Raw genomic sequence first — 72089 nt, forward strand, 5'->3', positions numbered from 1 at the left:
GAGGTTTGGATGTGTGACCTCTTAGTGTGAAGGAACGTCACTTTATATTGCCTCCTGTGATAAATAACTTTATTATGCAGTCTGTCGCTTTTATGTCTTCCTCATCACAGGTTCGTACAAAGCTTATTTTCCACACACTAATAGATCATACATATTTAGGGAGCAATTTTTATTGCTTGCACCGATGACAACTTACTTGAGGGATCTTCTTCAATCCTTAGGTAGGTATGGTGGACTCTCATGGCGAAACTAGGTTGAAGGTTTATGGATGCACAAGTAGTATCTCTACTTAGTGCGGAAGTTTTGGCTGATATGAGGTGGAAGCAAGCGTCACATGCTAAGGGATCTCTAGTCATATAACATTGCTCGGAACCAAGCAAACATAATTCATTATGTTGTCTTCCTTGTCCAACATCTACTTCTAAGCACGTAATAGTTTAGTGAGTGTTCACAATCATAGATGGTGCCCAAGATGATATATTTATATGTGAACCTCTCTTTCTTTATTACTTCCTATTAATTGGAAAAATGACCAAAGTCTGCGTTTTGTTCACCCACAACAAGTTTGAATCAACATTCTTTTTATATGTGAAGTCATCACTTCCCATAATATTATTACATGATCTTTCATGCTTTTGTTCTTTTATCATTCTTTTCCTTAGATCATGGCATGAAGCAAGGCCCTTAACTAAAACACTCTTTATTATATGACTCACGAGCTTGAATACATTGGGAGTGACACAAAGCAAAACTCAAGCCTAGAACACTAAGAAATGTATTCTACTAGAGAAAGCTAAAAAAAAAAGGATCGAACTAAGAAAAGGTAAAGGAAAAAGATGTGATGGTGATACGATACCGGGGCAACTCCCCCAAGCTTGGCACAAGCCAAGAGGAGTGCCCATACCCGTGCTTAATTGTCTTCCTTTGAAGGTGATGGTGGTGGAGTTGTTGCAGAGTTCTTGAACTTGTTTAATTTCCTCTTGAGCACAAAATTATGCTCCTTCAGATCGTTAATTTCCTCTTCAAGCTTCAACACCCTTTGTCATAATTCTTGCTTACTCTCCTGCAAAAGAGGAGAAGGGGTAAACAAAATCTTAGGCTTCTTTCTTGAGTTAGGGAGGCTCGACTTCTTGAACTCCACATGTGTGTTTCCAGATTGGGGTAGAGGAGCTTCCTCTTCATCGGAACTTGTTCCTTCCTTCCCCTTGGGATCAGAATCTTTTTCATCATCAGTGGTCCAACCATAATGATCCAAGTCCCCATAGACCTTGGGGTTAGCAAGGTAATCGGCCACATATTTTTGGTACACAGTTAAGACAATGTGGAAATTGTTTCGCAATTCGTGCCACCTAGAACACCATAGTGTGATGGTGTGTCTGAACGTGATAACCGCGCCCTATTTGATATGGTGCGTACTATGATGTCTCTTATCGAGTTACCACTATCATTTATGGGTTATGCATTAGAGACAACTGCATTCACTTTAAATAGGGCACCGCGTATTTCTATTGAGATGACATAGTATGAACTATGGTTTGGAGAAACTTGAGCTGTCGTTTCTTGAAATTTTGGGGCTACGACACTTATGTGAAAAAGTTTTAGTCTGATAAGCTCAAACCCAAAGTGGATAAAATGCATCTTCATAGGATATCCAAAACAGTTGGGTACATCTCCTATCTCAGATCCGGAAGCAAAGTGTTTGTTTTTAGAAACGGATCCTTTCTCGAGGAAAGGTTTCTCTTGAAAGAATTGAGTAGGAGGGTGGTGGAACTTGATGAGGTTATTGAACCGTCACTTCAACCAGTGTGTAGCAGGGCGCAGGAAGTTGTTCCTATAGTGCCTACACCAATTGAAATGGAAACTAATGATGGTGATCATTGAGCTTCGGATCAAGTTACTACAAACCTCGTAGGTCGACAAGGTCGCGTACTACTACAGAGTGGTACGGTAACCCTGTCTTGGAGGTCATGTTGTTGAACAACAATGAAGCTACGAGCTATGGAGAAGCGATGGTGGGCCCGAATTCCTACAAATGGCTAGAGGCCATGAAATCCGAGAGAGGATCCATGTATGAAAACAAAGTGTAGACTTTGGAAGAACCACTTGATGGTTGTAAGACTATTGAGTAAAGATGGATCTATAAAAGGGAAGACAGATGATGATGCTGAAAAGGCACTATTAAGAAAAGCTCGACTTGTCGCAAAGATGTTTCCGACAAGTTCAAAGAATTGACTATGATGAGACCTTCTCAATCGTAGCGATGCTAAAAGCCTGTTGGAATTAGATTAGTAGTTGCTGCATTATTTATGAAATATTGCACATAGGATGTCAAAACATTTTTTCCTCGACGGTTTCCTTGAGGAAAGGTTGTATGTGATACAACCAGAAGGTTTTGTCGATCCTAAGGATACTAACAAGTATGCAAACTCTAGCGATCCTTCTATGGACTGGTGCAAGCATCTCGGAGTTGGAATATACGCTTTGATGAGATGATCAAAGTCTTTTCGTTGATACAAGGTTTATGAGAAACTTGTATTTCCAAAGAAGTGAGTGGGAGCACTATAGAATTTCTGATAAGTATATGTAGTTGACATATTCTTGATCGGAAGTAATGTAGAATTTCTGTAAAGCATAAAGGGTTGTTTGAAAGGAGTTTTTCAAAGGAAGACCTGGATAGAGCTACTTGATACATTAAGCATCAAGATCTATAGAGATAGATCAAAACGCTTAATAGAACTTTCAATGAAATGCATGCCTTGACAAGTTTTTGAAGGAGTTCAAAATAGATCAGCAAAGAAGGAGTTCTTAGTTGTGTAGTAAGGTGTGAATTTGAGTAAGACTCAAAAGCCCGACCACGACAGAAGAAAGAGAAAGGACGAAGCTCGTCCCCTATGCCTTAGCCGTAAACTCTAAAAGTATGCCAAGCTGTGTACCGCACCTGATGTGTGCCTTGCCATGAGTCAGTCAAGGGGTACAAAGAGTGATCCAGGATAGAATCACTAAAAAAGGTCAAAGTTATCCTTAGTAACAAGTGGACTAAGGAATTTTTTCTCGATTATGGAGGTGATTAAAGAGTTCCTCGTAAAGGGTTACGTAGATGCAAGCTTTGACACTAATCCGAATAACTCTGAGTAGTAAAACGGATTCGTATAGTAGAGTAGATATTTGGAATATTTCCGAATAGCACGTAGTAGCAGCTTCTATAAGATGACATAAAGATTTATAAAGCTCACACGGATCTGAAAGGTTCGGAACCGTTGACTAAAACCTCTCTCACAAGCAAGATGTGATCAGACCCCAGAACTGTATGGGTATAGGATTCGTTAAAATCACATAGTGATGTGAACTAGATTATTGACTCTAGTGCAAGTGGGAGACTGTTGGAAATATGCCCTACAGGCAATAATAAATTAGTTATTATTATATTTCTTTGTTCATGATAATCGTTTATTATCCATGCTATAATTGTATTGATTGGAAACTCAAATACATGTGTGGATACATAGACAACACACTGTCCCTAGTGAGCCTCTAGTTGACTAGTTCATTGATCAAAGATGGTCAAGGTTTCCTGACCATAGGCAAGTGTTGTCACTTGATAACGGGATCACATCATTAGGAGAATCATGTGATGGACAAGACCCAAATTATAAACGTAGCATGTGATCGTGTCATTTTGTTGCTATTGTTTTCTGCGTGTCAAATATTCATGTTGGGGAACGTCGCATGGGAAACAAAAAATTTCCTACGCGCACGAAGACCTAACATGGTGATGTCCATCTACGAGAGGGGATGAGTGATCTACGTACCCTTGTAGACCGTACAGCAGAAGCGTTAGTGAACGCGGTTGATGTAGTGGAAAGTCCTCACGTCCCTCAATCCGCCCCGCGAACAATCCCGCGATTAGTCCCACGATCTAGTACCGAACGGACGGCACCTCCGCGTTCAGCACACGTACAGCTCGACGATGATCTCGACCTTCTTGATCCAGCAAGAGAGACGGAGAGGTAGAAGAGTTCTCCGGCAGCGTGACGGCGCTCCGGAGGTTGGTGATGATCTTGTCTCAGCCGGGCTCCACCCGAGCTCCGCAGAAACGCGATCTAGAGGAAAAACCGTGGAGGTATGTGGTCGGGCTGCCGTGGAAAAGTCGTCTCAAATCAGCCCTAAAACCTCCGTATATATAGGTGGGAGAGAGGGGACCTTGCCTTGGGGCTCAAGGAGCCCCAAGAGGGTCGGCCGAGCCAAGGGGGGAAGGTCTCTTTGATTTTTCTTCCAATGCGCATAGGGCCCTTTTGGGCTGTCCCACCAGCCCACTATGGGCTGGTGCCCACCCTCAAGGCCTATGGGCTTCCCCGGGGTGGGTTGCCCCCCTCCGGTGAACTCCCGGAACCCATTCGTCATTCCCGGTACATTCCCGGTAACTCCGAAAACCTTCCGGTAATCAAATGAGGTCATCCTATATATCAATCTTCGTTTCCGGACCATTCCGAAAACCCTCATGATGTCCGTGATCTCATCCGGGACTCCGAACAACATTCGGTAACCAACCATATAACTCAAATACGCATAAAACAACGTCGAACCTTAAGTGTGCAGACCCTGCGGGTTCGAGAACTATGTAGACATGACCCGAGAGACTCCTTGGTCAATATCCAATAGCGGGACCTGGATGCCCATATTGGATCCTACATATTCTACGAAGATCTTATCATTTGAACCTCAGTGCCAAGGATTCATATAATCCCGTATGTTATTCCCTTTGTCCTTCGGTATGTTACTTGCCCGAGATTCAATCGTCAGTATCCGCATACCTATTTCAATCTCGTTTACCGGCAAGTCTCTTTACTCGTTCCGTAATACAAGATCCCGTAACTTACAGTAAGTCACATTGCTTGCAAGTCTTGTGTGTGATGTTGCATTACCGAGTGGGCCCCGAGATACCTCTCCGTCACACGGAGTGACAAATCCCAGTCTTGATCCATACTAACTCAACTAACACCTTCGGAGATACCTGTAGAGCATCTTTATAGTCACCCAGTTACGTTGCGACGTTTGATACACACGAAGTATTCCTCCGGTGTCAGTGAGTTATATGATCTCATGGTCATAGGAACAAATACTTGACACGGAGAAAACAGTAGCAACAAAATGACACGATCAACATGGTACGTCTATTAGTTTGGGTCTAGTCCATCACATGATTCTCCTAATGACGTGATCCAGTTATCAAGCAACAACACCTTGTTCATAATCAGAAGACACTGACTATCTTTGATTAACTGGCTAGCCAACTAGAGGCTTGCTAGGGACAGTGTTTTGTCTATGTATCCACACACGTAAATGAGTCTTCATTCAATACAATTATAGCATGGATAATAAACGTTTATCTTGATACATGAATTATAATAATAACTATATTTATTATTGCCTCTAGGGCATAATTCCAACAGTCTCCCACTTGCACTAGAGTCAGTAATCTAGCCCTCACATCATCATGCAAATTAAATTGTAATAAATCTAACACCCATAAAGTTCTGGTGTTGATCATGCCTTGGCCGTGGAAGAGGTTTAGTCAGCGGGTCTGCTACATTCACATCCGTGTGCACTTTGCATATATTTACGTCCTCCCCTTCGACGTAGTCGCGGATGAGGTTGAAGCGTCGTTTGATGTGAAACCGTGGTTCCTTTGCTAAGGCAATGGCACCCGTGTTGTCACAGAACAAGGTTATTGGATTCAGTGCGCTTGGCACCACTCCAAGATCCGTCATGAATTGCTTCATCCAGACACCCTCCTTAGCCGCCTCCGAGGCAGCCATGTACTCCGTTTCACATGTAGAATCTGCTACGACGCTTTGCTTGGAACTGCACCAGCTTACCGCACCCCCATTAAGAATAAATACGTATCCGGTTTGCGACTTAGAGTCGTCCGGATCTGTGTCAAAGCTTGCATCGACGTAACCTTTTACGGCGAGCTCTTCGTCACCTCCATACACGAGAAACATCTTCTTAGTCCTTTTCAGGTACTTCAGGATATTCTTGACCGCTATCCAGTGATCCACTCCTGGATTACTCTGGAACCTACCTGCCATAATTATGGCCAGGCTAACATCCGGTCTAGTGCACAACATCGCATACATGATAGAACCTATGGCTGAAGCATAGGGGACGGAGCGCATATGCTCTCTATCTTCATCAGTTGCTGGGCATTGAGTCTTACTCAATCTCGTACCTTGTAAAACTGGCAAGAACCCTTTCTTGGACTATCCCATTTTGAACCTCTTCAAAACTTTATCAAGGTATGTGCTTTGTGAAAGTCCTATCAGGCGTTTTGATCTATCCCTATAGATCTTAATGCCTAGAATGTAAGCAGCTTCTCCTAGGTCCTTCATAGAGAAACTTTTATTCAAGTAATCCTTTATGCTCTCCAAAAACTCCACGTTGTTTCCAATCAGCAATATGTCATCCACATATAATATTAGAAACGCCACAGAGCTCCCACTCACTTTCTTGTAAATACAAGATTCTCCAACCACTTGTATAAACCCAAATGCTTTGATCACCTCATCAAAGCATTTGTTCCAACTCCGAGATGCTTGCACCAGTCCATAAATGGATCGCTGGAGCTTGCACACCTTGTTAGTATTCTTAGGATCGACAAAACCTTCGGGTTGCATCATATACAATTCTTCCTTAAGGAAACCGTTAAGGAACGCCGTTTTGACATCCATCTGCCAGATTTCATAATCGAAAAATGCAGCTATTGCTAACATGATTCTGACGGACTTAAGCATCGCTACCGGTGAGAACGTCTCATCATAGTCAACTCCTTGAACTTGTGAAAAACCCTTTGCCACAAGTCGAGCTTTATAAACGGTCACATTGCCGTCAGCGTCCGTCTTCCTCTTAAAGATCCATTTGTTGTGAATAGCCTTGCGGCCCTCAGGTAGTACCTCCAAAGTCCACACTTTGTTCTCATACATGGATCCTATCTCGGACTTCATGGCTTCTAGCCATTTGTTGGAATCTGGGCCCACCATTGCTTCTTCATAATTTGCAGGTTCATTGTTGTCCAACAACATGATTGATAAGACGGGATTACCGTACCACTCTGGAGCAGCACGTGGTCTCGTCGACCTGCGTGGTTCGACAGAAACTTGAACCGGAGTTTCATGATCACCATCATTAACTTCCTCCTTAGCCGGCGTCGCAACGACAGAGGTTTCCCTTTGCCATGCGCCACCATCGAGAGGGATGAGAGGTTCGACAACCTCGTCAAGTTCTATCTTCCTCCCACTCAATTCCCTCGAGAGAACTCCTTCTCGAGAAAAGCTCCGTTTTTAGCAACAAACACTTTGCCCTCGGATTTGAGATAGAAGGTGTACACAACTGTCTCTTTTGGGTAACCTATGAAGACGCACTTTTCCGTTTTCGGTTCCAGCTTTTCAGGCTGAAGCTTTTTGACATAAGCATCACATCCCCAAACTTCAAGAAACGACAACTTTGGCCTTTTGCCATACCATAGTTCATATGGCGTCGTCTCAACGGATTTTGATGGTGCCCAATTTAAAGTGAATGCAGCTGTTTCTAATGCATAACCCCAAAACGATAACGGCAAATCGGTAAGAGACATCATAGATCGCACCATCTCTAATAAAGTACGACTATGACGTTCGGACACACCATTACGCTGTGGTGTTCTAGGCGGTGTTAACTGTGAAACAATTCCACATTGTCTTAAGTGAGCACCAAACTCGAAACTCAGATATTCACCCCCACGATCAGACCGTAGGAACTTGATCTTCTTGTTACGATGATTTTCAACTTCACTCTGAAATTGCTTGAACTTTTCAAATGTTTCAGACTTGTGCTTCATCAAGTAGACATATCCATATCTACTCAAATCGTCAGTGAAGGTGAGAAAATAACGATATCCGCCGCGTGCCTCCACGCTCATCGGACCACACACATCGGTATGTATGATTTCCAACAAGTCACTTGCACGCTCCATTGTTCCGGAGAATGGAGTGTTAGTCATCTTGCCCATGAGGCATGGTTCGCACGTGTCAAGTGAATCAAAGTCAAGTGACTCCAAAAGTCCATCAACATGGAGTTTCTTCATGCGCTTTACACCAATATGACCTAAGCGGCAGTGCCACAAAAATATGGCGCTATCATTGTTAACACTTAACTCTTTTGGTCTCAATGTTATGTATGTGTGTATCGCTATCAAGATTCAATATGAACAATCCTCTCACATTGGGTGCATGACCATAAAAGATGTTACTCATAGAAATAGAACAACCATTATTCTCTGACTTAAAAGAGTAACCGTCTCGCAATAAACAAGATCCAGATATAATGTTCATGCTCAACGCAGACACTAAATAACAATGATTCAAGTTCATAACTAATCCTGATGGTAACTGAAGTGAAACTGTGCCGACGGCGATTGCATCAACCTTGGAACCATTTCCTACGCGCATCGTCACTTCATCTTTCGCCAGCCTTCGTCTATTCCGTAGTTCCTGTTTCGAGTTGCAAATATGAGCAACAAAACCGGTATCGAATACCCAGGCACTACTACGAGAGCCGGTTAAGTACACATCAATAACTTGTATATCAAATATACCTGATTTTTCTTTGGCCGCCTTCTTATCTGCCAGATACTTGGGGCAATTGCGCTTCCAGTGACCCATACCCTTGCAATAGTAACACTCCGTTTCAGGCTTAGGTCCAGCTTTGGGTTTCTTCGTCGGATTGGCAACAGGCTTGCCGCTCTTCTTTGAATTACCCTTCTTGCCTTTGCCGTTTCTCTTGAAACTAGTGGTCTTATTCACCATCAACACTTGATGCTCTTTACGGAGTTCAGACTCTGCGACTTTCAGCATCGCAAACAACTCGCCGGGAGACTTGTTCATCCCTTGCATGTTGTAGTTCAACACAAAGCCTTTATAGCTTGGCGGCAGTGATTGAAGGATTCTGTCAGTGATAGCCTCTTGCGGGAGTTCAATCCCCAGCTCAGCTAGATAGTTTGAGTACCCAGACATTTTGAGCACATGTTCACTGACAGACGAGTTTTCCTCCATCTTGCAAGCATAGAATTTATCGGAGGCCTCATACCTCTCGATCCGGGCGTTATTCTGAAAGATAAACTTCAACTCCTGGAACATCTCAAATGCTCCATGACGCTCAAAGCGACATTGAAGTCCCGGTTCTAAGCCATACAAGACTGCACATTGAACTACTGAGTAGTCCTCCTTACGTGCTAACCAAGCGTTCTTAACATCCTGATCAGCCGTAGCGGGTGGTTCATCTCCTAGCGCAGCATTAAGGACATAATCCTTCTTCCCAGCTTGTGAGATTAGCTTAAGATTACGAGCCCAGTCTACAAAGTTGCTTCCATCATCTTTCAACTTAGCTTTCTCTAGGAACGTATTAAAATTCAGGGTGACTGTCGCGTGAGCCATGATCTACAACACAAATATATTCAAAGTGGACTTTAGACTATGTTCAAGATAATTAGAGTTTAACTTAATCAAATTATTCGCTAAACTCCCACTCAAAAAGTACATCTCTCTAGTCATTTGAGTGGTTCATGATCCACTTACACTAGCTCAAGTCCGATCATCACGTGAGTTGAGTATAGTTTCAGTGGTAAGCATCCCTATGCTAATCATATCATCTATATGATTCATGATCGACCTTTCGGTCTCATGTATTCCGAGGCCATGTCTGCACATGCTAGGCTCGTCAAGCTTAACCCGAGTGTTCCGCGTGCGCAACTATTTTGCACCCGTTGTATGTGAACGTTGAGTCTATCACACCCGATCATCACGCGGTGTCTCGAAACGACGAACTGTAGCAACGGTGCACAGTCGGGGAGAACACAATTTCGTCTTGAAATTTTAGTGAGAGATCACCTCATAATGCTACCATCGTTCTAAGCAAAATAAGGTGCATAAAAGGATTAACATCACATGCAATTCATAAGTGACATGATATGGCCATCATCACGTGCTTCTTGATCTCCATCACCAAAGCACCGGCACGATCTTCTTGTCACCGGCGCCACACCATGATCTCCATCAACGTGTCGCCATCGGGGTTGTCGTGCTACTCATGCTATTACTACTAAAGCTACATCCTAGCAAAATAGTAAACGCATCTGCAAGCACAAACGTTAGTATAAAGACAACCCTATGGCTCCTGCCGGTTGTCGTACCATCGACGTGCAAGTCGATATTATCTATTACAACATGATCATCTCATACATCCAATATATCACATCACATCGTTGGCCATATCACATCACAAGCATACCCTGCAAAAACAAGTTAGACGTCCTCTAATTTTGTTGTTGCATGTTTTACGTGGTGACCACGGGTATCTAGTAGGATCGCATCTTACTTACGCAAACACCACAACGGAGATATATGAGTTGCTATTTAACCTCATCCAAGGACATCCTCGGTCAAATCCGATTCAACTAAAGTTGGAGAAACTGACACTTGCCAGTCATCTTTGAGCAACGGGGTTACTCGTAGCGATGAAACCAGTCTCTCGTAAGCGTACGAGTAATGTCGGTCCAAGCCGCTTCAATCCAACAATACCGTGGAATCAAGAAGAAACTAAGGAGGGCAGCAAAATGCACATCACCTCCCACAAAAACTTTTGTGTTCTACTCGAGAAGACATCTACGCATGAACCTAGCTCATGATGCCATTGTTGGGGAACGTCGCATGGGAAACAAAAATTTTCCTACGCGCACGAAGACCTATCATGGTGATGTCCATCTACGAGAGGGGATGAGTGATCTACGTACCCTTGTAGACCGTACAGCAGAAGCGTTAGTGAACGCGGTTGATGTAGTGGAACGTCCTCACGTCCCTCGATCCGCCCCGCGAACAATCCCGCGATCAGTCCCACGATCTAGTACCGAACGGACGGCACCTCCGCGTTCAGCACACGTACAGCTCGACGATGATCTCGACCTTCTTGATCCAGCAAGAGAGATGGAGAGGTAGAAGAGTTCTCCGGTAGCGTGACGGCACTTCGGAGGTTGGTGATGATCTTGTCTCAGCAGGGCTCCGCCCGAGCTCCGCAGAAACGCGATCTAGAGGAAAAACTGTGGAGGTATGTGGTCGGGCTGCCGTGGAAAAGTCGTCTCAAATCAGCCCTAAAACCTCTGTATATATAGGTGGGAGAGAGGGGACCTTGCCTTGGGGCTCAAGGAGCCCCAAGGGGGTCGGCCGAGCCAAGGGGGGAAGGTCTCCCCCCCCCCCCAAACCGAGTCGGACTTGGTTTGGTGGGTGGGAGTCCTTCCTTCCCTTCCCACCTCGTTTTTTTTTCTTTCTCTTTGATTTTTCTTCCAATGCGCATAGGTCCCTTTTGGGCTGTCCCACCAGCACACTAAGGGCTGGTGCGCCACCCTCAAGGCCTATGGGCTTCACCGGGATGGGTTCCCCCCCCCCCCCCCGATGAACTCCCCGAACCCATTCGTCATTCCCGGTACATTCCCGGTAACTCCGAAAACCTTCCGGTAATCAAATGAGGCCATCCTATATATCAATCTTCGTTTCTGGACCATTCCGAAAACCCTCGTGACGTCCGTGATCTCATCCGGGACTCCTAAAAACATTCGGTAACCAACCATATAACTCAAATACGCATAAAACAACGTCGAACCTTAAGTGTGCAGACCCTGCGGGTTCGAGAACTATGTAGACATGACCCAAGAGACTCCTCGGTCAATATCCAATAGCGGGACCTGGATGCCCATATTGGATCCTACATATTCTACGAATATCTTATCGTTTGAATCTCAGTGCCAAGGATTCATATAATCCCGTATGTTATTCCCTTTGTCCTTCGGTATGTTACTTGCCCGAGATTCGATCGTCAGTATCCGCATACCTATTTCAATCTCGTTTACCGGCAAGTCTCTTTACTCGTTCCGTAATACAAGATCCCATAACTTACATTAAGTCACATTGCTTGCAAGGCTTGTGTGTGATGTTGCATTACCGAGTGGGCCCCGAGATACCTCTCCGTCACACGGAGTGACAAATCCCAGTCTTGATCCATACTAACTCAACTAACACCATCGGAGATACCTGTAGAGCATCTTTATAGTCACCTAGTTACGTTGTGATGTTTGATACACACAAAGTATTCCTCCGGTGTCAGTGAGTTATATGATCTCATGGTCATAGGAACAAATACTTGACACGCAGAAAACAGTAGCAACAAAATGACACGATCAACATGCTACGTCTATTAGTTTGGGTCTAGTCAATCACATGATTCTCCTAATGACGTGATCCAGTTATCAAGCAAAAACACCTTGTTCATAATCAGAAGACACTGACTATCTTTGATCAACTGGCTAGCCAACTAGAGGCTTGCTAGGGACAGTGTTTTGTCTATGTATCCACACATGTAAATGACTCTTCATTCAATACAATTATAGCATGGATAATAAACGATTATCTTGATACAGGAATTATAATAATAACTATATTTATGATTGCCTCTAGGGCATAATTCCAACAATTCATTCCTATGACCATGAGATCATGTAACTCACTGACACCGGAGGAATACCTTGTGTGTATCAAACGTCACAACGTTACTGGGTGATTATAAAGGTGCTTTACAGGTATCTCCGTAGGTGTCCATTGAGTTAGCATGGATCAAGATTGGGATTGTCACTCCGTGTGATGGAGAGGTATCTCGGGGCCCACTCGATAATACAACATCACATACAATCCTTGCAAGCAATGTGACTCAAGTGTAAGTCACGGGATCTTGTATTACGAAACGAGTAAAGAGACTTGTCGGTAACGAGATTGAACTAGGTATAGAGATACCGACGATCGAATCTCGGGCAAGTAACATACCAAGGACAAAGGGAATAGTATACGGGGTTATATGAATCCTTGACATAGAGGTTCAACCAATAGAGATCTTCGTAGAATATGTAGGAGCCAATATGGACATCGAGGTCCCGCTGTTGGTTATTGACCGGAGAGTGTCTCAGGTCATGTCTGCATAGTTCTCGAACCCGCAGGGTCTGCACACTTAAGGTTCAGTGACGTTTCGGTATAGTTGAGTTATATGTGTTGGTGACCAAAGTTTTGTTCTGAGTCTCAGATGAGATCCCGGACATTAGGAGGAGTTCCGGAATGGTCCGGAAACGAAGATTGATATATAGGAAGTTGGTGTTTGGATTCCGGAAGGTTTTCAGGCATTGCCGACAGTGTACCGAGAATGATGAATGGGTTCCGGGGGCCCACTGGGTGGGCCCACCACGCCCCAAGGGGTCAACATGAGCTTATTGGATGCGCAATAAGGTATAATGGGCTGACAAAGTCATCCAAGGAAAGCCCATGAGGAAAAAGTGGAAAATCCAAAAGAGGTGGGAAAATAAGGAAGGAGTCCTTATCCAAGTGGGATTTGAGGAGGGCTCCTCCCTTCCCCACTTTGGCCGACCCAAGGAGGCCTTCCTTGGCACGCCAAGGCTAGCCTCTCCCCTCCTCCTACATATACTAGAGGTTTTAGGGTTTTTCTGACACAACTTTGCCACGTGCAACTCAAACCTCTACTTCGTAGTTCTTCCTCTAGATCGGTTTTCTGCGCAGCTCGGGCAGAGCCCTGCAGGAGTAGATCATCACCATCACCGGCACGCCATCACGCTGCCGGAGAACTCATTTACTTCCCCCTCTCTCTTGCTGGATCAAGAAGGCGGAGATCGTCATCGAGTTGTACGTGTGCGGAACGCGGAGGTGTCGTCCGTTGGCACTTGATCGGGACGGATCACGGGACGGATCGTGGGACGGTTCGTGGGACGGATCGTGAAGACGTACCACTACATCAACCGTGTTTGTTAACGCTTCCACTTAGCGATCTACAAGGGTATGTGGATCCGATCTCCCTCTCGTAGATGATCATCACCATGATAGGTCTACGTTTGCGTAGGAAATTTTTTGTTTCCCATGCAACATTCCCCAACAGTTATTATGTACTTTGGTTCCTTTCCTCCCATTGCCTCAACAAATGTACTTATGATCCTTTTGAATGACCCGATGGTCTCATCCTTTAAGAGGTCTATTCCAAACAGGACGGTTGACCCATCGTTGTTAACCCCTATTATTGGTGCAAACGGTAAACCATATATATTCGTAGAACATTGCTACTGCGACAATAGACCTTCCCTGACAACGGCGCCAGGAATCCTGCTCCTACGGCTACTCCTATAGGGACTTCCTTGGCAAATATGCAAAGCATTTCCCCGTGGCCTTGGAGCCTTGCATTGGTGTTCCCTTGAAGAGGAAAGGGTGATGTAGCACATCGGCGGTAAGTATTTCCCTCAGTTTTGAGAACCAAGGTATCAATCCAGTAGGAGGAGCATTCAAGTCACAAGTACCTGCACAAACACAAAGAGCTTGCACCCAACGCTATGAAGGGGTTGTCAATCCCTTATAGATTGTCTGCAAAGTGAGAACTGAAAGCAACAAAGTAAACAAAGCAAAGTAAAAGTGAAGGTGGAGACGATAGTTGTGAATAGACCCGGGGGCCGTAGTGTTCACTAGTGGCTTCTCTCATGAAAGCAAGTAGACGGTGGGTGAACGAATTACTGTCGAGCAATTGATAGAACCACGCAAAGTCATGACGTTATCTAAGGCAATGATTATATCTATAGGTATCACGTCCAAAACAAGTAGACCGATACTTTCTGCATCTACTACTATTACTCCACACGTCGACCGCTATCCAGCATGCATCTAGTGTATTAAGTCCAAAAGAACAGAGTAACGCCTTAAGCAAGATGACATGATGTAGATGGACAATCTCATATCTACGATAAAATCCCATCTTGTTACCCTTGATGGCAACAACACGATGCGTGCCTTGCTGCCCCTTCTGTCACTGCGAAAGGTCACCACACGGTATGAACCCAAAACCAAGCACTTCTCCCATTGCAAGAATCATAGATCTAGTTGGCCAAACAAAACCCAAGACTCGAAGAGACTTACAAGGATATCAAATCATGCATATAAGAAATCAGCAAAGACTCAAATACAAATCATAGATAATCTGATCACAAATCCACAATTCATCGGATCTCGACAAACACACCGCCAAAGAGGATTACATCAGATAGATCTCCATGAAGATCATGGAGAACTTTTTATTGAAGATCCAAGAGAGAGAAGAAGCCATCTAGCTACTAACTACGGACCCGTAGGTCTGAAGTGGACTACTCACGAGTCATTGGAGAGGCGATGATGTTGATGTAGAAGCCCTCCAACTCCAAAGTCCCCTCCGGCAGGGCACCGGGAAGGGTCTCCAGATGAGATCTCGCGGAAACGGAAGCTTGCAGCGGCGGAAAAGTGTTTTCGTGGATGCCCTGATTTTTTCTGGGATTTTAGGGAATTTATAGGCCAAAGAGCTAGGGCAGTGGAGCGCCAGGGAGGCCACAAGCCTAGTTGCCGCGGCCCGCCTGGCCGCGGCAACAGGGCTCCATGTGGGCCCACTGCCTTGGCCCTCAAGCCTCCCGATCTTCTTCTGTTCTGGAAAAAAATATTTTGGGGATTTTATTCCGTTTGGACTACGTTCCAAAATCAGATATGAAAAGAGTCAAAAACGCAGAAAAAACAGGAACTCGCACTTGGCACTGAATAAAAAAGTTAGTCCCAAAAAAGATATAAAAGGTATATAAAACATCCAAAGTTGACAAGATAACAGCGTGAAACTATCAAAAATTATAGATACGTTTGAGACGTATCAAACATGTTGTGTCAAAAGACACGAAATAACCGTACATGCCATAATTCATTGGACAATGAGTTTGTCCAGAACAGGCTTCACACCACGTTGTTTCCACCGGTCTCTTCCACATGGTAAAACCCTACCCTGTTCCTCTGCATTTCCGCAAAGAGCTTCATGGTGTCCTCGATATCTGTGTTCCTTTGTCCAGCCCTGTCCTCGCATGCAATGTTGCTTATATCAATCGTGTCGAACATAATTTCTCTCCTCGGTTTACCCATAGTAGTGAAGATCTGCATGACTTTCCTTGGCTCTAGCCTTGCCTTCTGCAGAACCTGGATAAAAAATTTCTCCTCGGGTCTCATGTTCTTATAGCACCTCATAAATTTCAGCATCCAGTCAGACGGGTGTAGCACATGGTTGTGCTCTAGGCAAACATTCCTTAAGTACCATATTCCCCTCTCTGTATCTCTCTTTGTTGTTATCTCAACGGGACATCCTGTCTTAATCAAGCAATTGTTCCTTCTATGCTTCACAAGTCTCTCGGTTGTTTTATTCGCACCTTCCTTTGTGCACCAGAACACTTGCTTGTCAATCTCTTGCTCGGGACCTGCTCTTCTAGTGGTTGATTGCTTCACCGAAAAACAACTGGCATATGTGCAGAAGAAAAAGAAGGCATCGTCCCTTGTTTTGAAATGCAACCCATCCTCTGGTACACGTGCTTGTGTCACTTCCTCAATCGATGGAAATGCGCTTCCTTTGAACATTTCATCCATTTCTTTCTCTTCTTGCATTGCCTTTCCCATATCAATGTTGTCTAACGTGTCTCCATTGGGGTCGTCATAGTTGTCACTTGAGATATCATTCCTTTCATGACCAGGCATTAGCTCGTTTCTGACAGAGTTGTTGCAGCTCGCTTGTTTGTCGAATGTGGGGGCGCCATCACTCCTTGAGGTCGAGTCCATCACTACTTCTCGAATGTTGTTGCCTCCTTCTCTTGTGTCATCTTCACGAATGTTGTTGTTCTCTGTTTCTCTGGTACTCGTAAACCCAGACTTGCATTGCTTCCACGTCAATGATGTTGATGTCGCCATAGCCGTCCCTGTATACTACTTGCTTCTCTGTAGGTTGTTTTCCCTTAAGGGTGGGTAAAGGAATCTTACAGATATTTGACTCATCTGTCATGCTCCCTGTAAAGTCCTGCACATGAAGGTTGCAACAAATTAGATATCGGAGGCACCTGAGACATTTGCATCTTATTTTCTCGTTTAGAAAGCTTTAAAACAGATGTAGAATAATCTAGCATGATTTAGCTGTAGGTTTTTGACAGGAACATCCGTGATGTAAACCAGAAGCACAGATTTATATCACCTAAGATGCACGGTTGTGTATGCATTAAATCCACGTGGATGGGCATGCCCAAGGCATGGTCGTGCTTTTGTTTGCACTTACAATCAAAGCGGCACAGTCGTGCTTCTGCTTTCACTCTACAATCTAAAGCAGGGTTTACATACAGAGAACATAGTTGTGCCGTCACCTTTCTTTCCTCATGTCTCCCATCCTCAGCACATCTTGGCGACATCCTCTGTGCATTGGAGATTTCGTTGACAATCTTGAATGCCATCGGAGATCCTCTGGAAGGACCTCTCATGGTGAACGCCAGTGGCGATCTTTTCAAAGGACCTTGCCTCGTCATCTTTAAATTGTCACCAGTATATCCAATCTGTTGGAGCCTTTGTTCCTGACATGGACTGGGCTGATCCATGTTACTTTGCTCGCGGGCGTTACAAAGAATTTTTCATCATTAAATTAAAATAACACAAGTGTTTGACATATTTTTTGGGTGTTCAACGTTGCTATCACCTCTCCTATATCCTGGTGTTGCAGATTAGTAAAGATTCTTCCCCCAATTGCTGTGAAACTACTTCTGTCAATCATGCTTAATGATTCATCTTTTGTTTTCTTATTGGCAACATTCTATGTGCCGACATCAACTATTCTTCCGTTATCATTTACCTCTTCACCAGGACCATCCGAAAACACTACTCCATCGGAACGACTGCTCTGCACGACCTTGAAGCATTAGAAATTAGATGCACATGTGTGTATTATGAAGCATTACCAATTTAACAAATAAATCATATGAAGTGTTCTTGTGTGTCCAAATTTGTAAAACAAGGCTGAGTTTCCAAGTTTTTTATCGTTACCTGGAGTGACTCGTTGGTACGGTTTCTATGTTGCAACTTTGGATTATAGGCAAAAGTATGGGACATTGCAGCAAAATTTACTCTGCTACTTAGAATGCTCCTTTTAGCATGTGTCTGCTGCACAACTTGTTCCTCGCTGGGACACTTACCAAGCAGTTGTTTTTTGACCTTGACTACATTTACCCAGCCCGTGTGGCATGTCCGTGTTGAACGTCATATGCACTCCTATTTTTATTCTCCATTTGCAGCAGTTTGTTTTTCTTCCATCTATCGATATTTAACTGCAGAGCACATAGATGGAATAGTGACACATTACGTTATGCCTTGAGACTATATAATACAGAGATACCAAGACAAGATAGCATACAAATTATAAGGCTCAATTGATTTCGCTGCAAATGACTCTAGTGTGATTCACGTGTTGCTCTTACCTTCTTTTCATATGCCTTTCCGATAACATTTAGTGATACGCCAACCTTGTTGCCCTGATCAGCTGGTGTGATCCTGAACATCTACGGGAATTTTTTTATATAAAGAGCTAACAACTATTATACACTGTTGTTTGAACATTGATACGTCTCCAACGTATCTATAATTTTTTATGGTTCCATGCTATTATCTTGTCAAACTTTGGATGTTTTGTATGCCTTTTATATCTTTTTTGAGACTAACTTATTAACACAGTGCCAAGTGCCAGTTCCTGTGTTTTCCGTGTTTTTGACCCTTTTCAGAGGAGAATATTAAACGGAGTCCAAACGGAATAAAACCTCCGAAAAGATTTTTTCCGGAACAGAAGATACGCAGGGACCGTGAGAACCAAGGCAGAGGCCACCAGGGGAGGCCACAAGCCCCCTAGGCACGGCCAGGGGGGCCCGCGCCTAGCAGGCTTCTGGGCCCCGTGTGGCTCCTCTGCCCTACTTCTTCCGCCTACAAATCCCCGAAAAATCCAAAACCACGGGAGAGATCCACGAAAATACTTTTCCGCCGCCGCAAGCTTCTGTCTCCGCAAGATCCCATCTGGGGCACATTCTGGTGCCCTGCCGGAGGGGGGATTCGGATACGGAGGGCTTCTTCATCAACACCATTGCCTCTCCGATGATGCGTGAGTAGTTCACCATAGACCTTTGGGTCCATAGCTAGTAGCTAGATGGCTTCTTCTCTCTCTTGGATCTTCAATACAAAGTTCTCCATGATCTTCATGGAGATCTATCCGATATAATCTTCTTTTGCGGTGTGTTTGTCGAGATATGATGAATTGTGGATTTATGATCAGATTATCTATGAATCTTATTCTAGTTTCTTCTGATCTCTTTTATGCATGATTTCATATCCTTGTAATTCTCTTCGAGTTGTGGGTTTTGTTTGGGCAACTTGATCTATGATTCTTGCAATGGGAGAATGGCTTGGTTTTGGGTTCATACCATGCGGTGACCTGACCCAGTGACAGAAGGGGTGCTACGTCGACATAGATCTTCTTTCGTCCCTTGAGCTTGTGTTGGTTTTCCCTTGAAGAGGAAAGGGTGATGCAGCATAGGAGCAGTAAGTATTTCCCTCAGTTTGAGAACCAAGGTATCAATCCAGTAGGAGAATCTCGTCAAGTCCAGAGTACCTGCACAAACACAAAGAGCTTGCACCCAACGCTATAAAGGGGTTGTCAATCCCTTCAAGATTGATTGCAAAGTGAGATCTGAAGGCGGAAAGTGCAACGAAGAAAAAGTGTAAGGCTGAAAATATGGTGTGGAGTAGACCCGAGGGCCATAGTGTTCACTAGAGGCTTCTCTCAAAATAGAAAATATCACGGTGGGTGAACAAATTACTGTCGAGCAGTTGATAGAACTACGCAAAGTCATGACGATATCTAAGGCAATGATCATACATATAGGCATCACGTCCGAGACAAGTAGACCGATACTTTCTGCATCTACTACTGTTACTCCACACATTGACCGCTCTCCAACATGCATCTAGTGTATTGAGTTCATGACGAACAGAGTAACACCTTAAGCAAGATGACATGATGTAGAGGGATAAACTCAAACCAATGATGAAAACCCCATCTTTTTACCCTTGATGGCAACAACATGATCCGTGCCTCGCTACCCCTTCTGTCACATGGTGAGGTCACCGCACGGTATGAACCCAAAACCAAGCACTTCTCCCATTCAAGAATCATAGATCTAGTTGGGCAAACAAAACCCACAACTCGAATAGAATTACAAGGATATGAAATCATGCATAAGAGAGATCAGAAGAAACTCAAATAAGATTCATAGATAATCTGATCATAAATCCACAATTCATCGGATCTCGACATACACACCGCAAAAGAAGATTACATCGGATAGATCTCCATGAAGATCATGGAGAACTTTGTATTGAAGATCCAAGAGAGAGAAGAAGCCATCTAGCTACTATGTATAGACCCGTAGGTCTGTGGTGAACTACTCACGCATCATCGGAGAGGTCATGGTGTTGATAAAGAAGCCCTCCGTATACGAATCGCCCCTCTGGCAGGGCACAGAACGTGTCCCAGATGGGATATTGCGGAGACAGAAGCTTGCGGCGGCGGAAAAGTACTTTCAATGATCTCCTAATTTTTTCTGGGATTTTAGGGAATTTATAGGCGAAAGACCTAGGGCAGAGGAGGCCTAGGGAGCCACAAGCCTGGGAAGCGCGCCCCCTGGCCACGGCTCGGGGGCTTGTGGGGTCCCTGGTGGCCCCGTTCCCTGATTCTTAGGCTTCCCGGTCTTTTTCTGTTTCGGAAAATATCTTTTTGACAGTTTCGTTCCGTTTGGACTCCATTTAAAATCCTCCTCTGAAAGGGGTAAAAAAACATGGAAAAAACAGGAACTGGCACTTGGCACTGGGTTAATAAGTTAGTCCCAAAAATATATAAAAGGCATACAAAACATTCAAAGTTCGACAAGATAATAGCATTAAACCATCAAAAAATATAGATACGTTGGAGACATATGAAGCATCCCCAAGCTTAACTCCTGCTCGTCCTCGAGTAGGGAAGTGATAAAGAATGAATTTTTGATGTGGAATGCTACCTAGCATAGTTTTCCTTTGCAACTTCTTTCATGTCACATGAATGTTCAGATCCGTAAGATTCAAAACAATAGTTTGCTATTGACATGAAAACAATAATACTTCAAGCAAACTAGCAAGGTAATCATGAACTTACAAAATAACAGGGCCAAAGAAAGTTATCCCTACAAAATCATATAGTCTGGCTATGCTCCATCATCCTGACACAACTAATGTAAATCATGCACAACCCCGGTATTGGCCAAGTAATTCATTTTGCACTCTTACTTTCTCAAACTTTTTATAACTATCACGCAATACATGAGCGTGGGCCATGGATATAGCACTATAGGTGGAATAGAGTGTGGTGGTGGTTGTGAGACAAAAAGGAGGAGATGGTCACATTGACTCGGCGTATCAAAGGGCTATGGAGATGTCCATTAATAGATATCAATGTGAATGAGTAGGGATTGCCATACAAAGGATGCACTAGAGTTATAAGTATGTGAAAGCTCAAAAGAAGAACTAGTGGGTGTGCATCCAACTTGCTTGCTCACGAAGACCTAGGGCAATTTGAGGAAGCCCATCATTGGAATATACAAGGCAAGTTATATAATGAAGATTCCCACTAGCATATGGTAGTGACGAAACGAGAGGCTCTCAATCATGAAGAACATGGTGCTATTATGAAGCACAAGTGTGGAAAGAGGAAGTAGCATTGTCCCTTCTCTCTTTTTCTCTCTTTTTTTTGTGGGCTCTTGGGCCTCTTTTTTTCTCTATTTTTTTATTTGGGCTCTTTGGCCTCTTTTTTTTTATTTCCTCACATGGGACAATGCTCTAATAATGATGATCATCACACTTTTATTTACTCACAGCTCAAAGCTCAGAACGATGCTGACTCTATAGGAAATGACTCCGGCAGTGTACCGGGATGTGCAACGATCTAGCTTGGCGTATGACATTGAAACATCTTGCTAGCTATCTTACGATAATGCAATGGACATATGAGAGTGACGGCACAAGTCATGAGACAGAACGGTGGCAGTTGCTTGGCAATATATCTCGGAATAGGTAGGTATGGTGGCTGTTTTGAGGAAGGCATATGGTGGGTTTGTGCACCGGCGAAAGTTGTGCGGCACTAGAGAGGCTAGCAATGGTGGAAGGTGAAAGTGCATCTATACCATGGACTCACATTAGTCATGAAGAACTCACATACTTGTTGCAAAAGTTTTTATTAGTAATCGAAACAAAGTGCTAAACGCATACTCCTAGGGGAAGGGTTGGTAGGTGTTAACCATCGCGCGATCCCGACCTCAACACAAAGGTTGACAATCAATAGATCAATTATGCTCCGACTTCCTAACATAGCGGTTCACCATACGTGCATGCTACGGGAATCCCTAACTTCAACACAATTATTTCTAGATTCACAACACCTTACTAACATAACTCTTAATATTACCAAATTCACGTCTCAAAACTAATTGAGAGGAATCAAGACTTCTCTTTCTACTCAATGCACATGAAGATGGAGGTTTTTGTATCCTCTTTGGGACCTATCACCTTTGGGACTACTTTCATAGCATAAGTCAACTACCAAGTCACGCACCGCCGTGCTCTAAAAGATCTATGTGAGGCACATAGAGCAAAATTATCTAGCTCAAAAGATATAAGTGAAGCACTATGAGCATTCTAGCAAAATCACGATGAGTGCATGTCTCTCTCTAATGGTGTGCAGCAAGGATTATTGTGACACAACAAAAATAAAAGACTCCTACGATACAAGACGCTCCAAGAAAAACACATATCATGTGGTGAATAAAAATATAGCTCCAAGTAACGTTACCGATGGATTGAAGACGAAAGAGGGGATGCCTTCCCGGGGCATCCCCAAGCTTAGGACTTTTGGTGTCCTTGAATTTGGCTTGGGACGCCTTGGGCATCCCCAAGCTTGAGCTCTTTCCACTCCTTATCATTTTGCCCATGAGAACATCACCCAAAACTTGAAAACTTCACAACACAAAACTTAAACAGAAACTCGTGATAACATTAGCACAAGAAAACAAACTACCACCTCTTTAGGTACTGTAGCAATCTTGATTTCTATTTATATTGGTGTTGGGCTACTGTATTCTCACTTTTCCATGGCTAGTACCCCCCGATACAAACCATAGTTTCATCAAAACAAGCAACCAACTCAACAAAAACAGAATCTGTCAAAAACAGACCAGTCTGTAGCAATCTGTATACTTCGTATACTTCTAGTACCTCAAAAATTCTGAAAATTTACGAATGCCTGGGAAAAAGGCATATCAACTAGAAGCAAATGGAATCAACTCAAAAGCTCTTTCTGAATAAAACTGAAAAATCATCTCGTGAGCAAAAAGTTTCTGTCTGTTTCCAGCATGATCAAACAACCATCACCAAACTAGTCATAAAGGTTTTGCTTGGCTCAAACACAAAAAGAAACACAAAAGACACAATGATTACAGAATTATGATGGTGTGGACGCAACAAAACAGAAATAAAAAGAAATAAATTGGGTTGCCTCCCAACAAGCGCTATTGTTTAACGCCCTTAGCTAGGCATAAGGCGATATAATCACGTATCGTCGTCTTTGGTGCTCAAACCATAAGTGGCCCTCATCATGGATTCATAAGGCAATCTTATTTTCTTTCTAGGAAAGTGATCCATGCCCTTTTTAAAGGAAATTGAAATCTAATATTCCCTTCGTTCATATCGATGATGGCACCGATAGTCCTTAGGAAAGGTCTACCAAGAATAATAGGGCATGTAGGATTGCAATCAATGTCAAGCACAATGAAATCCACGGGTACATAGTTCCTATTTGGAATAATAGGAACATCATTGATCCTTCCCATGGGTTTCTTGGCAGTAGAATCCGCAAGATGCAATTTAAGAGAACACTCTTCAATCTCAATAAAACCCAGAACATCACATAAAGACTTTGGAATCGCGGAAACACTAGCACCCAAATCACACAAAGCATTGCATTCATAGTTTTTGATTTTGATTTCGATAGTAGGTTCCCACTCATCATGAAGCTTTCTAGGCATAGAGACTTCCAATTCAAGTTTCTCTTCAAGAGATTTTATCATGGCTTCGACGATATGATCGGTAAAGGCCTTGTTTTGGCTATAAGCGTGTGGAGAGTTTAGCATAGATTGCATCAAGGAAATGCATTCAATCAAGGAGCAACTATCATAATTGAATTCCTTTAAATCCAAGGTAGTAATTTCATTACTACTCAAAGTTTTAATACCTTCTACTCCACTTTCAATGCTTTTAGCATCAAGATAGATGGACTCCGAATCATTGGGGCATTTCTCAACCAAAGTGGTTCATATCCAGCCCCATCATCATTGGGTTTGACACAAGAAAACAAAGATTCAATGGGAGTCACACCAAGCACTTTAAGATCTTCGTGATTCTTATCACGAGAACATGCCTTTTTAAGCCATTCATGTCTAGCACGAATTTGGGCGGTTCTTTCTTTGCTCTCAATCATGGAAACACGCATAGCTTTTAAAGTTTCATCCATATTGATCTTGGGAGGAGCACATCTAACTTTCAAAGCATCAATATCACTAGACATTCTATCAACGCTCTTAGCCAAATCGCCAATTTTGAGTAGTTTTTCCTCTATGGACGCATTGGAAAAAAATTGCGAGTTGATAAACTCTTTGATATTACTCTCTAGATCAGAAGGTAATCTATTGTAATTTCCATGAGTATTGTTGTAGGAGTTGCCAAAGTTATTAGAGGAGTTACTAGGAAAAGGCCTAGGAACATAGTTTCCTCTAAAATCATTGTTGTTGCCAAAATTATTCCTACCAACAAAATTAACGTCCAAGCTAGCGTTGCTACTCTCAATCAAAGAAGACAAGGGCATATCATTAGGATCTAAAGGAGCACTTCTACTAGCAACCAAATTCATTAACTCATCCATCTTAGCACTCAACGAGTTAATCTCTTCTATAGCGTGTACCTTCTTACTAGTACGTGACCTTTCAGTGTGCCACTGAGAGTAGTTCGTCATGATATTGTCTAGGAGTTTCGTGGCTTCTCCTCACCTAATTTCCATGAACGTTCCACCGGAGACGGAGTCCAAGATGTTTCTAGTAGAGAAATTCAAGCCAGCGTAAAAGATTTGTATAATCATCCAAAGACTCAAGCTATGAGCGGGACAATTTCTAATCATCAATTTCATTCTCTCCCAAGATTGTGCAACATGTTCATGATCAAGTTGCTTAAAATTCATAATATCATTACGGAGAGAGATAATCTTAGCCGGCGGAAAATACTTGGATACATAAGCATCTTTGTACTTATCCCAAGAATCAATACTATTTTTGGGCAAAGACAAAAACCAAGTTTTTGCTCGATCTCGCAATGAGAAAGGAAAAAAGCTTCAATTTAATCACATCATTATCCACATCTTTCTTATTTAGTATATCGCAAAGCTCTATGAAGGTATTAAGATGGGATGCGGCATCTTCACTAGGAAGGCCAGAGAATTGCTCTTTCATAACAAGATTCAGGAAAGCGGCATTGATTTCGTATGACTCCGCACTAGTGGCGGGAGCAATCGGAGTACTAATAAAATCATTATTATTAGTATTCGAGAATCACTAAGTTTGGTGTTTTCAGTCAAGGTGACTTCGGCAAGCAAGCAAGCACACAAGCGAACAAAGAGCAAGCTAGAGAAAAGGGCGAACGAAAAAGGCAAAGATTTTTTTGTAAATTTTTGTTTTTCAGAAGTGGGGGAGAGGAAAACGAGAGGCAAAAAAGTAAATGCAAGATATGAGTTTGCGACACTTACTTGGATGAGTTCTTGAGTTGATCCTCCCCGGCAACGACGCCAGAAATCCGTCTGCTACGTCGATAGAGATCTTCTGTCGTCCCTTGAGCTTGCGTTGGTTTTCCCTTGAAGAGGAAAGGGTGATGCAGCATAGGAGCAGTAAGTATTTCCCTCAGTTTGAGAACCAAGGTATCGATCCAGTAGGAGCATCTCGTCAAGTCCAGAGTACCTGCACAAACACAAAGAGCTTGCACCCAAGGTTATAAAGGGTTGTCAATCCCTTCAAGATTGATTGCAAAGTGAGAGCTGAAGGCGGAAAGTGCAACGAAGAAAAAGTGTAAGGCTGAAAATATGGTGTGGAGTAGACCTGAGGGCCATAGTGTTCACTAGAGGCTTCTCTCAAAATAGCAAATATCACGGTGGGTGAACAAATTAGTGTCGAGCAATTGATAGAACTGTGCAAAGTCATGACGATATCTAAGGCAAGGATCATACATATAGGCATCACGTCCGAGACAAGTAGACCGATACTTTCTGCATCTACTACTATTACTCCACACACCGACCGCTATCCAGCATGCATCTAGTGTATTGAGTTCATGACGAACAGAGTAACGCCTTAAGCAAGATGACATGATGTAGAGGGATAAACTCAAACCAATGATGAAAACCCCATCTTTTTACCCTTGATGGCAACAACACGATGCGTGCCTTGCTACCCCTTCTATCACTGGGTGAGGTCAAAGTTCGGGACACAGCATGTGTCTGCTGCACAGCTTATTCCTGGCTGGGACACTTACCAAGCAGTTGTTTTTTGACCTTGACTACATTTTCCCAGCCCGCGTGGCATGTCCTTGTTGAACGTCATTTGCACTCCTATTTTTATTCTCCATTTGCAGCAGTTTGTTTTTCTAACATCTATCGATATTTAACTGCAGAGCACATAGATGGAATAGTGACACATTACGTTATGCCTTGAGAGTATATAATGCAGAGATACAAAGACAAGATAGCATACAAATTAAAAGGCTCAATTGATTTCGCTACAAATGACTCTAGTGTGATTCACTTGTTGCTCTTACCTTCTTTTCATATACCTTTCCGATAACATTTAGTGATACGCCAACCTTGTTGCCCTGATCAGCTGGTGTGATCCAGAACATTTGCGGGGAATATTTTTTATATAGAGCTAACAACTATTATACACTGTTGTTTGAACATTGATACGTCTCCAACGTATCTATAATTTTTTATGGTTCCATGCTATTATCTTGTCAAACTTTGGATGTTTTGTATGCCTTTTATATCTTTTTTGAGACTAACTTATTAACTCAGTGCCATGTGCCAGTTCCTGTGTTTTCCATGTTTTTGACCCTTTTCAGAGGAGAATACTAAACGGAGTCCAAACGGAATAAAACCTCCGAAAAGATTTTTTCCGGAACAGAAGATACGCAGGGAGCGTAAGAACCAAGGCAGAGGCCACTAGGGGAGGCCACAAGCCCCCTAGGCGCGGCCAGGGGGGCCCGCGCCTAGAAGGCTTGTGGGCCCCCTATGGCTCCTCTGCCCTACTTCTTCCACCTATCCAAAACCACGGGAGAGATCCACGAAAATACTTTTCCGCCGCCGCAAACTTCTGTCTCCGCAAGATCCCATCTGGGGAACGTTCTCGTGCCCTGCCGGAGGGGGGATTCGGATACGGAGGGCTTCTTCATCAACACCATTGCCTCTCCGATGATGCGTGAGTAGTTCACCATAGACCTTCGGGTCCATAGCTATTAGCTAGATGGCTTCTTCTATCTCTTGGATCTTCAATACAAAGTTCTCCATGATCTTCACGGAGATCTATCCGATGTAATCTTCTTTTGCGGTGTGTTTGTCGAGATCTGATGAATTGTGGATTTATGATCAGATTATCTATGAATCTTATTTGAGTTTCTTCTAATCTCTTTTATGCATGATTTCATATCCTTGTAATTCTCTTCGAGTTGTGGGTTTTGTTTGGCCAACTTGATCTATGATTCTTGCAATGGGAGAACGGCTTGGTTTTGGGTTCATACCATGCGGTGACCTCACCCAGTGACAGAAGGGGTGCTACGTCGACATAGATCTTCTGTCATCCCTTGAGCTTGCGTTGATTTTCCCTTGAAGAGGAAAGGGTGATGCAGCATAGGAGCAGTAAGTATTTCCCTCAGTTTGAGAACTAAGGTATCAATCCAGTAGGAGAATCTCGTCAAGTCCAGAGTACCTGCACAAACACAAAGAGCTTGCACCCAAGGTAATAAAGGGTTGTCAATCCCTTCAAGATTGATTGCAAAGTGAGAGCTGAAGGCGGAAAGTGCAACGAAGAAAAAGTGTAAGGCTGAAAATATGGTGTGGAGTAGACCCGGGGGCCATAGTGTTCACTAGAGGCTTCTCTCAAAATAGCAAATATCACGGTGGGTGAACAAATTACTGTCGAGCAATTGATAGAACTGTGCAATGTCATGACGATATCTAAGGCAATGATCATATGTATAGGCATCATGTCCGAGACAAGTAGACCGATACTTTCTACATCTACTACTATTAGTCCACACACCGACCGCTATCCAACATGCATCTAGTGTATTGAGTTCATGACGAACAGACTAACGCCTTAAGCAAGATGACATGATGTAGAGGGATAAACTCAAACCAGTGATGAAAACCCCATATTTTTACCCTTGATGGCAACAGCATGATGCGTGCCTCGCTACCCCTTCTGTCACTGGGTGAGGTCACCGCACGGTATGAACCCAAAACCAAGCACTTCTCCCATTGCAAGAATCATAGATCTAGTTGGCCAAACAAAACCCACAACTCGAAGAGAATTACAAGGATATGAAATCATGCATAAGAGAGATCAGAAGAAACCCAAATAAGATTCATAGATAATCTGATCATAAATCCACAATTCATCGGATCTCGACAAACACACCGCAAAAGAAGATTACATCGGATAGATCTCCATGAAGATCATGGAGAACTTTGTATTGAAGATCCAAGAGAGAGAGAAGAAGCCATCTAGCTACTAGCTATGGACCCGTAGGTCTGTGGTGAACTACTCACGCATCATCGGAGAGCTCATGGTGTTGATGAAGAAGCCCTCCGTATCTGAATCCCCCTCCGGCAGGGCACCAGAACATGCCCCAGATTAGATCTTGCGGAGACAGAAGCTTGCGGCGGCTAAAAAGTACTTTCGATGATCTCCTAATTTTTTCTGGGATTTTAGGGAATTTATAGGCGAAAGACCTAGGGCAGAGGAGGCCCAGGGAGCCCACAAGCCTGGGAGGCGTGGGCCCCCTGGCCGCGGCTGGGGGGCTTGTGGGGTCCCTGGTGCCCCCTGCCCTGATTCTCAGGCTTCCCGATCTTTTTCTGTTTCGGAAAAAAATCTTTTTGGCAGTTTCGTTCCATTTGGACTCCGTTTAAAATCCTCCTCTGAAAGGGGTCAAAAACATGGAAAAAACAGAAATTGGCACTTGGCACTGAGTTAATAAGTTAGTCCCAAAAAATATATAAAAGGCATACAAAACATCCAAAGTTTGACAAGATAATAGCATGAAACCATCAAAAATTATAGATACGTTGGAGACGTATCAAGGGGTAGCGAGGGACGCATCCTGTTGTTGCCATCAAGGGTAAAAAGATGGGGTTTATATCTATTGCATGAATTTATCCCTCTACATCATGTCATCTTGCTTAAGGCGTCACTCTGTTCGTCATGAACTCAATACACTAGATGCATGCTGGATAGCGGTCGATGTGTCGAGTAATAGTAGTAGATGCAGAAAGTATCGGTCTACTTGTCTCGGACGTGATGCCTATATGTATGATCATTGCCTAAGATATCGTCATGACTTTGCGCGGTTCTATCAATTGCTCGACAGTAATTCGTTCCCCCACAGTAATATTTGCTATCTTGAGAGAAGCCTCTAGTGAACACTATGGCCCCGGGGTCTACTTCACATCATATTTTCCACCTTAGACTTTTACTTTGTTGCACTTTCCGCCTTCAGATCTCACTTTGCAATCAATCGTGAAGGGATTGACAACCCCTTTGTAGCGTTGGGTGCAAGTTTGTTGTTTTTGCGCAGGTACATCGGTGCTTCATCTTGATACTCCTACTGGATTGATACCTTGGTTCTCAAACTGAGGGAAATACTTACTGCTACTGTGCTGTATCACCCTTTCCTCTTCAAGGGAAAAATCCAATGCAAGCTCAAGAGGTAGCAAGAAGAATTTCTGGCGCCGTTGCCGGGGAGGATCAAGTCAAGAATAGTCTCCCGTCAACGTGCCAATTTCTCGCGCCGTTGTCGGGGAGGATCAAGTCAAGAATAGTCTCCCGTCAACGTGCCAATTTCTGGCGCCGTTGTCGGGGAGCATCAAGTGAAGATTATCCAAGTAAGTGTCGCAAACTCATCTCTTGCATTTACTTTTTTGCCTCTCGTTTTCCTCTCCCCCACTTCTGAAAAACAAAAATTTACAAAAAAAATTGCCTGTTTCGTTCACCCTTTTCTTTCGCTTGCCTTCTGTTCGCTTGTGTGCTTGTCTGCTTGCTGAAGTCACCATGACTGAAAACGCCAAACTTTGTGACTTCTCGAATACTAATAATAATGATTTTATTAGTACTCCGATTGCTCCCGCCACTAGTGCGGAATCATATGAAATCAGTGCTGCTTTGCTGAATCTTGTTATGAAAGAGAAATTCTCCAGCCTTCCTAGTGAAGATGTCGCATCCCATCTTAATACCTTCATTGAGTTATGCAATATGCAAAAGAAGAAAGATGTGGATAACGATGTGATTAAATTGAAGCTATTTCCATTCTCATTGCGAGATCGAGCAAAAACTTGGTTTTCATCTTTGCCCAAAAATAGTGTCGATTCTTGGGATAAGTGCAAAGATGCTTATATATCCAAGTATTTTCCGCCGGCTAAGATTATCTCTCTCCGTAATGATATCATGAATTTTAGGCAACTAGATCATGAACACGTTGCACAATCTTGGGAGAGAATGAAATTGATGATTAGAAATTGTCCCGCTCATGGCTTGAGTCTTTGGATGATTATACAAATCTTCTACGTTGGTTTGAATTTTGCTTCTAGAAATATCTTGGACTCCGCCTCCGGTTGAACCTTCGTGGAAATCACATTAGGAGAAGCCACAAAACAACTAGACAATATCATGACAAAATATTCTCAGTGGCACACTGAAAGGTCACATACTAGTAAAAAGGTACACGCTATAGAAGAAATTAACTCGTTGAGTGCTACGATGGATGAGTTAATGAAATGGTTTGCTAATAAAGGTGCTCATTTAGATCCAAATGATATGCTCTTGTCTTCCTTGATTGAGAGTAGCAATGAAAGCTTTGATGTTAATTTTGTTGGTAGGAATAATTTTGGCAACAAAAATGCTTTTAGAGGAAACTATATTCCTAGGCCTTTTCCTAGTAATCCCTCTAATAACTTTGGCAACTCCTACAACAATGCTCATGGAAATTACAATAAATTGCCCTCTGATCTAGAGAGTAATATTAAAGAGTTTATCAACTCGCAAAAAAAATTCAATGCGTCCAAAGAAGAAAAACTACTCAAAATTGATGATTTGGCTAGGAGCGTTGATAGAAGGTCTCTTGATATTGATTCTTTGAAAGTTACATGTGCTCCTCCAAGATCAATATGGATGAAACTTTGAAAGCTATGCGTGTTTACATGAATGAGAGTAAAGAAAGAACCGCCCAAATTCGTGCTAGACATGAATGGCTTAAAAAGGCGTGTTCTCGTGATGAGAATCACGGAGATCTTAAAGTGCTTGGTGTAACTCCCATTGAATCCTTGTTTTCTAGTGTCAAACCTAATGATGATGGGGCTGGATATGAATCCACCTTGGTTGAAAAACTCCCCAATGATTCGGAGTCTATCTATCTTGATGCTAAAAGCATTGAAAGTGGAGTAGAGGATATCAAAACTTTGAGTAGTAATGAAACTACTACTTTGGATTTCAAGGAATTCAATCATGATAGTTTCTCTTTGATTGAATGTATTTCCTTGATGCAATCCATGCTAAACTCTCCACACGCTTATAGACAAAACAAGGCCTTTACCGATCATATCGTCGATGCTATGATGAAATCTCTTGAAGAGAAACTTGAATTGGAAGTTTCTATTCCTAGAAAAGTTCATGATGAGTGGGAACCTACTATCAAAATTAAGATCAAAAACTATGAATCTAATGCTTTGTGTGATTTGGGTGCTAGTGTTTCCGCGATTCCAAAGTCTTTATGTGATGTTCTAGGCTTCAATGAGATTGATGAGTGCTCTCTTAATTTGCATCTTGCGGATTCTACTGTTAAGAAACCCATGGGAAGGATCAATGATGTTCTTATTATTGCAAATAGGAACTATGTACCCGTGGATTTCATTGTGCTTGATATTGATTGCAATCTGACATGTCCTATCATTCTTGGTAGACCTTTCCTAAGGACTATTGGTGCTGTCATCGATATGAAGGAAGGGAATATTAGATTTCAATTTCCATTAAAGAAGGGCATGGAACATTTTCCTAGAAATAAAATAAGATTGCCTTATGAATCCATGATGAGGGCTACTTATGGTTTGAGTACCGAAGACGACGACACGTGATTCTATCACCTTATGCCTAGCTAAGGGCGTTAAACAATAGCGCTTGTTGGGAGGCAACCCAATGAATTTATCTTTGCTTTTTTGCTTTCTGTTTTGTTGCGTCCACAGCATCATAATTTTGTGATGGTTGTGTCTTTTGTGTTTCTTTTTGTGTTGGAGCCAAGTAAAACCTTTATGACTAGTTTGGTGATGGTTGTTTGATCATGCTGGTAAAAGATAGAAACTTTTCGCTCACGAAATTATTTTTCATTTTTATCCAGAAAGAGCTTTTGAGTTGATTCTTTTTTTTGCTGGTTGATATGCCAATTGCCCAAACTATCATAATTTTTGGGATACCAGAAGTATACAGATTGCTACAAACTGGTCTGTTTTTGACTGATTCTGTTTTTGTTGTGTTGATTGCTTATTTTGATGAAACTATGGATAGTATCGGGGGGGTATTAGCCATGGGAAAGTGAGAATACAGTAATCTAACACCAATATAAATTGAAAACAAGTTTGCTACAGTACCTAAAGATGTGGTAGTTTGTTTTCTTGTGCTAATGAAATCACGAGTTTCTGTTTAAGTTTTGTGTTGTGGAGTTTTCAAGTTTTGGGTGATGTTCTCATGGACAAAGGAATAAAGAGTGGAAAGAGCTCAAGCTTGGGGATGCCCAAGGCATCCCAATCCAAATTCAAGGACACCAAAAAGCCTAAGCTTGGGGATGCCCCGGGAAGGCATCCCCTCTTTCGTCTCCAATCCATCGGTAACATTACTTGGAGCTATATTTTTATTCACCACATGATATGTGTTTTGCTTGGAGCGTCTTGTATCGTAGGAGTCTTTTCTTTTTGTTGTGTCACAATCATCCTTTCTGCACACCTTTTGAGAGAGACATGCACTCATCGTGAATTTGCTAGAATATTCGTTGAGCTTCGCTTATATCTTTTGAGTTAGGCAATTTAGCTCATTGTGCTTCACTTATATATTTTGAGCTAGATAACTTTGCTCTATGTGCTTCACTTAGATCTTTTAGAGCACGGCGGTGTCATATTTTGGAGAAATAAGAACTCTCGATCTTCACTTATATCTTTTTGAGAGTACTCTCTCTGAGTAACTTGGTAGTTGGCTTGTGCTATGAAAGTAGTCCCAAAGATGATAGGCGCCCAAAGAGGATACAATAAAACTTCCAATTTCTTGTGCATTGATTATAAAGAGAAGTTTGATTCCTCTCAAATAGTTTTGAGACATGGATTTGGTAATATTAAGAGTTATGTTAGTAGGGTGTTGTGAATCTAGAAATACTTGTGTTGAAGTTAGTGATTCCCGTAACATGCACGTATGGTGAACCACTATGTTAGGAAGTCGGAGCATAATTAATTTATTGATTGTCATCCTTTGTGTTGCGGTCGGGATCGCGTGATGGTTAACACCTACCAACCCTTCCCCTAGGAGTATGTGTTTAGCGCTTTGTTTCGATTACTAATAAAAACTTTCGCAATAAGTATGTGAGTTCTTCATGACTAATGTGAGTCCATGGTATAGATGCACTTTCACCTTCCACCATTTCTAGCCTCTCTAGTGCCGCGCAACTTTTGTCGGTGCACAAACCCACCATATACATTCCTCAAAACAGTCACCATACCTACCTACTATGGCATTTTCATAGCCATTCCGAGATATATTGCCATGCAACTCCCACCGTTCCGTCTCATGACTTGTGCCATCACTTACATATTGCCATTGCATGATCGTAAGATAGCTAGCGAGATGTTTCAACGTCATACGCCAAGCTAGATTGTTGCACATCCCGGTACACTGCCGGAGGCATTTCCTATAGAGTCATCATCGTTCTAAGCATTGAGCTTTGAGTAAATAAAAGTGTGATGATCATCATTATTAGAGCATTGTCCCATGTGAGGAAAAAAGAGAGGCCAAAGTTGCCCACACAAAAAAGAGAGAGAGATATATGGAAAGAGGCCAAAGTTCCCAAACAAAAAAAGAGAGAGAAAAAGAGAGAAGGGACAATGCTACTATCTTTTTCCACACTTGTGCTTCATAATAGCACCATGTTCTTCATGATTGAGAGTCTCTTGTTTTGTCACCACCATATGCAAGTGGGAATCTTCATTATATAACTTGGCTTGTATATTCCAATGATGGGCTTCCTCAAATTTCCCCTAGCTCTTCATGAGCAAGCAAGTTGGATCCACACCCACTAGTTCTCCTTTTGAGCTTTCGCATACTTATAGCTCTAAGTGCATCCATTGCATGGTAATCCCTACTCTTTCACATTGATACTATTGATGGGCATCTCCATAGCCCTTTGATATGCCGAGTCGATGTGACCATCTCCTTCTTTTTGTCTCACAACCTCCACCACACTCTATTCCACCTATAGTGTTATATCCATGGCTCACGCTCATGTATTGCGTGAGAGTTGAAAAAGGTTTAAGAAAGTAAGAGTACGAAAACAATTACTTGGCCAATACCGGGGTTGTGCAAGATTTAAATTAGTTGTGTGGGGATGATGGAGCATAGCTAGACTATATGATTGTGTAGGGATAACTTTCTTTGGCCTTGTTATTTTGAAAGTTCGTGATTAGCTTGCTAGTTTGCTTGAAGTATTATTGTTTTCATGTCAAATAGCAAACTATTTTTTTGAATCTTACGGATCTGAACATTCATCTCACATGAAAGAAGTTACAAAGGACAAATATGCTAGGTAGTATTCCACATCAAAAATTCAGTCTTTATCACTTCCCTACTCGAGGACGAGCAAGAGTTAAGCTTGGGGATGATTGATACGTCTCCAACGTATCTATAATTTTTGACGGTTCCATGCTATTATCTTGTCAAACTTTGGATGTTTTGTATGCCTTTTATATCTTTTTTTAGACTAACTTATTAACTCAGTGCCAAGTGCCAGTTCCTGTATTTTTCCGTGTTTTTGACCCTTTTCAGAGGAGAATATTAAACGGAGTCCAAACGGAATAGAACCTCTGAAAAGATTTTTTCTGGAACAGAAGATACGTAGGGAGCGTGAGAACCAAGGCAGAGGCCACCACGGGAGGCCACAAGGCCCTAGGCGCGGCTAGGGGGCCCGCGCCTAGCAGGCTTGTGGGCCCCCTGTGGCTCCTCTGCCCTACTTCTTCCGCCTATAGGTCCCCGAAAAATCCAAAACCACGGCAGAGATCCACGAAAATACTTTTCCGCCGCCGCAAGCTTCTGTCTCCGCAAGATCCCATCTGGGGCACGTTCTGGTGCCCTACCGGAGGGGGATTCGAATACGGAGGGCTTCTTCATCAACACCATTGCCTCTCTGATGATGCGTGAGTAGTTCACCATAGACCTTCGGGTCCATAGCTAGTAGCTAGATGGCTTCTTCTCTCTCTTGGATCTTCAATACAAAGTTCTCCGTGTTCTTCATGGAGATCTATCCGATGTAATCTTCTTTTGCAGTGTGTTTGTCGAGATCCGATGAATTGTGGATTTATGATCAAATTATCTATGAATCTTATTTGAGTTTCTTCTGATCTCTTTTATGCATGATTTCTTATCCTTGTAATTCTCTTCGAGTTGTGGGTTTTGTTTGGCCAACTTGATATATGATTCTTGCAATGGGAGAAGTGCTTGGTTTTGGGTTCATACCGTGCAGTGACCTCACCCAGTGACAGAAGGGGTAGCGAGGCATGCATCGTGTTGTTGCCATCAAGTGTAAAAAGATGGGGTTTATATCTATTGCATGAATTTATCCCTCTACATCATGTCATCTTGCTTAAGGCGTTACTCTGTTCGTCATGAACTCAATACATTAGATGCATGCTGGATAGCGGTCGATGTGTGGAGTAATAATAGTAGATGCAGAAAGTATCGGTCTACTTGTCTCGGACGTGATGCCTATATGTATGCTCATTGCCTTAGATATCGTCATGACTTTGCGCGGTTCTATCAATTGCTCGACAGTAATTCGTTCACCCACCGTAATATTTGCTATCTTGAGAGAAGCCTCTAGTGAACACTTTGGCCCCCGGGTCTGCTTCACATCATATTTTCTGCCTTACACTTTTACTTTGTTGCACTTTCCGCCTTCAGATCTCACCTTGCAATCAACGTGAAGGGATTGACAACCCCTTTGTAGCGTTGGGTGCAAGTTTGCTGTTTTTGCGCAGGTACATCGGTGCTTTATCTTGATAATCCTACTGGATTGATACCTTGGTTCTCAAACTGAGGGAAATACTTACTGCTACTGTGTTGCATCACCCTTTCCGCTTCAAGGGAAAAATCCAACGCAAGCTCAAGAGGTAGCAAACATGCTCATTTTTTATCTAAATAACTTATCTTTAGTACAATAGAATTGATGTACAGTATATTTTTTATTTCATATACTACACGGGATCCCAAGCGCAAGTAAGATAGTTGTTCTAAAATGGCACTAGGTCATAATACAACATTAGACCTCCATGAAATATGGTAAAAAACATCATATTCCTGCAAAGTATGAATGCTAAAAAGCCAACACAGAACAGAGCACTAATTTTATTCCTCACGCACCATATCGCTAGTGAAATCAACAAACGTGACACAAAAATTACGGCCCGAAACTTCTTTCTGCGTCCCCACGAAGACCAGCTAAGGCGGTTGAATTGTCGATTACATAAGAAGGGATCGAATTTGAACTATGGCACACGCTACCTGCTGCTACGAGCAAACTGAAACCATTCTTAACAAAAATAAGGATACATAAAACTAACGAGAAAATCGAAGACGCATAACAAAAACATAAATATATTGCGGTGAGCGTGCTAGTTCATCAGGAAGGATTAAAAACGTCGAGCTGCAAAAATTCAATCTACATCGTGCGTCAGGAAACATCACGGGATGACTTGATCCTTTTTTAGCTAACCTTTGTTTGTTGAATCTTATTCCTAGAGCGTTCGGACCCGGATCCACTTCAATTTTGTGCGCAATCTATTTTCCCGATCAAGGCATCTCTCAAATCTCCATGGGTGATTTTGAATATGAATGATAGACAAGAAAAGGGAGAGAGAGAGACGCGAAAAATAAAGAGAGCATACTACTCTCTTTGCGTACACCTCCTGTTGAGGTAACACATTACACCTTATACGTGCTACTTCCTCCACGCAGCGCTTCACATGTTGTTTCAATTTTTGAACGAATTTTTTTCGGCAAGACGAGCTAAATTCACGTTGGATGAGGAACGCAACACGAGATAGATGGGGTGCAAATTAAATTTAACAAAATATTTTTCTAAATCCCAGGGGTCAGGGTCGCTAGTCGTGGAGTAGGGGAATTGCTTCACAAGAAAACGTTGATGGGCGTTTCCGACCGAGGTTTCACTCGATTGACCCACAACTCCAACTTGTCACCTGCATGCTGATTTTAATTCTGATCCTGCTATTCATGGTGTTACAAACACCTTTGATCCTTGTAATAGTCAAAGAGGTCAATGAAATATATGTAGTAGTAGTTATGTTAGTTAACTCGGAGTTAGCATCTTTCTCAATGAATCTGGTAGTCGAGGTAGTAATCATCATGTCTCATGGCCTATTATGTAGCAATGGATGGGATGGACTCCACTCCACAGCTGTCAGAGACTCAGTCTCAGTCTGTGGATGGCACACAGCTCGTCACACAAGTTTTCATAGTCCGTGACCAACTAGAAAATGAAAGGATAAGGACCGAGTCCAAACATACAACGCACGAAAAGCTCGTTCAGGACTACAAATACAAGGATAAGGACCAACTAGAAAATGAAAGGATAAGGAAGAAGCAAATATCAGGCTCATAGTAGGTCCTTTTTTCAGTGATTCCCATGTGTGTTGTAGCATTTGCTTTGAAAATGAGTAATTCTCGTCTCATATGTGTTTCTTATTCGCAAGACGTCTATATTGAAGCCACCTTTATGAAAGAAAGTTGCAATAGTCAAATCTGTTCAATCAATGCATTATTTCAAAATTCAATTCTGAATTTTGTTCGCACGACTGTTAGAATGGCAGAGTACGAAGAAGATTTCAGTAGAAAACTGAGTCTTAAGAAGTTCAAATATGTTTGGGACAAGCTTAAAGACGACCAGAAGCAACTTGTCAGAGACATTGGCTTTGGAAACCTATTGGACTTGTCTAGCCAAGAGCTCCCGAGATGTCTCATTCGATGGCTTGTCCGTTACTTTGACAGCAACTTCAATTCTTTCATATTGCCTAGTAGATTGACATTTCTTATCAAATCTTACGTCGTGCTCCGCATATTGCGAATTCCACTTGGAGGCAAAATGATTGCTAAAAGATGCTCAGAAACTTTCAGATGTCAGGTTAAGTCTGAGACAAATTGTGTCGCGCACACTCCAAGCATCAGAGAACTGGTTGATCTCATGACCCCGGAATTAACAGGACAATTATTTCAGCGGGTTTTTGTGATGTTTGCAACTGCGGTATTTCTGTGTCCAACAACATATGAATGTGTAAGCCCAATTTACCTAGTAACTCTTGAAGGACCAACATCAGATATCCCATCATATGATTGGTCCGGAGCTACACTAGACAAGTTGGTGACATCACTCCAGACATTGAAGGCTAAGGAATTCGGCGGCGCATTATGTGGTTGTGTCCTGATACCAGTGGTTAGTTCACTACCTTTTTCTTTGAATTCTCTTTCATCGTAAATGCTAAGTATCTGATCCATTTTTAACCTTTTTTATCTCTGATAGATAAGCTATTTTGAGTACGTGGATATCATGGTGATGCCTATGAAAAATGATTTGACATCAAGACTACCTATCTGGGATACAGACGCTGTTAGGAAATATGCTAACCTAGATAGACTGTCATCAGAGGAAGGAAATTTTGGCAAACACCCTGTGAGTGTAGTTCATTCTTTGTCACTCTCTGGACTCTTACCTCAGCAGAATGATTTAGCTGCCATTACCTTAATATAATTTGACATGTACTTATTGTTTTCTTGCCCATCATCACAGCTAAAGGATATAGGATGCACACCTTTCTACCCACCAAATGGATCTGAAGGGTCATTTTTTGAATGGGTACCAAACTAGAAGCCTACTTAGAACAGTTTTTTTCGGAGTGCAAATTATCTTCGGTGGGTCATTTCGAGCCCGTGGCCCATTTTTTATTTTTTTGTTTCAAATTGTCAATAATTTTACACCATGTACGCTTTCAAAGTGATTCAACATATATAGGAAACAGGCTTCATTTATATTACATGTGCCTCCTACCTGGAGTAGGTTAGTTGTGCTGCTTGAGAACCAACAGTAGATAGTTTCTTGTTCTATGATGGTTATAGCCCTTCCTCAAACGCTAAATTAGTTGTGCTTCATACAGTAGACTAGCTCGATTACCCAACGGCTCAGTTAGTAGTAGTCCAACTATGCTTCCTACAGTGCAGCATTCCATACAGATTTTTTGCATGTTATTATTCATTTAGCGTAATATTGATATGAGATGCTTTTTTTAATATGTCTCGTTTGTAGGCTAAAGTAGATCTTGCAAAAATCATTAACAAGATGTACACATAATTGTTCTTTGTGATTCAACCCGTCATGGAGCAGAAACTGAAAAAGATTATTTCTCTTGGTAGGGAACTTGGTGTGCAACAAGTCAAACAAACTGACCACGGCGTATATTGTAACTTTTAGAAAGATGGATTCAACGGAGAAGAAACATTTTCATCACTTCCTTCAACTTTTCCATCACTTCCTAATTACCGCAAAGAAAATCCTCAAAGATCATGCAACAGTGGCTCAAGGAATTTTGCGCGTGCCTCATCATACTCGATGGATAATCTAAATGGTTGTCGCGGTACTCCTGTGTCACCTTCCCCAAACCAGTATGATAAGGAACAGTTCACTATCCAACTATCCTTACAAAATATAACATCAACCCAGCTTAAATTGGAATTGGAGATAATTGATATAGACCTCAACAACAATGTCTTGGATGCCAGTACTAGGTCACATCTGGAATGTTTGAAACGCTTTTATAATAGCAGCCTTGTTAGGGTACCTATTCATGAACATTTTGTGCCAACATCTGAGTTGTTGGATGGAAACACAGAAATGATACTAACTAGCGAAAATTCATCCGAGTATACTGCACCCACTATAGTCAACATCTCCACAGCTTCCACAAAACGCGAGCATGTAATGAAAGAACCAACGTAATCAACCAAAGTTACTGCTACTGAAGCTCATACGTCAGACTGTATAGATGAGAAACAGCTAAAGACCATTGCTCCAATGACAAGTGAGAATATTGACCAGCCTGGTTCTCTGACCATTCAAATGGCAGATCCAACGCAATCAACCAAAGTTACTGCTACTGAAGCTCATACCTCAGACTGTACAGAGGAGAAACAGCTAAAGACTATTGCTCCATTGACAAGTGAGACTATTGATCAGCCTGGTTCTCTGGCTGTTCAAATGCCAGAACCAACACAATCAACCAAAGTTACTACTACTGAAGCTCATACCTCATACTATACATATGAGAAACATCTAAAGACGGTTGCTCCATTGACAAATGAGACTATTGGTCAGCCTGGTTCTCTGACTATTCAAATGCCATAACCAACGCAATCAACCAAAGTTACTGCTACTGAAGCTCATACCTCAGAGTGTACAGATGAGAAACAGCTAAAGACCGTTGCTCCATTAACAAGTGAGACTATTGACCAGCCTGATTCTCCGATTATTCAAATTCCATATACTGTTGCACGTTCCACGGGCGATGACACAATAGTTGAAAATTCCCAACAAGCACGAAGAAGCTTATTGTATCGAAAGCTATATCCAAGGTGGTAGACACTGTTACCGACAAGTGTTCTTCTCCCAGCATGAAGGCCTAGGTCAATGCTATTAGGAATTTGAGTGATGAGAACAAGATTAGTGAGTCCAAATCATATGATTTAGCATTAGACTCCAAATCACTTGCATCCACCAATGATGCTACATCCGTTGTTGCCGCTTTTATTAACACAACCAAAGATGTCACTGAAGAAATACGTGTACCAGCTACCGAGAATCCAACTAACAGTGTGAGTGTTGTTGTCTTCAAGAGCCAGCATGTAAATCAAGCCAACGAACGAATGATAACTGACAAGAGAACCTTACCCATGATGCCCAATGCAGCAAACATGGCCATGCCGCCAACTAAGAAAAGAGTCAGGATAACAGAGCCTTCACGACAACCACCCGAAGATGAACACAATAAGCGTCAAGTTGTTGACAACCAAAAAACCTTGTGTTATGATGCATTCATCGATGATGATAGCATATGGTCTGACCCGTCAATATATGAATAAATTGACAACGCAACAAAATGGCAGAATAGTCCAGCCAACTCTGAACATGTTGGCTTCAAAGAATGTCAACCTCCTAATACTCGATGCACATATCTGGAGCTACAAGCTCATCAGCAAAATCCAACCTTACTTATACTGAAGGGTCAACTATGCATACCACATTAGGTCCTAAGTCAATCTTAAATGGTAGTTGCCTCTCAAAGCCCATTGCTACCAGATATGCTTGGTCACAAACTCCCATTCCTACGTCATACTCTGTGGGCTTAACCCAACCTGCCTGGTCACAAACTCCTGGACCAAATACTATGTCCACACATTGCCAGAAACAACCCCCCACCCCCCTTGATTATAATCCTCAGTTCTTCAACCAACATTATCAGCAACAGCATTCTGGTTGTAATTTCCAACCCTCCCATCATAGAAATGTCCAAAATAATGGTCGTTTGCACAGCCACCAGCGCCCACCCGATGTATTCAACAATCAGCATAACCATGGGTAAAGCTACAACAGCTTACACCCGAACCAAATCAGCATACCAGGCGTCGGAATGTATACAACACAGATACAATAGCAACAAACAGGAGGACATGTGCTTCAGAGAAACAACCGTTACAATGAGGGCCAGCACCAAAACCATTATCATGGCCATCAACGTATCGGTAATGGTCAAATCGGTTCTAGTGCACCTCACTCGCAGAACAATCACTATGATATGCACCAACAGCCTCGGCTAACTGATCAAACAAATAACCATCATGATTGCTTCATATTGTTGCATGTAAGAGATTATACGCTCATAGAGAAACCCGTCTACGAAACAGCTGTGGAGAACACGCCATTGATAGGCAGAGATGACAGGTAATGAGATGATTGTTCCGTTTGTAGAAAAGTTTTGGTAAACTGAAATATTATTATTATTATTATAATGATTGGAAAATTGGAGCTAAGACATTCAAGTGGTTCACGTTCTGTGTTTACTTCAAAACAGTGTTTCTGTTACGCCAAGTTTCAATGTAACTGTCCTTGTAGTTTGATCACGTTGTTGTTCTTCTTGTCACTGTAGATTAGGGATATATTTGCATTTTGAACACTCGTCGCCTCTCATCAAGTTAAATTTTAAAATACATAATTCATAAAATTTAATGGGACTTTTTTTGGTAGCAAGAGGATATTTACCATCGAGCGACGTTGGGCTCACCATCGGACCTTCGATCTATCGATGAAGGTGTACGGTTATATGAACGAATATGTGATGGATGCTTACTCAGAGTTGTTGTTGAAAGAACAATTTCACAATAGTCACAGCTTACACAAGCACATAATGTACATCAAAGATTCAGTAAGTTCTAATTTAATTCATCTACCTTTTTAAAAAATATTAATAAAAAACGGTACCAAATAAGAGTAAGCAAGCATCTATTTGTTGCAGGATAAATTTCAGGTCAAAGATGTAAGCATTGAACTTCTAAAGCAATACATTATAGAAAAAACAATTGGATACACGATGTCAAGCCTCTGCAATTTTGTGAGTTGATCTTGCAAACTTCGCTTTACTGTGTTGGTCTTTGTTTATACAGTTTTTTCCTATTCTTCCCCCTCACAAATATTCATGCTCACTGTTTTAGGTGTTAATTCCTGTGAGACAAAACCACTTTATCTACCTGAGAGCTTCTTCTGTTGTTGTTCGCTGAGGCATAGTGGAATCAATTTGTTCTTCTCTTTATCCAATTTAGCTTTAAACTTGTTAACGCCTAGAGTGTGATTATTTATTTTCAATATATGCTGCACCAAAAAGAAATAAACTGTTATCGACATGAAATAAAGGTTTTCTGCTTTCCCACACATGTGCTATTTCGTTGAGCACCCTCTTTTCAATGTGAGATTTGTTCAGTCCTGGTGTTGGTCCAAATGATGCCTTCAATTGCGCTCCAGTTAAAATTGATTATGCGGAGTCTCCGTGCCTCCTCTTATATAGATTTTTGTTGTGAGAGCAAAGAAAAGAATTATTGTTGTGGGGAGGACTATGAAAAGTATCTTGAGGTATTTTTCTGCGTGCATGAGTAAATGATACATCCCGAACGTATCTATAATTTTTGTTTATTCCATGTTGTTTTGGGTGACACTGTTATATGTTTTGCTACACTTTCATACCTTTTTACACATATTTGGACTAACCTACTGACTCAGTGCACCCAGTGCCAGTTTCTGTCTGGTGATGTCTTTTAATTGCAGAGACTTTACCCCAATTTTCAGAGCCGCGAAAATCGCGAGAAAAATATATAAAAATCAGCGTGAACGAATCTTCACAAAGCACCAAGGTGGTCTAGAGGGGAGCCAGGCCTCACCCAGGCGGCCACCTGGCGCGGGCACCCTCCTGGCCACGCCACCAGGTCGCCTGGGCGGCTGGTCCAGCCCGTGACGCCCTCCTTTGGCCTATATTTACCCCTTGGACGGAAAACCCTAAGGATATATCCAGAATCGTGAATTTCTCCACCGTTCCGCCATCGTAGCGCTTCCTGTTGGAAATATGCCCTAGAGGAAATAATAAATTAGTTATTATTATATTTCTTTGTTCATGATAATCGTTTATTATCCATGCTATAATTGTATTGATTGGAAACACGGTGCATGTGTGGATACATAGACAAAACATTGTCCCTAGTAAGCCTCTAGTTGACTAGCTCGTTGATCAAAGATGGTCAAGGTTTCCTGACCATAGGCAAGTGTTGTCACTTGATAACGTGATCACATCATTAGGAGAATCATGTGATGGACTAGACCCAAACTAATAGACGTAGCATGTTGATCGTGTCATTTTGTTGCTACTGTTTTCTGCGTGTCAAGTATTTGTTCCTATGACCATGAGATCATATAACTCACTAACACCGGATGAATGATTTGTGTGTATCAAACATCGCAACGTAACTGGGTGACTATAAAGATGCTCTACAGGTATCTCCGAAGGTGTTCGTTGAGTTAGTATGGATCGAGACTGGGATTTGTCACTCCGTGTGACGGAGAGGTATCTCGGGGCCCACTCGGTAATACAACATCACACACAAGCCTTGCAAGCAATGTAACTTAGTGTAAGTTGCGGGATATTGTATTCCGGAACGAGTAAAGAGACTTGCCTGTAAACGAGATTGAAATAGGTATGCGGATACTGACGATCGAATCTCGGGCAAGTAACATACCGAAGGACAAAGGGAATGACATACGGGATTATATGAATCCTTGGCACTGAGGTTCAAACGATAAGATCTTCGTAGAATATGTAGGATCCAATATGGGCATCCAGGTCCCGTTATTGGATATTGACTGAGGAGTCTCTCGGGTCATGTCTACATAGTTCTCGAACCCGCAGGGTGTGCACACTTAAGGTTCGACGTTGTTTTATGCATATTTGAGTTATATGGTTGGTTATCGAATGTTGTTCGGAGTCCCGGATGAGATCACGGACGTCACGAGGGTTTCCGGAATGGTCTGGAAACGAAGATTGATATATAGGATGACCTCATTTGGTTACCGGAAGGTTTTCGTGCATTACCGGAAAAGTTTCGGGCTCATCGGTAGTGTACTCGGAGTGCCGGGAGGGGTGCCGGGGACCATCAGGAGGGGTATCACGCCCCAAGGGGTCTCATGGGCTATGGGAAGAGATAAACCAGCCCCTAGTGGGCTGGAATAAGTTCCCACTAAGGCCCATAAGGTTTGAGAAGGAAAAAACACAAGGTGGAAAGAGTTTCCAAATGGGAAGGTGGAATCCTACTCCAAGTAGGATTGGAGTAGGACTCATCCACCTCCAATTTCGGCCAAACCTTTAGGTTTTGAGGCTGCCTCCTCCCCTCCCTCCCTCCTATATATAGTGGGGTTTTAGGGTTGATTTGAGACAACTTTTGCCACGGCAGCCCGACCACATACCTCCATGGTTTTACCTCTAGATCGCGTTTCTGCGGAGCTTGGGCGGAGCCCTGCTGAGATTAGATCACCACCAACCTCCGGAGCGTCGTCATGCTGCCGGAGAACTCATCTACCTCTCTGTCTCTCTTGCTGGATCAAGAAGGCTGAGATCATCGTCGAGCTGTACGTGTGCTGAACGCGGAGGTGCCGTCCGTTCAGCACTAGATCGGAGCGGATCGTGGGACGGATCGCGGGACGGTTCGTGGGACGGTTCGCGGGGCGGATCGAGGGACGTGAGGACGTTCCACTACATCAACCGCGTTCACTAACGCTTCTGATGTGCGATCTACAAGGGTACGTAGATCGGAAATCCCCTCTCGTAGATGGACATCACCATGATAGGTCTTCGTGCGCGTAGGAAAATTTTGTTTCCCATGCGATGTTCCCCAACAGTGGCATCATGAGCTAGGTTCATGCATAGATGTCTACTCGAGTAGAACACAAAAGTTTTTGTGGGCGGTGATGTGCGTTTTGCTGCCCTCCTTAGTATTTTCTTGATTCCGCGGTATTGTTGGATCGAAGCGGCTCGGACCGACATTACTCGTACGCTTACGAGAGACTGGTTTCATCGCTACGAGTAACTCCGTTGCTCAAAGATGACCGGCGAGTGTCGGTTTCTCCAACTTTAGTTGAATCGGATTTGACCGAGGAGGTCCTTGGATGAGGTTAAATAGCAATTCATATATCTTCGTTGTGGTGTTTGCGTAAGTAAGATGCGATCCTACTAGATACCCATGGTCACCACGTAAAACATGCAACAACAATTAGAGGACGTCTAACTTGTTTTTGCAGGGTATGCTTGTGATGTGATATGGCCAACGATGTGATGTGATATATTGGATGTATGAGATGATCATGTTGTAATACTTAATATCGACTTGCACGTCGATGGTACGGCAACCGGCAGGAGCCATAGGGTTGTCTTTAAACTAACGTTTGTGCTTGCAGATGCGTTTACTATATTGCTAGGGCGTAGCTTTAGTAGTAATAGCATGAGTAGCACGACAACCCCGATGGCGACACGTTGATGGAGATCATGGTGTGACGCCGGTGACAAGAAGATCGTGCCGGTGCTTTGGTGATGGAGATCAAGAAGCACATGATGATGGCCATATCATGTCACTTATGAATTGCATGTGATGTTAATCCTTTATGCACCTTATCTTACTTAGAACAGCGGTAGCATTATGAGGTGATCTCTCACTAAAATTTCAAGACGAAATTGTGTTTTCCCCGACTGTGCACCGTTGCGACAGTTCTTCGTTTCGAGACACCACGTGATGATCGGGTGTGATAGACTCAACGTTCACATACAACGGGTGCAAAACAGTTGCACACGTGGAACACTCGGGTTAAGCTTGACGAACCTAGCATGTGCAGACATGACCTCGGAACACATGAGACCGAAAGGTCGAGCATGAATCGTATAGTTGATATGATTAGCATAGAGATTCTTACCACTGAAACTATTCTCGACTCACGTGATGATCGGACTTGAGATAGTGGATTTGGATCATGTACCACTCAAATGACTAGAGAGATGTACTTTTTGAGTGGGAGTTCTTAAGTAATATGATTAATTGAACTAATTGTCATGAACATAGTCTAATGGTCTTTGCGAATTACGATGTAGCTTGCGATATAGCTCTACTGTTTTTTATATGTTCCTAGAGAATATTTAGTTGAAAGTTAATAGTAGCAAACTTTGCAGACTGAGCCTGTAAAACCGAGGATTGTCCTCGTTGCTGCGCAGAAGGCTTATGTCCTTAATGCACCACTCGGTGTGCTGCACCGCGAGCGTCGTCTGTAGATGTTGTGAACATCCGACATACACGTTTCTGATGACTACACGATAGTTCAATACAAAATACTTAATGGCTTAGAAGCAAGGTGCCGAAGACATTTTGAAACGTCACGGAACATGAGAGATGTTCTAAAGAGATGAAATTGTGATTTCATGCTTGTGCCCTTGTTAAGAGGTATGAGACCTCCGACAAGATTCTTTGTCCACGAAGTAAAGGAGAAAGCTCAATCATTGAGCGTGCGCTCAGATTATCTGAGTACGACAATCGCTTGAATCAAGTGGGAGTTGATCTTCCAGATAAGATAATGATGGTTCTCCAAAGTCACTGCCACCAAGTTGTGAGAGCTTCGTGATGAACTATGACATATCAAGGATAGATACAATGATCCTTGAGCGATTCGCGATGTTTGACACTGCGAAAGTAGAAATCAAGAAGGAGCATCAATAGTTGATGGTTAGTAAAACCACTAAGTTTCGAGAAAGGCAAGGGCTAGAAGGGATACTTCGTGAAACAGCAAAGCAGTTGTTGCACTAATGAAGAGACCCCAGATTAAACCCAAGCCCGGGACTAAGTGCTTTTGTTATGAGGGGAACGGTCACTGAGGGGGAGCAACTCTAGATACTTGGTAGATAAGAAGGCTGGCAAAAGTCAAAAGAAGTATATTTGATATACATGATGTTGATGTGTACTTTACTAGTACTCCTAGTAGCACGAGGGTATTGGATACCGGTTCGGTTGCTAAGTGATTAGTAACACGAAATGAAAGCTACGGCATAAACGGAGACTAGCTAAAGGCAATGGGACGATACGTGTTGGAAGTGTTTCCAAGGTTGATATGATCAAACGTCGCACGCTCCCTCTATCATCGGGATTGGTGGTGAAACCCAAATAATTGTTATTTGGTGTTTGCGTTGAGCATGAACATGATTGGATCGTGTTTGTTGCAATACGATTATTCATTTAAAAGAATAATAGTTATTCTATTTGCTTGAATAATTACCCTCGATGGTTTATTGAATCTCGATCGTAGTGTTACGCATGTTCATAATATTAGTGCCAAAAGATAAAAAGTAATAATGATAGTACCACTTAGTTGTGGCACTGCCACTTGAGTCATGGTGGTGTAAAATGCATGAAGAAGCTCCATGCTGATGGATCGTTTGGACTCACTTGATTTTGATTCACTTGAGACATGCAAAACATGCCACATGAAACAAGTAGAGTAACTTGTTGGGAGTAATGCATTTTTGATGTGTGCAGTCCGATAAGTGCTAAGGCACGCAGTGGATATCATTATGTTCTTACTTCACTGACGATTTGAGTAGATACAGGAGTATTTACTTGATGAATCACAAGTCTGAAATGTTGAAAAGTTCAAAGCTATTTTAGAGTGAAGATCGTCGTGACAAGAGGATAAACAGTCTATGATATGATCATAGAGATGAATATCTGAGTTACGAGTTTTGGTACGCAGTTAAGACAATGTGGAAATTGTATCGCAGTTCATGCCACCTGGAACACCATAGTGTGATGATGTGTCTGAACGTCTTAGCCACGCCCTATTTGATATGGTGCATACTATGATGTCTCTTATCGAATTACCACTATCGTTTATGGGTTATGCATTAGAGACAACCGCATTCACTTTAAATAGGGCACCGTGTATTTCCCTTGAGATGACACAGTATAGACTAAGGTTTAGAGAAATCTAAGCTGTCGTTTCTTGAAAGTTTGGAGCTGCGATGCTTATGTGAAAAAGTTTCAGTCTGATAAGCTCGAACCCAAAGCGGATAAATGCATCTTCATAAGATATCCAAAACAGTTGGATACATCTCCTATCTCAGATCCGGAAGCAAAGTGTTTGTTTCTAGAAACGGGTTCTTTCTTGAGGAAAGGTTTCTCTCGAAAGAATTGAGTGGGAGGGTGATAGAACTTGATGAGGTTATTGAACCATCACTTCGACTAGTGTGTAGCAGGGCACAGGAAGTTGTTCCTGTGGCGCCTACACCAATTGAAGTGGAAGCTGATGATGGTGACCATTGAGCTTCGGATCAAGTTACTACAAACCTCGTAGGTCGACAAGGTCGCATACTACTACAGAGTGGTATGGTAACCCTTTCTTGGAGGTCATGTTGTTGAACAATAATGAACCTACGAGCTGTGGAGAAGCGATGGTGGGCCCGGATTCCGACAAACGGCTGGAGGCCATGAAATCCGAGAGAGGATCCATGTACGAAAACAAAGTGTAGACTTTGGAAGAACTACTTGATGGTCGTAGGACTATTGAGTAAAGATGGATCTTTAAAAGGAAGACAGACGGCGATGGTGATAAGTCACTATTAAGAAAAGCTCGACTTGTCGCAAAGATGTTTTCGACATGATCAAATAGTTGACTATGATGAGACTTTCTAACTCATAGCGATGCTAAAAGTCTGTTGGAATTATGTTAGTAGTTGCTGCATTATTTGTGAAATATTGCACATAGGAAGACAAAACATTGTTTCCTCGACGGTTTCCTTGAGCAAACATTGTATGTGATACAACCAGGAGGTTTTGTCGATCCTAAATATACTAACAAGTATGCAAGCTCCAGCGATCATTCATTGGACTGGTGCAAGCATCTCGGAGTTGGAATATACACTTTGATGAGATGATCAAAGATTTTGGGTTTGTACAAGGTTTATGAGAAACTTGTAATTCCAAAGAAGTGAGTGGGAGCACTATAGAATTTCTGGTAAGTATATGTGGATGACATATTGTGGATCAGAAGTAATGTAGAATTTCTGTAAATGCATAAAAGGTTGTTTGAAAGGAGTTTTTCAAAGGAATACCTGGATTGCGCTATTTGAAAGTTGAGCATCAAGATCTATGGAGATAGATCGAAACGTTTAATAGAAGTTTCAACAAGATACATGCCTTGACAAGTTTTTGAAGTAGTTCAAAATAGATCAGCAAAGAAGGAGTTCTTGGTTGCGTTGTAAGGTGTGAATTTGAGTAAGACTCAAAACCCGACCCCGGCAGAATAAAGAGAATAGACGAAGGTCGTCTTCTATGCCTTGGCCGTAGAATCTGAAGTATGCCATGCTGGGTACCGCACCTGATGTGTGCCTTGACTCAAAGTCTGTTGAGAGGTACAGAGAGTGATCCATGATTGAATCACTAGCAGCGGTCAAAATTTATCCTTAGTAACAGATGAACTAAGGAATTTTTCTCGATTATGGAGGTGGTTAAAGAGTTCGTCGTAAAGGGTTACGTCGATGCAAGCTTTCACACTAATCTGAATAACTATGAGTAGTGAAACGGATTCGTATAGTAGAGTAGATATTTGGAGTATTTCCGAATAGCACATAGTAGCAGCATCTATAAGATGACATAAATATTTTTAAAGAACACGCGGATCTGAAAGTTTCAGAACCGTTGACTAAAACCTCTCATACGAGCAAGACGTGATTAGACCCCATAACTATATGGGTGTTGGATTCGTTGGAATCACATGGTGATGTGAACAAGATTATTGACTCCAGTGCAAGTGGGAGACTGTTAGAGATATGCCCTAGAGGCAATAATAAATTAGTTATTATTATATTTCTTTGTTCATGATAATCGTTTATTATCCATGCTATAATTGTATTGATTGGAAACACAGTGCATGTGTGGATACATAGACAAAACACTGTCCCTAGTAAGCCTCTAGTTGACTAGCTCGTTGATCAAAGATGGTCAAGGTTTCCTGACCATAGGCAAGTGTTGTCACTTGATAACGTGATCACATCATTAGGAGAATCATGTGATGGACTAGACCCAAACTAATAGACGTAGCATGTTGATCGTGTCATTTTGTTGCTACTGTTTTCTGCGTGTCAAGTATTTGTTCCTATGACCATGAGATCATATAACTCACTAACACCGAAGGAATGCTTTGTGTGTATCAAACATCGCAACGTAACTGGGTGACTATAAAGATGCTCTACAGGTATCTCCGAAGGTGTTCGTTGAGTTAGTATGGATCGAGACTGGGATTTGTCACTCCATGTGACGGAGAGGTATCTCGGGGCCCACTCGGTAATACAACATCACACACAAGCCTTGCAAGCAATGTAACTTAGTGTAAGTTGCGGGATCTTGTATTCCAGAACGAGTAAAGAGAATTGCCGGTAAACGAGATTGAAATAGGTATGCGGATATTGACGATCGAATCTCGGGCAAGTAACATACCGAAGGACAAAGGGAATGACATACGAGATTATATGAATCCTTGGCACTGAGGTTCAAACGATAAGATCTTCCTAGAATATGTAGGATCCAATATGGGCATCCAGGTCCCGCTATTGGATATTGACCGAGGAGTCTCTCGGGTCATGTCTACATAGTTCTCGAACCCGCAGGGTCTGCACACTTAAGGTTCGACGTTGTTTTATGCGTATTTGAGTTATATGGTTGGTTACCGAATGTTGTTCGGAGTCCCGGATGAGATCACGGACGTCACGAGGGTTTCCGGAATGTTCTGGAAACGAAGATTGATATACAGGATGACCTCATTTGGTTACGGTAAGGTTTTCGTGCATTACCGGAAAAGTTTCGGGCTCATCGGTAGTGTACTGGGAGTGCCGGGAGGGGTGCCGGGGACCATCAGGAGGGGTGTCACGCCCCAAGGGGTCTCATGGGCTATGGGAAGAGATAAACCAGCCCATAGTGGTCTGGAATAAGTTCCCACTAAGGCCCATAAGGTTTGAGAAGGAAAAAACACAAGGTGGAAAGAGTTTCCAAATGGGAAGGTGGAATCCTACTCCAAGTAGGATTGGAGTAGGACTCATCCACCTCCAATTTCAGCCAAACCTTTAGGTTTTGAGGCTGCCTCCTCCCCTCCCTCCCTCCTATATATAGTGGGGTTTTAGGGCTGATTTGAGTCAACTTTTGCCACGGCAGCCCGACCACATACATCCACGGTTTTACCTCTAGATCGCGTTTCTGCGGAGCTCGGGCGGAGCCCTGTTGAGATTAGATCACCACCAACCTCCGGAGCGTCGTCACGCTGCCGGAGAACTCATCTACCTCTCCGTCTCTCTTGCTGGATCAAGAAGGCTGAGATCATCGTCGAGCTGTACGTGTGCTGAACGCGGAGGTGTCGTCCGTTCGGCACACGATCGGGACGGATCGCGGGACGGTTCATGGGACGGTTCGCGGGGCAGATCGAGGGACATGAGGATGTTCCACTACATCAACCGCGTTCACTAACGCTTCTGCTGTGCGATCTACAAGGGTACGTAGATCGGAAATCCCCTCTCGTAGATGGACATCACCATGATAGGTCTTCGTGCGCGTAGGAAAATTTTTGTTTCCCATGCGACGATCCCCAACACTTCCGAGATCTGGAGCGCCAGAAGACCTCTTCCCGGCACCCTGCCGGAGGGAGGATTGACCTGTGGGAGCTTCTCCACCACCATGGACGCTTCCTGGACGTGTCGTGAGTAGTCCTCCTTGGACCATGGGTCCATGACCAGTAGCTATGTTATGTTTTCTCTCCAATCTTGTGCTTCGATGCTTAGCCCTTGTGAGTTGTCCTACATGATCAAGACATCTATGTAATTTACCTGTTGTTGCTATGCTGAGTTTGCTCGGATCCGATGGATTATGACATTATGTTCAGATTGTGATGAGTTATATATTTGGTTCTCCTTTTATATTATGTTCTTGAGTAATTCATGCATGTTCTCCGTTGCTTTTTATTGCTTTGGCCGAGTAGTAGATTGAGCGTTATGCATGATTGTGGGTTCATGCCCCCTGATGTCTAGCTTGAGTGACAGAAACATGAGACTAGGGGATGTGTTGTTGCCACCAGGGAGAAAACAACGGTGCTTGTGACCGCGGTTGCAAGGATTGTTTACCTTACGCAAAGTTCGTTAATGCAGTTGTCGTTGCTTTGAGTTTACACTTTGGGTGGGGCTCGCAACTTAATACCAGCGAGATGTTCTAGATAGATATCTCAAGGTGGATGATTAGAGAGTACATGTTGATGGATAAACGGTCTACTTGTCTTGGCGTACTACCCATTAATTTTGAGCCTCTAACTTTCTTGTAGCATGATTAGCATTGCGGTGCGTTTATAATTCTGTCAATTGCCCAGCTGTAATTGTTTTACCCAGCATAGTTGTTTATCGTCTTTTGGAAGAGAGACATCATTAGTGAACATCATGGGACTCTGGTCCATATTACCACCATTGTTTACACCACCATCATTTACTGCTTTTATTTACTTTTCTGTTGCAATCACTATCGCTATTCCCGCTTGTGTTTTGATCCTTTGCAAACTACAAGCCCGGACAGTTGCAATCACTATCGCTATTCCCGCTTGTGTTTTGATCCTTTGCAAGCTACAAGCCCGGATAGATTGACAACCTCTCTGAACTCGTTGGGTGCAAAGTTATTTGTTGTGTGTGCAGGATCACGTCTTCTGCTAGCGCCAGAGCGGCGTGCACCTACTTGTTGATCCTCGGAGTCCTCCTGGTTCGATAAACCTTACAGTCCCCGTGTACGGGAAATCTACTGCTGACTACATCTCAACCTTCCACTTGGGGTAACCAACGAGGGGCGAGAAGTATATCCATCGACTCATCATTAGTAAACAAGTCACTTTTTGAATTCATTCTGCCAGCTGTCGCTCATGATTATTTGCAGGAGCTTGACTGCGTCGTCCGTGTGCTCGAAGAGCGGTGCTTCATGTTCTGGATACGTCACGCTCCTTCGTTGTTTGCCCTTGTTTTTCATGCTTGTCTTTGTCAAAGCAGGTAAAAATTAATGGTCATTGTTTCTATGCTAGAAAATATACGTCACGTTTTTTCTATGCTAGAAAATATATGTTAGATCGGCTGTTCATAGCTTGTCAGCATGTGTCGTTCCGGAAAAGTCATCTTACCTTGCTTGCTTGAAAATAAGTTTGAATTCATTGGCTTGAATTCTTGTATTCGTGCAGGCAGTTGGTCCCACTTTATCTATTGGTTTTACCGAATATCACCATGAATAGGAACTCTAGTTTCCATTCGGCATCCACCTTACTATGATGTCCAGTCATGATATCCGAATACTTATTACTTTCATGGAAACAATGATGCTGAAAATAAATAAAATTGTTCTATTGTTAACTTACATGGAGTTCGTCATCGCCCTTCACCAGCGATTGGCCGTTCCAGTATTTTGCAAATTGGACCATGAATTGTCCGTATTGTGTATCCCTTTGTTTTGGTGTGGAAACTCTTTTAGGTCTGGCTGCTAATTGTCCACAATTTGGTTTGCCATGGGCTTTTAGTGCTGCTTCCCCGTAATGCCTCCTCAGCAGTACATACATCCTTTGAATCTGTGATTTCATTTTTGTTTGGTTGTTAAGAAAAGTAATCATACGTGTTATCAGCAGAGAGATAACAAGGCTTAAGCCCCACGTACCGGTTCTTTATGGCTTCTATGGTGATCTGTCCATGTCGTCTTACTATACAACTTGTAATTTAGCGAGTCCAGAATGTCAAGTCTATTCTCATACTTGTTCAGGACAGACAACATGTGGTGTGAAGCGGTGTTATGAGGTATCATAATCTTCATTGGGTGACACAGAGAGAGTCAAATGTCATGTGAACATGCGGTCTTAAGGAGGAGAATAACTGATGTGAAGTGATCTTACCAGCTTCTTATCTAGAAGGTTTTTTCCTTTCACGATTGTTTCAAACTGTTTTGGTGATTCATCCTCGTTGAAATCTTTTAGTCCTCCATCTGTATATTCAAGGACGAGTACAAGTTGCAATAAAGAAGGAGTGTTCGTTTAGCCAAACATTTCTCGATCTATTGTGTGATGGAAGTGCCTTCATGGAAGAGGGTTCTACAGACATTTGTGAATTCGGATGTGAGTATAGCTTTATCACTTGTGTTGTACTATTTCTGTTCTGTCCATTCTTCGAACAATGTGTTACACATGGTGGCCTCCATTTATCCCTTTGCTCCTTTGTGGAGCTGGTCTAGCATGATTTCTCCGGTAATCCAATCTTCACGATCTGCGCTTTTATACACGCGTGTTCTGCAAAGCAAAAAGGTTTACACAAAAAATAGAGTCGCAGGTTATGTAGCTTCACTTGTCTTTCTTTTTTCAAGCCAGATAGGCTACTTACTTTTTGCATACCTCGTGCCCTTTGTTGCCCATTAGATAATAATGAAGGGTTTTGGCTTTGTCCATGTGAATGAAGTGTTGATGCTCAAATGTTGGAATGTTAGTTACGTCGTAGAGCCTCGTTGACCATTTTATCGACCTCTTGGTAGATATTATGTTTGTCGGCGTGATCTCGGATGACTGACGTGTTGAGGTATCTGGGGAATTTGACTACAATCTTGCGAGGCGCTCAGCCTGTTCCTTGTTAAATATTTCCTCATTTTCGATGGTTAAAGCTGTTTTGAAATCTTGAAAATCCATTCCTCCTCGAACTACAAGTTCATCGAAACCTTCTACTTGAGAAGGTGTAAGGCCCTTAAGAAATTGTGCCAGTTCTTCTTCGGGGTCTAGCATTTTCGGAAGTAAGAAGTCCAAAGACTGGCATGTGCATGATGTGCTCCTTACTGTTGTTTTTTTCTATTTTCTCTTGACACCTTTGTTTGCTTCTTTACGAAGAGACATGACAGCAACGCGTTTTTGTTGTTCTTCTTCTGGCTGCTCATTCTCATCCTCCTCCTCCTCCGGCGAGTCCGGATGCAAGACGGCAGCGATGTGGACGGTGCGCCTATATTGGATCTCCACCTCAATATGCATCCGGCGCTCAGGAGAGAGCATCACGTAGGTGGTGATCTTACAGCGGACCATGACGACGTCAGAGAGTCTGCGAGATCGGTGGGTAGAGGAAATGGAAGGGCTCGGGTGGCAGCGCAGAGAGGAAACACGTGGGTGTGATAGGTCTTGGGAACGCTGGCCAGTTTAAATAGTCATACTTGGTGTTGGACGAGCAGGTGCTTGACCCCACAGTCCGGGCGACGTGGCCCTGGCCCCTCTGTGCAGGCTTCACTAGCGTGCTTATAGGGGCTTCACTCTCGTGCCTGTAGATGGTCAAATACCGTGACTAAAGGGGCTGCACTACCGTGCCTGTAGGGGCATCACTCCCGTGGCTTTAGAGACTTCACCCGCTTGTATGTAGGGGCATCACTCCCGTGGCTTTAGAGACTTCACCCGCTTGTATGTAGGGGCTTTACTCGCGTGCCTGTAGGGGCTGCACCCCCGTGCATGTAGATGCTCAAATGCCATGACTACAAGGGCTACACTACCGTGCCTGTAGGGGCATCACTCCCGTGGCTGTAGAGACTTCACCCGCCTGCCTGTAGGGGCTTCACTCATGTGCGTGTAGATGCTAAAATACCGTGACTACAGGGGCTGCACTACCGTGCATGTAGGGGCATCACTCCCGTGGCTTTGGAGACTTCACCCGCCTGCCTGTAGGGGCTTCACTCACGTGCCGGTAGAGGTTGCAACCCCGTGGCTATAGGGGTTGCACTCCCGTGTATGTAGGGGCCTCCCTACCGGGCCTTTTGGGGCTTCACTAATGTGGCTATAGGGGCTCCACTCCCGTGCATGTTAGGGGCTGCACTCTCGTGGCTATAGTGGCTGCACTCCCATGGTTGTAGAGGCTTTAAAACTCTTATTCAAAACTACACTTTTGTGTTGCTACCAATGCCTCGAGAACACCACGTGCGTGACTGTAGAGGCCTCACTCCCGTGCCTGTAGGGGCTTCAATCCCGTGTCTGTAGAGGCTTCACTCCCGTGCCTGTAGGGGCTTCCGTTCCGTTCCTGTAGGGGCCTCACTACCGTGTCTATATAGGCTTCACTGGCGTGCCTGTACGGGCTGGACTCTCGTGTCTGTATAGGTTTCACTACCGTGCCTGTTAGGGGCTACACTCCCGTGACTATGGAGGCTGCACTCCCGTGACTATAAAGACTTTAAAACTATCTAACTGGGTGTTCGGGCGCATGACACTGCTACCACACTTTTGTTTATGCAGAGCATGTTGATACGAGTGCCTCGAGAAACCCACGTGCCTGACTGTAGAAGCCTCACTCCAGTGCATGTAGGGGCTGCACACCCGTGGTTGTAGGGGGTCCACTTCCGTGTCTGTATGGGCGTCACCCACGTGCCTCTACAGGCTTCACCCCCATGGCTATTGATACTTCACTACCGTGTATGTATGGGCTTCACTCACGTTCCTGTAGAGGATTCAATCCCCTACATATTCCTATAGAGGTTTCATTCCCGTACACCCCCGTGCATCTCGCTGGTATAAATCCATGCTTCATATTTTACTCTCAATAGAAATATTTATCAGGCACTATATGCAGCTAATGTATGACAGTTGAAATGAACCAACGACGTTTGCAATCTAATATAACAACATGTCATGGGTGTTTTGGATCTACATTAACATTTCAATACAGCATTCATATCTAGAACACTACAACCACATGGCCTCCATGTCCAACCATAAATTTATACCAGACGAATAGTTTTCCCAATGCAAAACCATTCTATATGAATGCTAACCGAGCCGAAGGCGCGCTAGTGTTGCGTCGTCGGAGGCGTTGTTTGCACACCGCACGATGAAACACGTGGGCACGACGGAACACACACTCCGACCTATGACCCTCATTCAAGATTTATATGAATGCTAACCGAGCCAAAGGCGAGCTAGTGTTGCGCCGCCGGAGGCGCCGTTTGCACGCTCCACGACGAAACATACACTCCGACCTATGACCCTCATTCAAGATTTATATGAATGCTAACCGAGCCAAAGGCGAGCTAGTGTTGTGCCGCCGGAGGTGCCGTTTACACGCTGCAACATGGCTTTGAATATTGATGAACCGTGCCTCTAAAGATTCATGTAACGTGGCTATACTGATTGATGAACGTGACTCTGAATATTGATGAAACGTGCCTCTAAAGATTCATTGATCGTGCCTCCTGTCACCTCACAACAGGTCCCCATTTGATTATTTTCTCGTATCACAACCGTGCCTCTAGAGATTTATGAACCGTGCCTATAAAGATTCATTGACCGTGCCTCTAAAGAGTTTTAATATCTAACGCTTGCATCTCAGGGCTGTGAAACCGAGTTGAAAGTTAACATTTGATCGTGTTGGAAGCTCCCACCCGTAATTTCCCCTGAAATCTCAATTTCCCAGAAATATAATGGGAAAAACCGTAAAGGAAAACAGGGAACCAACGTATCTTGCCAATAAAGGGAAAACTAAAAACAAAAATAGTTCAAAGGGTTAGCTCAAAATTGTACGAAACCAGGAATCTTTGGGGTGCGCTCCGCGCGTGACACGCCTAGCGTGCGGAAACATTCCTTCATTTCGAGCGGAGGGAGCGCTCGCTAACTAGTTACTCTCGGCTTAAGCGCAAATTATATGTATCACTACCGATATATAACACAGGATCGGTCGCTAACCTACGAAGGTTCCGTACGGTTTTAGGAACCTTTCATAAGGTTTTTATATATTCGTTTCTCCTTTTATTTAGTTTTTCATTATTCTTTGTATTTTAACCCGTTTTCTCTCAGTTTTTTATGACTTTTTCTTTTCTATATTCTTTCTTTTCCTTTTTTCAAATTCAAAATTTAATTTCATTAATATATTTTAACTCATGAACTTTTTGGCATTTCATTTGTTTTTAATTCCTGAACATTTTGCAAATCTATGAACTTGAACTGATTTTGCAAAAAAATAGAAAATCATACGCAAACCTTGCATATCATTGATAGGTAGGAGAGAGTACATGGATTATAACATTACACAGTTCTGGTACACTTCAAGACGGCGAAGAGAACAACACTAAGTCACTAAAGCACTAAGAGCATCTAAAGTCAGACCCCTATTTCCTCTCCAAACGATTCGAATGTTTGCCCGGTCACTATATGGTCAGAAAAAATTCAAAATAATGGAGCAACAACTTGAAGATCTCCACATAGAGAGACACGGCTATCATTGTGAAAAAGACCATCGAAGGTTAAAATGGGATTGGCGCAAGTTTGATGGGTCACGACCCATTAGGTAGGTACTAGCAAAAGGGTCCGTGCGTTGCAACGGGAGAAAAAAATATCACACACTTTTAATCTTTTTATAATCATTTTGATTTATTAAAATAATAAGCTAACTAAATAATGTAGTCAGTCCTATCCTATTTTGTTGAGAAATCAATCCGTCCATTGTTAGTTTCACCATGATGAGAAATTGAGCGGGACAAGCAAAGCAAAACAAAGAGGCTACATGAATTGATCAATAGACTGTTATTTTATTTCACTCATGGATAGAGAATGTGGGATCAGATGACAAACTGAAGGTGGTGTTCCATTCTCTGTCTCTACAACAATACAATCTTACATTCAATACATTCATTCATCAGCAAACAAATCCCCACAAAACAAAAAAAATTGCCGGTGCTTGGCACACGGTTGGAGGCATGGGGAGGGAATCTCATCAGATGATGAGTTCCTGCCGGAGGACGGGATACGATGAGGGAGGCAAGGGTTAGGCGCCTCTATCTAGCCATAAGGAGTCGTCGTTGCCACGTCATAACCTTGGAGTTTCCCGTGTGAGCCATGGAGGCCCGCCTCCACCTGCAAGTACTTCGCTCCGCCGCGCCGCCGCCGTTCTGCATCGAGCAAGCGCATCATCCCCAGTCACTGTAGCTATCGCGTTGATTTGATCCAGAAGCTGTGCTCGAGCGTCGAAACGGGGGCAGCAAGCGAGCAGAGGTACGGCCGCGGAGGCGGGTGGGTTGAGATCGACAACCGTGGTGGTTGAGGTCGGCCGCGGCGGCGAGTGGTGTGGCAGCGGCCTGGGCACAGGCCAGGGTGGACCAGGGTCGACGCGATGCGCTCGAGCGCTGCAACGGGGGCAGTGAGCGAGGAGAGGTACGGCCGCGGAGGCGGGTGGGTTGAGATCGGCTGCGGTGGCGGTTGAGGTCGGCCGCGGCGGCGAGTGGTGTGGCGGTGGCCTCGGCACAGGCCAGGATGGTCCAGGATCGACGGGAGGAGGCGATGCGTACGGGTATAATTCTTGCAGCGAATTGTTTTTTCCTTTTGCGTTGCAGATAGATGATGAAGCGCGTGTTGAATAACAAAAATTGCAGGGGCTTTTTTATAAAAATACCGCGGTGGGTTTTCCGACGGAAGCAATAGCCGCTTTATTATTATTAGGGGTATAGATTTCCTTTCATCGATCACTTGCATCAGGAGTTCACAGGATGCTGCCGTTTGACTCTTTGCCATTGACCAATAAACATTGACGGTTGATGTCAAACCATTGGCCATTGACTTTAAAGACTTCATGAATTCAAAAAAGTTCAAGCATTAAAAAGAATCATAAATTTTGAAGAAAAGAAACAAGAATTTGTAAAAATACCATGAATTTTATAAAATGTTTACGAGTTCGGAAAAAAGTTCATGAAATTAAAAAATGTACACAAATACCAAAAAATTTGCAATTATGAAAAAAAATCACAACTTTTGAAAATTTCATGAATTTGAAATCATTTTCTTATCCCTGAACCAAATTCATAAACCCTATTCAAATTGATGACAATTTTCAAATTCAATTTTTTTGGAAAATCTTCGTATAATTTTAAAATGAGTTCACAAATTTGGAAAAGTTTCAAGAATTTGGGAAAAATCTATAGATTTGAAGACACTTTATGAATTTTTCAAAAATCGTTGATTTAAAAAACATGCATGAGTTTTAAGAAAGTTCATTGATTTCTTAGATTGTAAAAGTTCATCAATTTGAAGAAAAAACAAAACAGAAAAAGAAAATAAAAAACAAAAAATGGATAAACCCTGCCAAACAAACAAATTTCTATCTCTACTTGATAATAAAGCAAGCGTTTGGTCGTACGTCGCCGTTTTTTTTTGCAAAAAGGTCCTCAGTTTATTCAAAATCAACCCGAAGTCTGTCATTTAGTGGAAAAAAACATTTTGTCTTTTTACAAAAAAAACTGTGCAGCGTCACTCCGGCACATCTCGTAGCCTGCTCGAGACTGCGCCGGATCATCCGCCCCTCCTTCTCCTCTCCCTTCCCCCTTTTCCTCCTCCCCTCGTCGCGCGAATCCGTCTACCCCCCTATCCAATCCAACCCGTGGTCATCCCCTTCCTCTTATCCGCTCCCAGGCGACCCCATTTGTATGCGCCGCCAGCATCTCTTTCTGGCCTCCGTCGGGCCTAGCCCCTCCGTACGTACGACACGACGACACCCTTGTCGGTAGGGAGACGGCTACGATGCGGCGGCGCGGGAGAATGAGGGACGCGTCATCGGGGCGTGTGCTCGGCTGAGGGGTGGTGCCCTTGTTGGTGGCGGGGGCGGCTTCTGCCGCGCGACGAGGTGGAGAAGTGGCGGTGCGACCGAAGCAAAGGACTACGAGGGGTTGTCGATCATGTCTGTGGAGGTGCAGCAGCAACTGGTGTTCTACGCGTTGGAGTGCGGGCGCTGGAGTGTGTGTGGTGGAGGCCCCAACATCTGGACCGGACGCTGGTCGCAGGGCCTCCGTCGGATAAAGAAGCGCATCTAAAATTAATAATGTCAATTTTCGAGCAATTATCTCGACTGAAAAATAACTTCCGCAAAAGCAAATTGTTTTGTTTTGGAGAGGCCGAGGACGCAGCTACTTAATATGTCGAGTTATTTCGATGCGAGCAAGGGCAATTTCCTATTAAGTATTTGGGCATTCTAATACATTATAGGAGATTAACTAATGCAGAATGGAAGCACGTCCAAGAACGTCTGAAAATAAGACTAGCAAGTACTATCCTTCGGAAGAAGATTGGTCCTCATAAATTTAGTACTAACTAATATGGTACTGTATATTATATCTTTCTTTCAGCTAACCAAAGGAGTCTTACAAAGATTGGATTATCTTTTATCAAGATTTTTTTGGCAAGGGGGTAGTGAGAAAAAGGAATATCGAGTGACTAAATGGAATGTCGTTTGCCGATCAAAAGATCATGAAGGACTGGGTATTCATGACCTACAGGTTAAGAACTCAACCCTCTTGGGTAAGTGGCTTTTCAAACTACTTACGAGGGATGGTGTCTCGCCAACCCTCCTGAAACAAAAATACATCGGCAGAAACCGTTATCATAGGTCATTTGGAAACCCGAGGACTCACATTTTGTGTCGGCCTAATGGCGACTAAGAAACATTTATTTCGCTTTGGTGTGTTTAAGATTGAGGATGGATCGGAAATAAGATTCTGGGAGGATAAGTGGTTAGGGAAAACCACTCTCCATGAATAGTATACGGCCTTATATAATGTTGTGCGCCACAAAGGTGCTACGCTTGCGTGTGTTATGCAAGTTTCGCCACCATATGTGACGTTCAGACGAGACTTAATCGGTACGAGCCTCCAGTCGTGGAATGCCTTGTTAGGCTGCGTGGCATCGGTACAACTGTCACAAGGTACTAGTGAGTTCCGTTGAAATCTCTGTGGGAATGAGAAATTCTTGGTGGATTCCATGTATAGGGAGATGGTACAGTCCGATATCCTAGTCGATCATAACAAAAAAATATGGTAGATGAAGGTACCAGTGAAATTAAAAAAATCGCATGGTACCTTCGCAAATGTGTCATTTTAACTAAAGATAACCTCGTTAAATGCAACTGGAATGGAAGCACAAAGTGTGTATTTTGTCCTCAAGAAGAGACAATAAAACACTTATTCTTTCATTGCAAGTTCACACGTTCTATCTGGTCAGCTATCCAAATGACTTCCAACTTGTATCCACCCTCTTCCGTCGCCAATGTTTTTGTCAATTGGTTAAATGGGATTCATACTAAGTTTAGAACCATTCTTCGGGTAGGAGCGCTTGTCGTTATATGGTCTCTTTGGATGAGTAGAAATGACAAGGTTTTTAATGATAAAAAATACTCTCGCTTGCAGGTTCTGTTCCGATGCACAGGTATTCTCCATTCATGGTTCACCTTACAACGGATGGAGTTTTGAGACCTTTTTATGACGCCTTGTGGACGACTGTAAAAGGTGGCGAAGGGTATTTTTATACCATATGGATGGTAGCTTGATCTCTGGAATGAGCCTTCATAGGCAAAGATGATTTATGTCTACATGATCGTATTAGGGTAACTCCAATGGGGCGACCCATTTCGTCCGCCTCCGTCCGTTTGGGTCGGCGAGGACACAAAAGGCGGCCCAACACGCCGACCCAAACGGACACGCATCCGTTTTTCGTCTGCGGCCGACCCATTCCCGACCCATTTTTGATCCGAATTTGCGTCGGCGTGGACATGCTACGGACGCGCACACGCTCGCCATTTCCTCCCCCGGGCCCGCTGTTCGGTGGCACATTGGCCTCTCCCATCCAACAGCAACCCTCGCGCGCCTCCTTCGTCGTTGACGCCGCCACCCTTTTTTCCGGCGACCCTGCCAGCTGCCCACTCTCAGCAACGCCACCCCACATCTGCCACCGTCTCGCCGCCCCACATCCGTCGTCGTCTCGCTGTCTTGCCGCCGGGGAGCCGACTACTTCCCACCCCCACGCCCCCGACCAAGAAGCCGCCTCGCCGCCTCTCGCCACCCAGCAAGATCCTCACCGGTGCGGCCCACTCGTCGGACGTAGGTAGGGTAGCTAGCTGGTCCATGCGGGCCGCGACTCCCCTTCGCCGGTCGTCTTATTCGTCGATACCCGCAAGCTGTTCCATAATTTGCCAAGGTAAAAAAGATGGACGCCGCCGCCGAGTTCTTTTTTCACAATTTCCTTTTGGACTCCGACGATTCGTCGCCCGATGACGAGGAGGAGATGTTGGCTCCCGTTTTGGTTCATCACCACCTCAACAGTCAGCGGCCGTTGTTCCGTGGCTCCATTTCGGGCCACCTTCCGGTGTTGAATCGCAACCGAGAGAGCGGGCATTTCCTTCTTTGGAAGGACTATTTTGATACAGCAAACCCGTTGTTCAAACATCAACAATTCTGCCATCGTTTCCATATGAGTAGGCATGTTTTCAACCGTATTAGAGAGGGAGTGGTCGGCTATGATGACTATTTCGAGTGCAAAGCGGATGTCGTTGGCAACATAGGTTTTTCCTCTTATCAGAAATGCACTGCCGCCATCCGAATGCTTGCATACGGAGTGCCCGGTGATCTCATTGACGAGTACGTCCGTATGAGCGAGTCTACTTGCCTAGAGTCCCTGTATAAGTTCTGCAAGGCTGTTATTGTTGTGTTTGGCCCTGAGTACTTGAGAGAGCCGACTGCTGAAGATACAACCCGTTTATTGACGATGAATGCCAGCAGGGGTTTCCCAGGGATGCTTTGTAGCATAGACTGCATGCACTGAAAGTGGAAGAACTGTCCTTCTGCTTGGCAAGGGCGGTATAAGGGCCATGTTAGGGCTTGCACTGTCATACTAGAGGCCGTGGCGTCTGAAGATCTCTGGGTCTGGCACTCTCTCTTTGGCATGTCCGGATCACACAATGATATCAACGTGCTTCAGCGTTCGCCGGTGTTTGCTAGGCTTGCTCAAGGCAACAGCCCACCGGTGAATTTTACTGTCAACCGCCACAACTACGACAAAGGATACTACCTGGGTGACGGTATCTATCCTCAGTGGACAACTATTGTCAAGACAATACCCGACCATGTCCGAGAGAAGAGAAAAAGATTTTCCCAAGAGCAAGAGAGTGCTAGGAAGGATGTCGAGCGTGCCTTTGGTGTTTTGCAACCTCGATGGGGCATCGTTCGGTATCTTGCTAATACCTGGAGCACGTAAAAACTGTGGGAGGTGATGACTGCTTGTGTGATCATGCATAATATGATCGAGCGACCAGAACGTCTGTACGATCAGGGGGTTTAGTTTCAGGGTGAGAATGTTGTGCCTGAGCATGGAGGAGCGACAACGTTTGAACAGTTCATCCAATTTCATCAAGATATGCGTGATTGGGAAACTCACGTGCAACTGCAAAACGATTTGGTTGAGCATATGCAGGCTCATGTTGGCAACCAATAGATTTATCTTCTTTTATTCGTTAGAAAAACTATGTACGAACTATGTGGGACATTTTTATTTTTATTCGGCTTGTAATAACTGTGTTATTTTCAGTCCAAATTATGTTATTTAATTCAAACTATGAAAATTATGCAAAATAGGGCAGCCAGCCGGCCACGCCGGCACATATGGATCGCCGCGTTGGGCGCGCTGCCGACCCATATCTAAAACAGGACGGACACCAGGCGGGCGGTCGACCCAAACGGACAAAAAGCGAACGAAATTGTTGTCCGTTTGGGTCGACCCGTTGAAGTTGGCCTTATGTGTGTTGCTGTTTTCGGTTACCATACTGTTAGTTTGTGATTGTGTGCATATTAGCTATGCAGAGGTCGGGTGTAATGTTTAAATCTTTTAAATACTAATATGTCTGTGTGCATGCATGGTCCGAGTGGCCTTCACTTTGATGCATGCATGTATATATGTGTGTGTGTGTATAAAATGGGCCTATTGAGCCTACACCTTAAAGTATGAAGGCACACCGTGAAGCGTCAAAGTGAAGGCCACTCGGACCACTTCATGACATCGTTTCACTCGGAAACTTCTCGACATCGATTCACTTGGACGATTGGTGAACGATCATTCGGCTGTATCTACACTTAAACCTAGGAAGTGGAACGGTCAGGAAGAATATTTGAAGCAGTACAGGCGTATGTCGTGTAATTGAACTGCATGTTTCATCTTGTAATAGGCATAATAGAACACCCAAGTTAAACCCTTGTAATAGAGAGAATGAGGAGGGCGGCAAACTTTTTGTAAGCTGCACTCTTCCTCTTAGGGAGGGGTTCACACTCATTGTTATCCCATATCCACATGCACAGAGAAAGCTCCCGGAACAAAGGTTATACGGTCTTTACCTCCGTTGTGACGAGCCAGAACGTGTAAGAACTTTTTTGTGCCACACTCAAGCCTAGCGAGATCCAACTACTTCCCTACCCTCTCTCGTGATGTCACGATTTTCCCCATGACTTGCGACGCGTGGGGTGCAAGTTTATTCTTCGAAATATGATGGGTTGTCCTTAAAAACGGAGGCCATGCGATGGCACGATAGCTCACTTTGTGCGTTTTAAAGCAGAATCTAATAACCATACCGAACCAACTTTTACGGCTTTTATAGTTTCTTTTCGGTATGGTATGAACTTTCCATACCGTTCTGAATTTTGATACTTATGGTATATACGGAAAAATTGAATGGTTAACTCAATAAACCAAACTAAAAATATATTTTATTATTCTTAAGGCGGACAACCATAAAAGTAGTCATTTTCTTGTACATGGACAAGATTCCCTACTAAACACCTCCATTTTTCTTGTAACGTAGTCAATTTTCTCTTATAAAAATGCTATGTATGTCAATACCATCAAGGCATAAACTCATGAATCCATATATACTTAAATATAGTTATATAGTATTTATATAAAAAGTATGTGTTTTGGGTCTTATAAATTTATAAATTCTTATTATGTCACTTTCAAATTCACGACAATGTTGGTTATTATTCTATATACTCTGATCATACTGAAATAATTTTATATATACTAGAACCTTACTGTGTCTTAGTTTTGTATTTACAGAACTATTAATACCATATAAGCCGAAAAAAACTATAAACTGAACCACATATAAGTCAAATAAATCAAATGATGGACCATAAATATTAAGTATCTTCGTACATAAAAACCGTATTGAATTGTTTTCAAGTAAGAGCAACTCCACCCGGACAACCCATTTTGTCCGTTCGTATTTGTTTGGGTCATTTGGACACCCAACGAGGCGACCCAAACGGACAACGTTTTCGTCTGATGTCCGTTCCCAGTCCAAACTGGACGCAAATATGGGTGATAAATGGGTCTGCGACGAATAAAAGCGGACGATCCCGTCGATCGCTCTCGTCCGCTCATGTCCGCCATGGTCCCGCATATCAGCGACCGAGTCAGGCTTCTGCCGCCACAACCCATCCCCGCACGCCGTCGGAACTTCGTCATTGACCACACCGCCGGGCATCTCTCCTTCCTCGCCCTTCCCTCTCTCCTTTTCTCATGTCTCTCTCTCAAAATCTCTCTCCTCTTCTCCTGCGGGTACCAACCGCCATGGATGGTGCTGCCCGAAGCTTTGCGCGCGTCACATGTCGTGCCCCCGCCTCAACTCCGACCTCCTCCTCGTCGGATCCGCCCCGCCGCATCCAATCTCGTGCCCCTCGAGCTCGTGCTTCCTCCCATGGCCGCCGCGTTGCTTGTGTACCTGCCCTCGCTCGAGCACCATTGACCGTGCCACCGTCCATGGAAGGGGAGATCTCTGGCGGAGGGGAGAACTCAGGGAACTACAGCAGATGGCGGGAAGATCATCGGTTGTGGCGCGTACTAGGACACTCGCGAACTCGGTGCCCTTTGCCTTGGGCTTGGCCGCCGCGCGCCCTCGCCGTCGTTTCTGACTTGCCGCTTGATTTCGTCTCCTCGCTTGTCCGCGCAAAATAGCGCAAAATATTTTGCGCAGTGGGCACATCCACCAATCGCGCTTGTCCGCCGCATGTCCGTTAGGCGGACAGCCGATCCAAACGGACAAAATCTGTGTCCATTTAGATCCTTGCATTAGAGTTGCTCTAAGGATCAAACATGCTGTGCGTCAGCAAGTTGAGGCATGAAACGTGCAGTTTTCCCACCCCTTCCGATCCAGTGACGAGACTACTCGTCCCTCCCGTTTGTACGTGCGTGCCAGAGTAACGAAGCCCCAATCGCGTTGCAAGCTACTACTTCCCTCCGTAAGGAAATATGAAAAGTTTTAGATCACTCCTTTACTTCACTTGTGTTGCGACTGAGACCGACCGCCGATCAATCACTGAGATTTCTCGGTTCGTCGTGCGTCCGCCGCTCCGTCCCGTCCCTTGATCGATGATGATCCCGTCGCGGAAAGATAACGCCCGTGGCCTGTGGCCCGTGGCCCGTGGGTGCACCAACTGTTGCGTTCGACCTCGCTTCAGTTCTCGCCTTCTCCAGCTCTGTCTCTCACCTCATGCCACACTACCAGCCGAGGAGCCACCAAAATCACAAACCGGCTCGTACGACTTTACCCACCAGCCCCGAAAGGCCGCATATTCGCAGCAGCAGCAAAAGCGACCAACCAGTCCAAAAAGCTCTAAAAGGCCCATATCTTTTAAAATCATAATTGGTAGCCCCTCAATTTCAGAACTTCATTACTGAAATCGACAAGACATACACACTCTGAGATTGGTTAACAATGGAAATCCTCTAAAAGAGGTTAGCAATGGGGGAAAAGGCGTGCAGGAGGGCGCCAATCTTGGAGCAGGAGAGGTGGGTTTCGTGCTTGCAGCGATGGACCTCGCAAAAGCGTAGGCTGCGCCATTGGAGGACGCAGGATAAGGCTGTTGCAAATGGCCGCCGAGCCACCCGAGAGAGATAATGTAGGATACGGCCACCAATTTAAGATTGCCCTATACGGAGCAGCACCGGCGAAAGGTCGCTCGGCCCGGCGACGAATGTCGATGCTTGAGCGTGAGCAGCGATTTGGGATTGGATAAATCGCGTCGGTCGGCAGCATGTGACCGGCATATCCTGCATTTCGTTCAGTGGCACTGGACTTGGATGCTACTGCTGTGGCAATACAGAATGCGCCCACTCGTCGTCTCTGCTTTCTCCGCCGTCGTCGTTTGCTCGAGACAGAACCCACGCACGCACCCGATTTGCCCCGTCCCGCCGCCGGGATATCGCTCCAACTCACGACTCCAAATAATTTGACCACGTCCGTTTCAACGTAAACGTACAGAACATGCAACTCAACACGTCGGAGCACATGGATCGACATTCCATTTTTGTCCGTTTTCGATCCGTTTTCGGTCCAAATTTTAATCGCGTTTCATCGATACGGACAACACGCGGACGAGCGGGACGAATGCCCTTGTCCTCCCTGGCCCGTTCGTCGGGGACACATCCGTCCACTTTCCCTCGGTTCCGTCCAAAACCCTTCCGCGCCCCCCTTCCTTCCCTCCTTCATGGTCGGAGGCCAGACGAATCCCGGCGACCCGAACGTGGCTGCGCACCCCGTGGCAAAAAAGAAGACTACCAAGAAGCCGCGGTCGGAGCTCACATCGGTGGAGCTCACGAAGCTCGACGCCAAATCGGTTAAGAGGAGGAACCGGCGGAAACATGCGGCGGAGAAGAAGGCCGCTGACGAGTACGCCGTCGAGGCGACAGCGCGGCGTCAGGCCAAGGTCGACGACAAGGAGTCCATAGTCGTCAAGGCACACGCCCTCCTCATGTTAGGGTTGTGCCGACCCGCGCTAGCCATTCTCTTGGTCGCTGCCATGGTCGCGACGAGCACAAACTCGTCGGTCATTCGTCATCCATAGCACCGATCCAAAGCAAAAGAGGTGACACTCGCCATCATGAGCTTTGATAAGAACAACATGCCAACGGAGAGGAATGCTTGATTCGTGAACCGGTTGAAGAAGATGTCTGTATGCGATGGCCTGAACTAGGTAGACCTCGGTCATGGACTAGATCGTTTATTTTAAAGGTTGATTGGTGTGCCGGACGCTGACTTTGTTGCTGGCACCAAAAACTTGTTCATTTTAAAAGTTGGCTTGTGTGTCCGTTGCTGGCTTTGTTGACGGCGTCAAAAACATGTTCATTTTAAAGGCTAGCTAGTGTGTCGGTCGTTGTCTTTGTTATCGGCGCGAAACTGGAGGGTGGTCATTCTGTAGGCCGCTGACTTTGTTGCCAGCCGGCATGAACTGGTGTGAACTACGACCACTAGCGTGAACTATGACCGCTGCCATATTAGCTACATCTTTTATTATTTTCATATTTGCATGAACGTGGACCAGATATGGTCGAATATGCAGTCACACGTTGGGCACACGCCAAGCGCATCCACAAATCCAGAAGAGACATGACTCCATTGCCACCCCTAAACAAGTGTCCACTTGGGGTCGTGCGTTGGAGTTGCCCTTACAAGTTGTGGTGCAAGGTCGTTGAAAGTATCGATATGGTTGACTAGAGGGGGTGAATTGGCAACTCACAAATTTTAATCTTTTCTTTTAAAAAATTAAGTTAAGCAAGAAATGGGTTGTCTAGATATGCAACTAAGTGAGCAACCTATACGATGCTAACAACAACAATAGTAAGTAAGAAGTAAATACAAGTAAAGGTAAGAAATAATCACAAGTGAAACCGATGAAGACGAGGATGTGTTTTCGAAGTCCCTTCTTTTTGAGGAAGAAGTATGTCTCCGTTGGAGCGGTGTGGAGGCATAATGCTCCCCAAGATTCCACTAAGGCCACATTATTCTCCTCGCGCCCTCACACAATGCGAGGTGTCGTGATTCCACTAAGTGGTGCCCTTGAATGTGGCGACCGGACCTTTACAAATAAGGTTGGGGCAATCTCCTCAACTTAATTGGAGGCTCCCAACGAGACCATGAAGCTTCATCATAATGGAATATTGCTTCGAGGTGACTTATCCCGTCTAGGGTGCTCAAATACCCAAGAGTAACAAGATCCGCGAGGGATTACAGGGGGGGAACAACTTTTCTCTTGGTGGAAGTGTAGGGGAAGGCCTTCTCCTCCAAACCTAGAGAATCAACAAGAGTTGATGGCTAGGGAGGGAGATCGGGCAATTTGAGCTTTGGAGCAACAATGGAGCTTCTAAGAGGAAAAGATAAGTCTCCTCGGGGAAGAAGATGTTGGGTAACGTAGCATAAATTCAAAAAAAATCCTACGCATATTCAGATCTTCCTATGGAGAGACCAGCAACGAGAGAGGGGTGAATCTTCATACCTTTGAAGATCGCTAAGCGGAAGCGTTGCTAGAACGCGGTTGATGGAGTCGTACTCGCGGCGATTCAGATCGCGGTGTGATTTCGATCTAGTGCCGAACCACGGCACCTCCGCGTTCAACACACGTGCAGCCCGGTGACGTCTCCCGCGCCTTGATCCATCAAGGAGGAGAGAGAGGTTAGGGAAGATCTCCGACAGCACGACGGCATGGTGTCGATGGAGAGACGAGGTCTCCCGGCAGGGCTTCGCCAAGCACCGTGGGAGAGGAGGAAGAACAGGGGCAGGGCTGCGCCGAGGGAGAGGGAAAACGGTGTGTCCAACATCCCCAAACCCCCCACTATTTATAGGAGGAGGGGAGGGGGTGTGCCACCCCTAGGGTTCCCACCCTAGGTGGTGCGGCAGCCCAGATGGGAGAGGGGGCGGCGGCCAGCGCAGGGAAAGGGGGGGCGCGGCGCCCTAGGTGGGCCTTGGGCCTCCCCTGCGCCTAGGGTTTCCCCTCCCTCCCTCTCCTGGTGCGCATGGGCTGGGTGTGGGGGGCGCACCAGCCCACCTAGGGGCTGGTTCCCTCCCGCACTTGGCCCATGTAGCCCTCCGGGGCTTGTGGCCCCTCCCGGTGGGCCTCCGGAACCCTTCCGGTGGTCCCGACACTTTGCCGGTGGTGCCCAAAACAT

The sequence above is a fragment of the Hordeum vulgare genome, chromosome 6H, assembly GCF_904849725.1.
Source record: "Hordeum vulgare subsp. vulgare chromosome 6H, MorexV3_pseudomolecules_assembly, whole genome shotgun sequence".
NCBI lineage: Eukaryota > Viridiplantae > Streptophyta > Magnoliopsida > Poales > Poaceae > Hordeum > Hordeum vulgare.